This window comes from Aquarana catesbeiana, linkage group LG02, assembly GCF_042186555.1.
Source record: "Aquarana catesbeiana isolate 2022-GZ linkage group LG02, ASM4218655v1, whole genome shotgun sequence".
Taxonomy (NCBI): Eukaryota; Metazoa; Chordata; class Amphibia; order Anura; family Ranidae; genus Aquarana; species Aquarana catesbeiana.
In genome coordinates this window covers 295,263,194-295,324,141 of record NC_133325.1, presented here as the reverse complement: position 1 = coordinate 295,324,141, position 60,948 = coordinate 295,263,194, and the positions used below count along the sequence as shown (strand labels likewise).

At 43.0% G+C, this 60,948-nt stretch overlaps 1 protein-coding gene across 1 annotated transcript; it reads right to left on the bottom strand.

The window, feature by feature from the left end:
- Nucleotides 1-12,759: 12,759 nt before the first annotated feature.
- Nucleotides 12,760-49,029, bottom strand: PROZ (protein Z, vitamin K dependent plasma glycoprotein). Its single transcript, XM_073614537.1, has 8 exons — nucleotides 48,875-49,029; nucleotides 37,150-37,313; nucleotides 35,542-35,566; nucleotides 29,883-29,996; nucleotides 18,349-18,486; nucleotides 16,892-16,980; nucleotides 16,671-16,788; nucleotides 12,760-13,655 (listed from the first exon to the last, which is right to left on the bottom strand). Exons 1-8 carry the CDS (start codon nucleotides 48,942-48,944, stop codon nucleotides 13,138-13,140), a joined length of 1,236 nt encoding a protein of 411 aa, XP_073470638.1. The 5' UTR covers nucleotides 48,945-49,029; the 3' UTR covers nucleotides 12,760-13,137.
- Nucleotides 49,030-60,948: the final 11,919 nt, after the last annotated feature.

The window sequence follows — 60,948 nt, the reverse complement described above, 5'->3', positions numbered from 1 at the left end:
AAAATACATTTATGTTTTTGGTTGTAACATGACAAAATGTGGAAAATTTCAAGGGGTGTGAATACTTTTTCAAGGCACTGTATAACAGCTAAAGCAGCCAGTTTGTTCTGGCATGCAAATAATTAATTTGGTCCAAGCTGGCCTAAAAAAATATATTTACAGGGGTACATGAGAACGCTTCGATTACACTTGGGCCTCCAGGAGAAATCATGTTTCAGGCTCGGCCCCTCAGGCTCCTCTGGTCTGGATATTGCCTTTTTAGCATTGGCAGTTCCTGCTTTTAAGCAACTTGTCCAGGTGAACCAGAATCAGAATCAACGATTATGACTCTATAATATCTAGTCAGCTAATGAACCAGGTGTGATTGCTTAGTTTCGGATCTACCTGCGGTTATTTAATGTCCTATATATTTCAATGTGTTTTTTGAGTTCCTAACTTACTGTACTATTACTCCTATCTTTCTGTGCAGGCCCTCCTCCTAAACCTCGAGGGGCCTGTCCATCTAGATCTAATATCAGAGACAGGGTAGGTTTTGCAATTGTTATACTGAGCTGAATTTCATTGCTATTTATATAGGTATAATGTAAATGCTGATTTCTCCTTTTCAGTGTTTTGTAATGCCTAAAATGCTAAATAAAGATTATATATATATATATATATATATATATATATATATATATATATATATATACACACACACAGTATCTCACAAAAGTGAGTACACCCCTCACATTTTTGTAAACATTTTATTTTATCTTTTCCTGTGACAACACTGAGGAAATATACATTGCTGCAATGTAAAGTAGTGAGTGTACAGCTTGTATAACAGTGTGACTTTGTTGTCCCTTCAAAATAACTCAACACACAGCCATTAATGTTTAACCACTTAACAACCGGCCCGTAGCCGAATGACGGCTGCAGGGCGGTTGCTTAACTCTGGGAGGACGTCATATGACGTCCTCCCGGAACTCCCCTCTCGCGCGCCCCCTGGGGCGCGCACCCGAGCACATCCGTGACCGCCGGGTCCGCATCGGGGATAAATGGCCACTAATCACGGCCGTTTACCATGTGATCGCGCCGTCAAATGACGGCGCGATCACAAGTAAACAGACCGGCGTCATCTGATGACGCCGGTTCCTCTCCTCCCCTCCTGTGTACCGATCGGTACACTGTGAGCGGAGAGGGGGATGGATGGATGGCTGCAGCGCTGTGGGCTGGATGTGTAGTGCCCACAGCGCTGCACAGAGACATCCAGCCATCCATGCTCAGCCATCCCTACTGCTGTGCAATACTCTGCAAAGCCCCACATTACCCTGGAATACCCCACATTACTCTGCAATACCCCCACAATACTCTGCAAAGCCCCACATTACCCTGGAATACCCCCACATTACTCTGCAATACCCCCACAATACTCTGCAAAGCCCCGCATTACCCTGCCATACCCCGCATTACCCCACCATACTCCGCCATACTCCGCCATGCTGAGCCATGCTCGGCTGTACTCTGCCTCTGTATGTGGCCAGGCTGTGGAAGTCTCACACATGTGGTGTCGCCGTACTCAGGAGGAGTAGGAGAATCTCTTTTGAGGTGTAATTTTTGGTATGTACATGTTATGTGGTAGAAATATTGTATAAATGGACAACTTTGTGTTAAAAAAAAAAAGCGTTTTAACCACTTCCCGCCCGCCGGCCGTCATACGACGTCCTTGACTTTGTGCAGGGATATCTGAATGATGCCTGCAGCTACAGGCATCATTCAGATATCAGCTTTTTCAGCCGGTGATTCCCTACACCATAAGAATGATCATAGCGGCTGTTCCACTGCTTACGGGAGGCGAGAGGGGATGCCCCCCCCGCGCGCTTCCACCGACTCACCAATACGATCGAAGCCAGGATCGTTTTTTTTTTTTTTTTTTTTAATTTTAGGCTTCCCAGCCTAGAGGTGAGATGTGGGGTCTTATTGACCCCATATCTTACTGTAAAGAGGACCTGTCATGCCATATTCCTATTACAAGGATGTTTACATTCCTTGTAATAGAAATAAAAGTGGTCAAAAATTTTTTTTTTTTTGGAAAAAAGCATTAAACTAAAATAAATAAAGTAAAATGAACAATAAAAAAAAATTTAAAAATTTTAAAACGCCCCTGTCCCTGTGTGCTCGCATGCAGAAGCGAACGCATACGTAAGTCCCGCCCACATATGAAAACGGTGTTCAAACCACACATGTGAGGTATCACTGCGATCGGTAGAGCGAGAGCAATAATTTTGGCCCTAGACCTCCTCTGTAACTCAAAACATGTAACCAGTAAAAAATTTTAAAGCGTCGCCTATGGGTATTTTTGAGTAGCAAAGTTTGGCGCCATTCCACAAGCGCGTGCAATTTTGAAAGGTGACATGCGTAACTTCATCTTTCACATTATGCAAAAACATTGGGCTAACTTTACTGTTTTGGTTTTTGTAAAGCACAAAACAGTTTCTTTTCCAAAAAAAGCGTTAAAAACATTGCTGCGCAAATACCGTGCGAGATAAAAAGTTGCAACGACCGCCATTGTATTCTCTAGGGTCTTTGCTAAAAAAATATATATAATGTTTTGGGGTTCTATGTAATTTTCGAGCTAATAAATGATGATTTTTACATGTAGGAGAGAAATGTCAGAATTGGCCTGGGTGCTCCAGAACGCCTGAAGGTGCTCCCCTGCATGTTGGGCCTCTGTATGTGGCCACGCTGTGTAAAAGTCTCACACATGTGGTATCGCGTACTCGGGAGTAATAGCAGAATGTGTTTTGGGGTGTAATTTGTGGTATGCATATGCGGTGTGTGAGAAATACCCTGCTAATATGACAATTTTGTGGGAAAAAAAAAAAAAGGAAAAAAAAAACCTTGATTTTGCAAAGAATTGTGGGAAAAAATTACAACTTCAAAAAACTCACCATGCATCTTTCTAAATACCTTGGAATGTCTTCTTTCCAAAAAGGGGTCATTTGGGGGGTATTTGTACTTTTCTGGCATGTTAGGGTCTCAAGAAATTAGATAGGCCGTCAGTACTTCAGGTGTGATCAATTTTCAGATATTCGCACCATAGCTTTTGGACTCTATAACTTTCAAAAAGACCAAATAATATCCACCGATTTGGGTTATTTTTACCAAAGATATGTAGCGGTATAAATTTTGGCCAAAATATATGAAGAAAAATTACTAATTTGCAAAATATTATAACAGAAATGAAGAAAAATTTATTTTTTTACAGATTTTTCAGTCTTTTTTCTTTTACGGCGCAAAAAATAAAGAACCCAGCGGTGATTAACCACTTAAGGACCGCCTAACGCCGATTTACGTCGGCAAGGCGGCACGGGCAGGCAAAATCACGTACATGTACGTGATTTGCCTCTCGCGGGTGGGGGGTCCGATCGGACCCCCCCCCGGTGCCCGAAGCGGTCCCGTTCTGTTCCCCGGCGATCCGAGATGAGGGGGAGGCCATCCGTTCGTGGCCCCCCCCTCGCGATCGCCGCCGGCCAATGGGAACACTCCTTTGCTGCTGTATGCTAAACAGCAGCAAAGGAAATGATGTCATCTCCCCTCGGCTCGGTATTCCGTTCCAGCGCCGAGGGGAGAAGACATCAATGTAAGTGCACAACACACTACACACACAGTAGAACATGCCAGGCATACAAAACACCCCGATCCCCCCCCCGATCGCCCCCCGATCCCCCCCCAATCACCCCCCCCCCCCTGTCACAAACTGACACCAGCAGGTTTTTTTTTTTTTTTTTCTGATTACTGCATAGTGTCAGTTTGTGACAGTTACAGTGTTGGGACAGTGAGTATTACCCCCCTTTAGGTCTAGGATACCCCCCTAACCCCCCCTAATAAAGTTTTAACCCCTTGATCACCCCCCATCGCCAGTGTCGCTAAGCGATCATTTTTCTGATCGCTGTATTAGTGTCACTGGTGACGCTAGTTAGTGAGGTAAATATTTAGGTTCGCCGTCAGCGTTTTATAGTGACAGGGACCCCCATATACTACCTAATAAATGTTTTAACCCCTTGATTGCCCCCTAGTTAACCCTTTCACCACTGATCACCGTATAACCGTTACGGGTGACGCTGGTTAGTTTGTTTATTTTTTATAGTGTCAGGGCACCCGCCGTTTATTACCGAATAAAGGTTTAGCCCCCTGATCGCCCCAGGCAGCGTCAGATTAGCGCCAGTACCGCTAACACCCACGCACGCAGCATGCGCCTCCCTTAGTGGTATAGTATCTGATCGGATCAATATCTGATCCGATCAGATCTATACTGGCGTCCCCAGCAGTTTAGGGTTCCCAAAAACACAGTGTTAGCGGGATCAGCCCAGATACCCGCTAGCACCTGCGTTTTGCCCCTCCGCCCAGCCCACCCAAGTGCAGTATCGATCGATCACTGTCACTTACAAAACACTAAACGCATAACTGCAGCGTTCGCAGAGTCAGGCCTGATCCCTACGATCGCTAACAGTTTTTTTGGTAGCATTTTGGTGAACTGGCAAGCAAGCACCAGGCAGCGTCAGGTTAGCGCCAGTAGCGCTAACACCCACGCACGCACCGTACACCTCCCTTAGTGGTATAGTATCTGATCAGATCAATATCTGATCCGATCAGATCTTTACTAGCGTCCCCAGCAGTTTAGGGTTCCCAAAAACGCAGTGTTAGCGGGATCAGCCCAGATACCTGCTAGCACCTGCGTTGTGCCCCTCCGCCCGGCCCAGCCCAGCCCACCCAAGTGCAGTATCGATCGATCACTGTCACTTACAAGGCACTAAACGCATAACTGCAGCGTTCGCAGAGTCAGGCCTGATCCCTGCGATCGCTAACAGTTTTTTTGGTAGCATTTTGGTGAACTAGCAAGCACCGGCCCCAGGCAGCGTCAGGTTAGCGCCAGTACCACTAACACCCACGCACGCAGCATACGCCTCCTTTAGTGGTATAGTATCTGAACGGATCAATATCTGATCCGATCAGATCTATACTAGCGTCCCCAGCAGTTTAGGGTTCCCAAAAACGCAGTGTTAGCGGGATCAGCCCAGATACCTGCTAGCACCTGCGTTTTGCCCCTCCGCCCGGCCCAGTCCAGCCCACCCAAGTGCAGTATCGATCGATCACTGACACTTACAAAACACTAAACGCATAACTGCAGCGTTCGCAGAGTCAGACCTGATCCCTGCGATCGCTAACAGTTTTTTTGGAAGCTTTTTATTGAACTGGCAAGCACCAGCGGCCTAGTACACCCCGGTCGTAGTCAAACCAGCGCTGCAGTAACACTTGGTGACGTGGCAAGTCCCATAAGTGCAGTTCAAGCTGGTGAGGTGGCAAGCACAAGTAGTGTCCCGCTGCCACCAAAAAGACAAACACAGGCCCGTCGTGCCCATAGTGCCCTTCCTGCTGCATTCGCCAATCCTAATTGGGAACCCACCACTTCTGCAGCGCCCGTACTTCCCTCATTCACATCCCCAACCAAATGCAGTCGGCTGCATGAGAGGCATTTTCTTTATGTCCTCCCGAGTACCCCTACCCAACGAACCCCCAAAAAAGATGTTGTGTCTGCAGCAAGCGCGGATATAGGCGTGACACCTGCTATTATGTCCCTCCTGTCCTGACAATCCTGGTCTTTGCATTGGTGAATGTTTTGAACGCTACCATTCACTAGTGGAGTATTAGCGTAGGGTACAGCATTGCACAGACTAGGCACACTTTCACAGGGTCTCCCAAGATGCCATCGCATTTTGAGAGACCCGAACCTGGAACCGGTTACCGTTATAAAAGTTAGTTACAAAAAAAAGTGTAAAAAAAATATATATATATATAAAATAAAAAAAAATAGTTGTCGTTTTATTGTTCTCTCTCTCTATTCTCTCTCTCTATTGTTCTGCTCTTTTTTTACTGTATTCTATTCTGCAATGTTTTATTGTTATTGTTATTATGTTTTATCATGTTTGTTTTTCAGGTATGTAATTATTTATACTTTACTGTTTACTGTGCTTTATTGTTAACCATTTTTTTGTCTTCAGGTACGCCATTCACAACTTTGAGTGGTTATACCAGAATGATGCCTGCAGGTTTAGGTATCATCTTGGTATCATTCTTTTCAGCCAGCGGTCGGCTTTCATGTAAAAGCAATCCTAGCGGCTAATTAGCCTCTAGACTGCCTTTACAAGCCGTGGGAGGGAATGCCCCCCCCCCCCACCGTCTTCCGTGTTTTTCTCTGGCTCTCCTGTCTCAACAGGGAACCAGAGAATGCAGCCGGTGATTCAGCCAGCTGACCATAGAGCTGATCAGAGACAAGAGTGGCTCCAAACATCTCTATGGCCTAAGAAACCGGAAGCTACGAGCATTTTATGACTTAGATTTCGCCGGATGTAAATAGCGCCATTGGGAAATTGGGGAAGCATTTTATCACACCGATCTTGGTGTGGTCAGATGCTTTGAAGGCAGAGGAGAGATCTAGGGTCTAATAGACCCCAATTTTTTCAAAAAAGAGTACCTGTCACTACCTATTGCTATCATAGGGGATATTTACATTCCCCGAGATAACAATAAAAATGATTTAAAAAAAAAAAAAATGAAAGGAACAGTTTAAAAATAAGATAAAAAAGCAAAAAAATAATAAAGAAAAAAAAAAAAAAAAAAAAAGCACCCCTGTCGCCCCCTGCTCTTGCGCTAAGGCGAACGCAAGCGGCGGTCTGTCGTCAAACGTAAACAGCAATTGCACCATGCATGTGAGGTATCGCCGCGAAGGTCAGATCGAGGGCAGTAATTTTTGCAGTAGACCTCCTCTGCAAATCTAAAGTGGTAACCTGTAAAGGCTTTTAAAGGCTTTTAAAAATGTATTTATTTTGTTGCCACTGCACGTTTGTGCGCAATTGTAAAGCATGTCATGTTTGGTATCCATGTACTCGGTCTAAGATCATCTTTTTTATTTCATCAAACATTTGGGCAATATAGTGTGTTTTAGTGCATTAAAATTTAAAAAAGTGTGTTTTTTCCCCAAAAAATGCGTTTGAAAAATCGCTGCGCAAATACTGTGTGAAAAAAAAAAATGAAACACCCACCATTTTAATCTGTAGGGCATTTGCTTTAAAAAAATATATAATGTTTGGGGGTTCAAAGTAATTTTCTTGCAAAAAAAAAAAACTTTTTCATGTAAAAAATAAGTGTCAGAAAGGGCTTTGTCTTCAAGTGGTTAGAAGAGTGGGTGATGTGTGACATAAGCTTCTAAATGTTGTGCATAAAATGCCAGGACAGTTCAAAACCCCCCCCAAATGACCCCATTTTGGAAAGTAGACACCCCAAGCTATTTGCTGAGAGGCATGTCGAGTCCATGGAATATTTTATATTGCGACACAAGTTGCGGGAAAGAGACAAATTTTTTTTTTTTTTTTTTTTTTTTGCACAAAGTTGTCACTAAATGATATATTGCTCAAACATGCCATGGGAATATGTGAAATTACACCCCAAAATACATTCTGCTGCTTCTCCTGAGTACGGGGATACCACATGTGTGAGACTTTTTGGGAGCCTAGCCGCGTACGGGACCCCGAAAACCAAGCACCGCCTTCAGGCTTTCTAAGGGCGTGAATTTTTGATTTCACTCTTCACTGCCTATCACAGTTTCGGAGGCCATGGAATGCCCAGGTGGCACAAAACCCCCCCAAATGACCCCATTTTGGAAAGTAGACACCCCAAGCTATTTGCTGAGAGGTATAGTGAGTATTTTGCAGACCTCACTTTTTGTCACAAAGTTTTGAAATTTGAAAAAAGAAAAAAAAAAAAAGTTTTTTCTTGTCTTTCTTTATTTTCAAAAACAAATGAGAGCTGCAAAATACTCACCATGCCTCTCAGCAAATAGCTTGGGGTGTCTACTTTCCAAAATGGGGTCATTTGGGGGGGTTTTGTGCCACCTGGGCATTCCATGGCCTCCGAAACTGTGATAGGCAGTGAGGAGTAAAATCAAAAATTCACGCCCTTAAAAACGCTGAAGGCGGTGATTGGTTTTCGGGGTCCCGTACGCGGCTAGGCTCCCAAAAAGTCTCACACATGTGGTATCCCCGTACTCAGGAGAAGCAGCTAAATGTATTTTGGGGTGAAATTCCACATAGGCCCATGGCCTGTGTGAGCAATATATCATTTAGTGACAACTTTGTGCAAAAAAAAAAAAAAAAAAAAAAAAAGTGTCACTTTCCCGCAACTTGTGTCAAAATATAAAATATTCCATGGACTCAATATGCCTCTCAGCAAATAGCTTGGGGTGTCTACTTTCCAAAATGGGGTCATTTGGGGGGGGGTTGTGCCACCTGGGCATTCCATGGCCTCCGAAACTGTGATAGGCAGTGAAGAGTGAAATCAAAAAGTTACACCCTTAGAAATCCTGAAGGCGGTGATTGGTTTTCGGGGTCCCATACGCGGCTAGGCTCCCAAAAAGTCCCACACATGTGGTATCCCCGTACTCAGGAGAAGTAGCTGAATATATTTTGGGGTGCAATTCCACATAGGCCCATGGCCTGTGTGAGCAATATATCATTTAGTGACAACTTTTTGTAAATATTTTTTTTTTTTTTGTCATTATTCAATCACTTGGGACAAAAAAAATAAATATTCAATGGGTTCAACATGCCTATCAGCAATTTCCTTGGGGTGTCTACTTTCCAAAATGGGGTCATTTGGGGGGGTTTTGTACTGCCCTGCCATTTTAGCACCTCAAGAAATGACATAGGCAGTCATAAACTAAAAGCTGTGTAAATTCCAGAAAATGTACCCTAGTTTGTAGACGCTATAACTTTTGCGCAAACCAATAAATATACGCTTATTGACATTTTTTTTACCAAAGACATGTGGCCGAATACATTTTGGCCTAAATGTATGACTAAAATTGAGTTTATTGGATTTTTTTTTATAACAAAAAGTAGAAAATATCATTTTTTTTCAAAATTTTCGGTCTTTTTCCGTTTATAGCGCAAAAAATAAAAACTGCAGAGGTGATCAAATACCATCAAAAGAAAGCTCTATTTGTGGGAAGAAAAGGACGCAAATTTCGTTTGGGTACAGCATTGCATGACCGCGCAATTAGCAGTTAAAGCGACGCAGTGCCAAATTGGAAAAAGACCTCTGGTCCTTAGGCAGCATAATGGTCCGGGGCTCAAGTGGTTAAATACCACCAAAAGAAAGCTCTATTTGTGTGAAAAAAAGGACAAAAATTTCATATAGATACAGTGTTGCATGACTGAGTAATTGTCATTCAAAATGTGAGAGCACCAAAAGCTGAAAATTGGTCTGGTTAGGAAGGGGGTTTAAGTGCCCAGTTGTCAAGTGGTTAAACAGCTGGCAACAAAGGTGAGTACACCCCAAATTGGGCCCAATTAGCCATTTTCCCTCCCCGTTGTCGTGTGACTTGGTGGTACAAGGTCTCAGGTGTGAGCAGGGGAGCAGGTGTGTTTAAATTTGGTGTTATCGCTCTCATTCTCTCATACTGGTCACTGGACGTTCAACATGGCACCTCATGGGAAAGAAAACTGAGGATCTGAACAAAAGAATTGTTGCTCTACATAAAGATGGCCTAGACTATAAGAATATTGCCAAGACTCTGAAACTGAACTGCAGCACGGTGGCCAAGACCATACAGCAGTTTAACCGGTTCCCGACCGGCGCACGCCAGTGTACGTCAGCAGAATGGCACTGCTGGGCAAATGGGTGTACCCGTACGTCCCCTTAAATTTGCCGCCGTGCCATTGCTTGCGCGCCAGCCGGGAGCTCCTTGAGTCGTGTCGCGGGTCCCGCGGACTCGATCGCCGCGGGGATACCCGCGATCGCCTGATGGAGAGGAAGAACCAGGAGATGCTAATGTAAACAAGCATCTCCCCGTTCTGCCTAGTGACAGTGTCACTGATCTCTGCTCCCTGTGATCGGGAGCAGAGATCAGTGACATGTCACACGTAGGCACTCCCCCCCACAGTTAGGAGCACTCTCTAGGACATACTTAACCTCTACACTGCCCCCTAGTGGTTATCCCCTTCACTGCCAGTGTCATTTACAAAGGAATCAGTGCATTTGTATAGCACTGATTGCTGTATAATTGACAATGGTCCCAAGAATGTCCGATGTGTCCGCCATAATGTCACCGTCACGATAAAAATTGCTGATCGCTGCCATTACTAGGAAAAAAAAAAATTATCAATAAAAATGCCATAAAACTATCCCCTATTTTCTAGACGCTATAACTTTTGCACAAACCAATCAATAAATGCTTATTGCAATTTTTTTTTTTTTTTTTACCAAAAATATGTAGAAGAATACGTATCGGCCTAAACGGACGAAAAAAAATGTTTATTTAAATATTTTTTTGGGGATATTTATTATAGCAAAAAGTAAAAAATAATGCGTTTTTTTCTAAATTGTCGCTATTTTTTTGTTTATGGTGCAAAAAATAAAAACCACAGAGGTGATCAAATACCTCCAAAAGAAAGCTCGATTTGTGGGGAAAAAAAGGACGTCAATTTTGTTTGGGAGCCACGTCGCACGACCGCACAATTGTCAGTTAAAGCGACGCAGTGCCGAATCGCAAAAAGTGCTCTGGTCAGGAAGGGGGTAAATTCTTCCAGGGCTGAAGTGGTTAACAGGACAGGTTCCACTCAGAACAGGCCTCGCCATGGTCGACCAAAGAAGTTGGGTGCACGTGCTTAGCGTCCTATCCAGGGTTTGTTTTTGGGAAATAGACGTATGAGTGCTGCCAGCATTGTTGCAGAGGTTGAAGGGGTGGGGAGTCAGCGTGTCAGTGCTCAGACCATACGCTGCACACTGCATCAAATTGGTCTGCATGGCTGTCGTCCCAGAAGGAAGCCTCTTCGAAAGATGATGCACAAGAAAGCCCACAAACGGTTTGCTGAAGACAAGCAGACTAAAGACATGGATTACTGGAACCATATCCTGTGGTCTGATAAGACCAAGCTAAACTTATTTGGTTCAGATGGTGTCAAGCATGAGTGGCAGCAACCAGGTGAGGAGTACAAAGACAAGTGTGTCTTGCCTACAGTCAAGCATGGTGGTGGGGATGTCATGGTCTGGGTAGCAATGGTTTATTGAGGGAACCATGAATGCCAACATGTACTGTGGCATACTGAAGCAGAGAATGATCCCCTCCTTTTAGAGACTGGGCCACAGGGCAGTATTCCAACATGATAATGACCCCAACCATATACCCCCAAGACGACCACTGCTTTGCCAAAGAAGCTAAGGGTAAAGGTGATGGACTGACCAAGCATGTCTCCAAACCTAAACCCTGTTGAGCATTTGTGGGGCATCCTCAAACGGAAGGAGGAGGAGAGCAAGGTCTATAACATCCACCAGCTCCGTGATGTCATCATGGAGGAGTGGAAGAGAACTCCAGTGGAAACTTGTGAAGCTCTGGTGACCTCCATGCCCAAGTGGGTTAAGGCAGTGCTGTAAAATAATGGTGGCCACACAAAATGTTGACACTTTGGGCTCAATTTGGACATTTTCACTTAGGGGTGTACTCACTTTTGTTGCCAGCGGTTTAAACATTAATGGCTGTGTGTTGGGTTATTTTGAGGGGACAGCAAATTTACACAGTTATACAAGCTGTACACTCACTACTTTACTTGTGTTGTCACATGAAAAGATATAATAAAATATTTACAAAAATGTGAGGGGTGTACTCACTTTTGTGAGATACTGTGTGTGCGCGTGTGTGTATAAATATTTAAAGTACCAGGACACCTGGAGTTCTCTTTTAATAATGGTGGTGCATTGGGTTCAAAAAGCCCAAACCTTAGAGTAGTGTTAATGAGTGTCAAGAATTGGAGGGGAGGTTGACAGTAAGCATGGTGCTATCGATTTACAAATTTAGAGCAGCAATAGTCGCATAATGATCAGTAAACTGTTCACTTGACTAATGGGCAGAGCTTGGGGTCTAGAGGGACTGGGCAGTCCATACAATCTTGTATTAATTTAGTTGTTTAAAGCCAATATGTATGCATGGATGGACTTTCCCAGAATAAATGGTAAAGGTGGGATTATATTTGAGGCAAGAAGAGGGACAGGTGGAGTAAAATATAGCTGTTACTTAGGAAAGAATATGCTTGGGGGAGAGAATGTGTGGGTAAGTATTTCCCTGAGATGAAGGAAAACTTGATTAGGGGCCTCCAGGGCTTCCTCCCAATCCTTCACGTCCAGTGTGGGGACATCAGATTTCCTGGCATGGAAGGATTTAGAGCAGGGTTCTATGGAAACCTAGGGTTCCTGCCGAGGTTGCTAGGAGTTCCTTGAGCAATTTTCTGCCTCTCAGATAAGTTCCCACTGACACCATTGACCTTTTAGCTATCTGTAAGGGGGTAATTGTTCCCAATGACCACAAGCATAAAGAGCATTCTTTTCACTGACTATCACACTAATGTATGAGTTGTAAATTTAGTCATTTTTAGCAGGGGGCCGAAAGTCGCCCAGTTTCTACTGTAGCGGCTGATTTTGGCCGATATTTAGTCTGTGTGTACGGGGCATTACAGGTCTTGTCCCTCCTCTTGTCTGTGACTGAACAGTGAAATGAGAAGTGGGAGACTGATGAGCTCTTCCTCCCATCAGCATGTCCCATGTTAACATTGCAATACAACTGATCCTTGTGGTTCCTTGTACTGCTTCTCCCAATCCCAAACTGGTTACTGCTGTACTGGGACTGCAAGAAGCTGATACCAAATCAAATTCAGGTACTTACAGGGCTTACATTCAAAAAATGTATTTAATGACAGATTGATAATTACAGAGTTGCATTAGTTGGTGTCTTTATCATCTGCCCAAACTTTAGGTTTAACACCTATTTTTCAAGAAACAGACTTATTAATGCAAAATGAGTAATCACGTCAGAGCTTACATTTTGTCTTATATACAGTATTTGGTTATGCATAACATAAGAATTGCTTTCCCTGGTATGAAGGTTATACAGAGCTTTGTAAAAGTTAAGATATGATTTGGTAAGCAAAATTTACCTTAAATAACACATTACCAGAGCATAAAGTGTATAAAAAAAATTGGAAACGTGGACATTCTGTAATAATGTACAGGTGATTATCATTTACAAAATGAATGTACATCAAACAATTATTTTCTGTTCTGTACTAACCACATTATATATCTAGAGATTTTAGTAAATAAAAATACATTTGGACTGCTGGCCTCTAAATTATTTGTTCCCATTATACCTACCAAGAACCAGGCCCCCTTGTGTTCAATGGTCAAATGGCTCCCATCAACTAGAGCGGAATCCATACTACTGTTTGATATCCCACAGAACAATCGATTTGTCTGTGTTATATTGAAAGCCAACTCACAATGTTCTTTGTTAGTTTCTGTTGCAGAGAGTTGAAAAGGTTGTATTTCCAAAGTCTTGTTGGAGGGCAGCTTCCAACCACTCACGGTACCCGGTATACGTGGCATTAAGACATTCTCAGCAAAGTCCTTTTGAGGAATGCAAATGGGTAAGGCATGTGTGTGGAGCTTGATAGTGTCTTGCAGCTTCACTAAAGCTATGTTGTTGTCTCCAGTATCTTTAGAATATTTTGAGTGGACATGATAGCCCTCCACTTTAATCTTTTGCTTATTTCCTGGATCACCATTTCCTGTGAAATATTACAAGCAATCAGCAGTAGGTCAACTATTAAAATGGCATATAGGTTGGAAATGAAATATCAGTAGAAAGGACAAATGGTATGTGTGAATATATCCCCTGGGCTCATTCTCACTAAAACTATGCAGTTGAGATGTGTTTTTACCACTCCCCAACTGCTCCCCCTTTATTTAAAAAGGCAGCAGTTGGGGATGTACACATACCGTGACTGTTTTGCAGTTGCGGCAGAAATGATGCCCCCTGTCATGTTTAATGGGCATTACCGCCAGCCATACATGGTCTATTTAAGTGACAAGGCCATGCTGCAACTGCCGCTCAACCATGTGCGTTGCGCTGCGGTGGTGCAGCATTTAGGGGGTTAAAACAGGCGGTAAGGAAGTGATATATCATCTGTCATGTGCCTCGGAAAAGTGATCAGAGCGTGGATAGCTTTACAAAGGCAGTGGCAATCTTTGTGAATGATGCCTTAAAGAGTGAGCAATTGCACACCATGGCTTTTTATTTTTTAGGATAGAAAATCAGTCTGTTATTTGCCTGTAATAACACAGCTTAATCAAGAACATATGGTCAAAACACAGCTCCAGCTTGCTGATTGGGCAGTGAGAGAGCAGCAGCAGCACACCGATGGGTCATCCCACTATTCACTCTGCTTTGTTCTCCTTTCATCATGTTCTCTGTCAGCACATGTGTACGCAGAAAACATATTTAAGTACATACATTAGTTACATTTAAAATACATTTAATGCTTTTTATTATTATATATCGCTGCATTAGTTAAGTCCTGCTTGAAAAAATTGTATGTCTACACCCACAGTTAATGCCCTCTTTATTTTTATTTTTAATCAGAATGGCACATACATTTTCTGTGTTGTGAACATCAACTTGCAAACTGATTTTTAAAGCATCTCTGTTGCTAAAATAAAATTCTACAATAGGGGCTCATTCACATGGGTGGCCCAGGGGAGGCGGTGAAAATAGGAGCTTGAGTCATGGTTTTACCTCCCCTCCACCGCCAAGCAGCAAGATAACATGGCCAGTGGCTATGTTAGCACATGTATGGCACACCATGGCAAAATCTACACAACAGTACTGCCTGATAAATGTGACCTATTCATCTGAATCGGGTCATGCTCAGCGGTGGCCTGTCCATTAGGGGCACATGGGTGCTGCCCCCGCCTATTCATGTGTCCGACCCCCTGATCTACATGCAGGGCACCGGATGCATGGATTCCAATGGGGGGGGGGGGGGGTTTAAGCACATGATTAGAGCCGGAGGCTCTAATAGGGTTCAAAAAAGGGTGGTCTCGGGCCGCAGAGCACCATGCTCCGAGCCCACCCAGTTGTGTGACAATAGCGAGTGAATATTCCTTATTGCCACAGTGATCCTCCTCCCGGCCAATCAGGAAGTGGGTCTTGAGACCCATCACCCGATTGCCTGAAAGGACAGGCGATTCTATTGGACACAGGAGGAGGGAGGAGACGCGCAGCAGAAGCCGTCGTGATGCAGAAGAGGAGGAGAGGACACAGGAGCCACTGTCCGCCACCTGTAGGAGCCCGCAACCCGCCCTCCCGCAACCTTGATCGGGTAAGTGCTGGGCTTGATGACCGACCGAGGGGGGGTGGGGGTGTGGGGGACCTGACCGTCAACCGACAGACCTACCTAGAGCGGGCTGGTCATGCTGCAAACACAATCTTAAAGTGCTATTAAAGCTTCGGATTTAAAAAAAAAAAAAACTTGTTCTACGTTCTACACCTGCTCTGTTCAGTGGTTTTGCACAGAGCAGCCCTGATCCTCTTCTTCTCGGGTCCCTCCACCGGTGCTCCTGGCTCCTCCCCCTTTGAACAGTGCCCCCAATAGCAAGCCACTTGGGAAGCACTTGTGTGTGCTCGCTCCCGAGCCCTGCTCTATGCGTCTGTAAGACATATAGAGCCGAGGCTTGGCCCTGCCCTTCACTCTCTCCTAATTAGCTCACTGGCTGTGATTGACAACAGTTGGATCCAATGGCTCCTTTTGCTGTCTCAGTCAATTAGGAGAGAAAGTCCCTGGACACCCAAGGCTCTTAAGCACAGCTCTGAATCGAGAGGGGGCTCAGGTGAGTATTAGAGGGGACTATAGGGTTATCAGAACACAAGGTTGTTTTGCCTTCATGCATAGAATGCATGAAGGTAAAAAAAACTCAGCCTTTACAAACACTTTAATCTTGGCTTGCAGCTGCAGGCTGGTATTTCAATAGAAAATCCTACTTTGGCTGCAAAAAAAAAAAAAGGTATTGCAGACACAGCAGTATCTCCTCCTTAATGCCTGGCAGCTGCTGCCCTACCACCCTACTAAAAGCAATCCACTACAGATCACTTTGCAGAGGGTCAGTGGAAAGGGCCACTACAAAGGTGCCCCTGCAAAGTACTGTAGTTAAAGTGATTGTAAAGTCTAGTTTAAAAAAAAAATAACATGTTATACTTACCTGCTCTGTTGCAGTGGATTTGCACAGGGCAGCCCAGATCCTCCTCTTCTAGGGGTCCCTCTTCGCTGCTCCTGGCCCCTCCCTCCTGTCGAGTGCCCCCACAGCAAGTAGCTTGCTATGGGGGCACCCGAGCCGAGCTGCAGCTCCGTGTGTCCATTCAGACACAGAGCTGTGGTTTGGTGCCAACCCCTCTCTCTCCTGATTAGCTAACTGACTTTGACAGCTGCTGGTGCCAATGGCACCAATGTTGTATCTCAGCCAATCAGGAGGGAGAGTCCCGGATGGCCGAGGGACTCGTCGACATCGCTGGATAGAGATGGGGCTCAGGTAAGTATTAAGGGGCTAATGCACACAGAGGGCTTCTTATCTTAATGCATAGAATGAACCTTTGCAAACACTTTAAAGAAGCCTTTAAATACCCAACACTGAAAAAAAATATCAATTTAAAAAAAAAACAGGAAAAGGGAGGTAGCAATGCAGAGATTTCCTACATGCTTTTAGCAGTTGTTCCTGGTTAAACTTATATGGAGCTGGCTCTTACTTACCCACAATCACAAATGGAGGTCTGAGATGATCTGTGCATTTTGCAGTTGTTAGCACTAGAGACTTACTGATTATAACTCCACCACAGTGATGTGTCTCTTCTGCATTCACGAGAAGAACCTTGAAACAAAAAGATGTATTTGATGAACTTTACGATTACATGTTTTATCTTTATTAGGAATAAGTATTTCCCTGGATGGACACATCACCATCCAGTGCTTACCTGCCAGGGGAATGTAGGCTTTTGGTTTTCTCGCAAACTTGATTCTGTTGTAGCGTTATCCTTTTGTAACTGTCCACATGCATAGGGTTCTGTGTGTAGAAGAAGAATGCAAGATCTATTTAAATTATTGCATTACCACTTGATCTCTGGACAGCTTTACCCCCTTCATGACCAGGCCATTCAGCCTGTGCTACTTTAACTTGCGATTGTGTGGTCATGCATCACTGTCCCCAAATTAAATTTATATTATTTTTTCATACAAATAGTGCTTTCTTTTGGTGTTATTTGATCACTACTAGGTTTTTTATTTTTTCTATATAAATGAAAACAAAGGCCAAAAATATTGAAAAAACAAAAAACCCATTATTTTATTCTTTCTGTTATAAAATGTATCCAATAAAATCAAATTGCTTCATAAATGTAGATCAAAATGTATTCTGCTACATGTCTTTGATTAAAAATAAATAAATCTTTGGTAAAAGGTTAAAAAAAAAAAAAAGGTTATAGCTTCTATGAACTATGGTACTGTATATATATTTTAAAATCGATCAATCCTGATATACTGATGGTCTATCTTATTTCTTGAAGCCCTAAAATGACAGGACTATACAATTACCACCCAAATGACCCCTTCTTGGAAAGTAGACAGTCTGAGGTATTTAGTAAGAGGCATAGATGTAAAAGCATACAAAAAATGAATTCCTTGACTATTTTTGCATGTGATTATAGCATTTCATGGTATATAATGACACAGGCCATGTGAGCGTGACATTTTAAGAGAGTTTGGACTTCAAATCCAAGTCTTTTATTGGAGATTTCAGTGCAGCAAAGGTACTGGCATGTTTACCTAAAACTGATTTTGCACCTAAATAACAAGTTATGCTTATTTGGTGAGCCCCCTTGTTGAAATGCCTCATTACACTTAAAAACAAAAATATCTGTGGGCGAAAAAGTTAGATAATAAAGAACCTTCCCCCAGCTTCTACCTGTGGTGCCTAGGTGAGGGGTCATGTTATCATCCTTTTGGGGAGATCTGGAGAAGGTTGAGTAGCCCAAATATCACTGAGAAGATGACCCCACAGTGTGCTGCAGCATCTTCTTGCGAGTACTCGGCGTTCCCCAGGATTTTGTTGGCAGGAATAATGTCATCCTGTACACTAGGGAAGGCAGGGGAAAGGTAAGTATAATATCTTTTTCCCTATAAGAGGTGTTTTTTTCCCAAGTTTGCACTTTTAAGTAAACCTAATGATTGTTTTTAGAATCTATAAAACAGTTAAGCTCTATATCAGTTAAACTGCAATTCTGCTTTGCAATTTGTTAAAAAATACATTTCCGATACAGCTGTCATCCATGCCTTAATTCTCATATTTAAAAAATGTATCCTTAAATAAGTATCGCTGAGTCCTATGCTTTTTTTGTTTTGTTTTTTTCCTATGTGTTTTTTTGGTGTCACTTGCCTGTTGGGTGACAGGACTTTTCATCTTCACCAAGCTTGTAGCCATCTGCACAGGAGCAGGTGTAAAAGTCAAGTCCATATGTAGGCTCACAGAAATGCTGGCATCCATCTTCTGCATCGGGATGGCATTCATTTACTGCTACAGGGAGTCAGGGATAAAATATACTGGTAAGAAACCAGAAAATCTGTATACAATATTCACCCAATCTCTCATTCTATTACAATGTGTATCTCAGTTTTGACTGATCAACTAACTTAAAGCCCCAATTCTGGGCAAAAACTATTTTGTTGACCATCCCTCCCTGACTCCTCTAACCACTATCAGGCTTTTTTTTTTTTTATCCTTACCTTGTTAAGCCAGATATATTCACCTATGTATCCCATCCAGGTCCCTCACCGCTGCTCCGGGTGGGGGGACCACTGATCCACGATGCATCCCCCTTTGATGCATCATCCTCCTCTCTCTTCTGAGAGGACCCTGCTGCACCCTATTAAATAGGAAGTGTTCATACCTGACAAGTAATGATTTGGACACCTAAAGAAGGTCCCAAGAAAGTAAACAAAGTAGAAGACTTGGGGCTGGATTATCCCATGACTGTGGCTACAGGTAAGTAAAAAGGTTTTTACACTGGAGTGGAGCTTTAAGTAATGCTTTTTTCCTGGCCAGCCTCACGTCAGCACACAATGGGTTAACCCCTTCCTCCAGTCTCTCAGTACCATCTTCTCTTAGCTGATAAAAGGGAGCCCCTCCTCCCCCGCCCTTGTTCCTTTTTTTTTGGTCGGACTCCAGGCCACCATGCTCGTGGATTAGACTACACCCCCCTACCGAACCTACCTACCCAGGTTCAAGCCTCTCCTGGGATCGGAAGGTCCAGAACAATAAAGGTAGTTCCTTTTATCACATTGGACGCTCTATGTGCAGGAGCCATGCGGGCATACTAAGGCTTAAAGAGCTTACCAATTTAGGCTGTGGTGTTGCTGTAGTATTGTGCTTTCCTTTCCTGCTTCCTAGGAGCTGCACCGGCCGCTTCCCCTGTATTTTCTGTCAGTTGGCGATGACCTCACAGGGGAGCGGGGCTGTGGGGGCGGAGGTGTCAGGCGTCACCTAGCAACGCTCACCATAAAGCCTGGAGAGCCAGAAGCTCCAGTGCTGTTTGCCACAGCTAGTGAGTGAGGTGTACTGGTGAGTTTCCTTCACAGAGGGGGAGGGGTGGCTGGGCTTTGTCAGTGTTTACTGAGCCATGATAACAAAATGCATTACACCATGTGTTTACAGCTTTTCACATACCCTACAGACCTGCTGCCACCCCGAGTGACTCCATATCCAGTATTAAAGTAAAGTTCCCTTAAAAAGCCAGTAAAAAAAAAAAAAAAAAAAAAGCCATAGAATATGAACTTCTTTTTTCTTATTTCTACATCCTGTCTTTTCTTGCTGTAGTATGAGCTCACCACGGCCCCAAAGTGCACGAAGATCGTCGGAAAGGTAGGAGGGGTCTACGGGGGGCCACAAAACAAAAGAGTGCAACACCAGTCTAATAAGGTATTTTGTCTTTATAGGAGTAGAAGGCCTAAAAAAAGACAGTCGCGGAAGGAAAAGTCCCGCCACCGCTCAAAATCTCTGCATGCATCTGGGTCACGCGCAGGACACAGATCCCAAGCAACGGCCAGTCCACACCGCAAAAATCCTCAGACTGCTATGGCAGCAGAACCAAGTGCGACAAGAGGCCGTCCCGCCGAAGGCCTCTGCTGGGCCTGTTCAGCGCCATCCGCTCCTGAGAAACTCTTGTATGCAGAATGCATAAGAGATGTAGCCACAGATAGAGAAACAGAGGCACGTATGATAAAGGACTATATTCAGGAGGCGGTGACGCAGAGTATGCAGGCAGTCGCAGGCGTAAGAGCCTCCGGGACTAAGCCTAGAGCCAAGAACGCATCTAAGCAGAAGCGAAACTCATCGCCGGGGCTTGAAATATCTTCAGGAGATTCTTCAGGCTCTGATGAACCGTCTGAATATTTATTCGACTTCCAACTCATAGACCCTTACATTGTAGCAGTGAAGGAGGCCATAGACTGGGAACAAGACACTCAGCCTCCAGAAAAAAATTAAAAGATATTTCCCTAACTTGAAAAGGCAAGGGGCAACCTTCCCGTTTATGACGGAAATCCGCAAATTATTCGGTGAGGAATGGGGAAAGCCTGAAAGGAAGGCAAACGTACAAAATCGCTTTTTATGATTATACTCATTTAACACCCCAGATGCTGCCTTTTGGGAGTCACCTCCAGGGGTAGATGCGGCCTTGCAGCGCTTAGCAAGACAGGTGTCTCTGCCATTGCAGGATTCTACAACCTTCAGAGACCCAATGGAGATTATTTAACTGCTGGCGCAGCTTGCCGCCTGGCCATAGCCCTAACCTCGATCTCCAGGGCTCTGAAGGTCTGGGTCACAAATGTGGAGACGGCCCTGAAGTCTGACGTAGAGACGGCCAGAATCATTTCCGCAATGGAGGAACTTAATTTCTCAGCCGCCTTTTTGGCAGAAGCCTCTATAGACCTAGTAAAACTGCTCGCAAGAATTATGACATTTTCAGTAACGGCGAAAAGAGCCCTATAGTTACGCCATTGGGTGTCAGACAGTACCTTGAAACAGGCACTTTGTAACATTCCATACAAGGGCGAGATGCTATTCGGGGGACACGTGAAGTCTAAGGCTGCTCAGATCGCTAAGAAACCGGAGAAGTCCTTTTGACGGGTTGAACGCCCATCCCCCCCAGGTGGGTGCCAGGCTGGCGTCCTTTTGGAAGGTATTGGTGGAGAAAGTCAAGGACCAATGGGTCCAGAAAACAGTCAAGCGAGGATACAGGATAATGTTTCGAGAAAAACCACCGGACATCCTTGTCCAGACAGAATGGCCACAAGATCAGAAGAAGCGAAGGTGCTTGCAAGAATATGTGACTGACTTACTTCAGAAAGAAAAAAAAAAAAAAAAAAAAAAAAGAAAAGTGTGTGAGTGTGGCGCTGTCCCAAAGTTGCAGAAGAAATGTCTGCATATATACAGTTTTATCAAAAGTGTCACGTGTGTATTCCTTTAAGTGAAATATGTATGGCAGTTATTACCACTCCTGTGGGTTAAAGTGACTGGTGATTTAAACATGAGAAGCATAATGAGTGCAATAAATCGCATCCAAGGTGTCTAGTGCTATATTCCCTCAAAAGGAAAAAACAGTATTAACCACTGCTAAGAGCATGAAGCGGTCTGTGTCTAAACACTAGAAAACACAAAGTTGCAATAAATACATCACACGTGACATGCAAAAAATTCTAAAGTGTCTAGTGCTAAATAAATAAATATTAAAATGTTGTTCTACAAACGTTGCAAATAACAAAGTGACAAGTGCCCTATGAAGAGGTCACTCTGAAAAGTGCTAAACACACGTGCCATGCAAATGGTTCTATGATAGTAAACAGTTCATATGGGTAAGTCCCCGGTGCACTATAAGTGAAAAAAGGCGTCCTTTGTGGGATTCCTCAAAGCATACAACAGGTGTTAATCCAGTGCTGGTGTCTCGCGTTGTGATTGTGCAGAGACTCACCAGCTGTATATCCCCTGCAGGGGTAACGAGTAGTCACAGTATGTGCCACTGTGCAGCAGTGCTTGGCAAGACCAGGACCAGGATGATATCAGCTGTATATCCCCTGCAGGGGTACCGAGTAGTCACAGTATGTGCCACTGTGCAGCAGTGCTTGGCAAGACCAGGACCAGGATGATATCATAAGGACATAAGAAGAAAGGATTCCATAGTGTGAAACCGTTTAAAACCACTATTTATTAGGTCAGATAAAAAGGGTACTCACATTGTAATGGAAAAAATGAGCGGTGTACAATGCTTACAAAGATGTTCCTAAGCGTCAGCTTTGCAGGGAGATGTCAGCAAGGCATTCAGTCAAAGGCCACGCCCTACGTACGTTTCGTCACTCGGACTTCTACGGGAGCGTGGTCCCTGCATCGTCTCCCCTATCTTTATATGCTGTGCGGTCCTTAGTGCACCTGTGTTCCAGCGGCCATATTTGGTATGTGTTTGTGTTCCAGCGGCCATGTTTTTGTGTGTCGGCGGCCATTTTCCCTGGGACAATGCAGACCAAAGCCCGCAGCCCCATACCAGCGGCCATGTTTTTGTGTGTCGGCGGCCATTTTCCCTGGGACAATGCAGACCGAAGCCCGCAGCCCCAATGAAGTGATTAAATCCCCGTGGAACAGCCTGATACAGCGCTGGTTTCCTGGTGACACCTTACTAATATATGGGTCCATTGCATGTGTGTCACAGTAGTAACTATTACGTTATTTATGCACAATTCTCCCGCACAGAATATAGGTGTGTAGTAAATGGTTTGCCCTTACTTAGGAAACCTAGACAATAGTAATATAGACAACAGTAATATACTAAACCATATTAAAAATATTAAAATTGTGGTTCTACAGAATTAATGACATGACATATATCCTAGCAATACGATATACAAACAGGCAAATAGTTATATTTAAAATGCTAAAAAATGCTAAAAATAAAATTTAAAAAAAAAAAAAAAAAAAAAAAAATTTTTTTATTAAGAAGATATATATAAAAATAGATAAAAATATGTTTAAAATTATGTGAAAAAGCGAGACAAGAAAATCATGTACCAGTTATAATCAGACAGGTAGTAGGTGTATATTAGAATACTAAAAGTATTTTGAATAACTTGTTAGCCAATAAGGGGAGCATTATCATCAAAGAGAGGAGCATTATCATTAAAAAAGAGATAAGGAGCGTTTATCATCAGAAAAGGGGGGTTTCTTATAAAAGGCGTTCAGTAATTGGTAAGAAAACAATTGAGATCCACATCTATGTTCATTCCAGACGGTTGAAGTGTGTCTAGCTGGAAGATCCATCTGGTCTCATTTTGTGACACCTTTGTTTTCTTGTTGTCACCCCTCCAGTGTCCTTTAATTTTGTCAATTCCGTAAAAAAGCATACCACTGGGGTCCCTATTGTGATGATCTCTAAAATGTCTGGATACGCTATGTTTTTTAAAACCGTTCTTTATGTTTGTGACGTGTTCTCTAATTCTAATGTGCAGTTTTCTGGTAGTGCGTCCCACATACTGTTTACGGCACGGGCATTCTAGCACATAAGTAACGTGTGTATTGTTACACGTTATTAGGTCCCTGATTGTGTACTCTTTGCCGTTGCTTGTGGACTTGAACTTCATAATTTTTTTGTTTGTTTTTTTGGTTTCTCTACACGGTAGACATTTTCCACATTTATAAAAGCCTTTTAAATTGTTGCCTATTTTAATTTGTTTCGGGGGGTCAAGTGCATTGTGCACTAGTTTATTTCTAAGGGTTGCAGCCTTCCTATAAATGAAGATGGGTTTTTTTGGTAACACTGTTTTTAAAACTTGGTCTGACTGTAAAATGGGCCAGTGTTTTTTGACAATTGATTCTATTGATCTGTATTGTGTGTTATATCCAGTCAGAAAAGCAAGACCCAAGGACTTGTTTTTATCCCGCTTGTGGGTGTTCTGTGTTGCTTCCATTAACTTATGTCTATCCATATTCTTTATTTGTTCTTTTAATGTCAGCAAATCCCTCTTTTTGTATCCTTTATCCACAAATCGCTTGATCAAATTATTTGTTTGTTCCTCAAAGTCAGTTATGTTACTACAATTTCTGCGTATCCGCATGAACTGTCCCTTAGGGATGTTTCCAATCCACTTTGGGTGATGGCAACTACTAGTGGGGATGTAGCCATTTCTGTCTGTATCTTTAAAGTGCGTCTTTGTGCTAAGGTGTCCATCTTCTTTAAATATCTGGAGGTCGAGGTAGTTAATGTTACGCCTGCTCCAGTTCCCAGAAAAGGATAAACCATAAATGTTATGGTTTAATTCGTCAAAAAACATTTGTAACTCTTCCTCAGTACCACCCCAGATAATTACAATGTCATCTATATATCGTCGATAAAATTTCAGATGACTTCTGTTGGTACTGTAAATTTGTTCTTCTTCCCACTTATTGAGTAATAGATTAGCAATGCTCGGGGCGTATTTAGCCCCCATGGCTACCCCTTTCACTTGAGTGTAGTAGTCTCCCTTGTGCCAAAAATAGTTGTGGCTCATTGCTAATTTAAGTCCTTCTAGGAGGAATTTGATTTGTTCTTCTTTGAGGTCTGTCTGTTGGTATAGGGCCCATTCTGCTCCATTAATGCCATCTGTTTGTACAATATTGGTGTATAATGAGTTGATATCGATTGTTACGAGTATATCTTCTTCTTTGACGTTTAGATTTTTAAGCTCAGTAATCAACTGTTTGCTGTCTCTTAGGTATGATTTGCCCCTAGTGACCAATGGCTGTAAATATCCGTCCAGATAGGCCCCTAGTCTTGAAAACAGGCCATTGATGCCACTTATTATAGGTCTTCCTGGCGGGTTGGTTTGGCTCTTGTGGATTTTTGGGACATAGTAGATCACGGGAGTTTTTGCTGTCTCTGGGATCAGGTATCTGGCTTCTTTTTTGTTTAGAATGCCTTTTTTCTCCCCTTTATGTATATAGGCTTTTAATTTCTTGTGATATTCCACCTTTGGGTTACCCTTCAGTTTTTTATATGTGTTTGGGATGTTGAGTAGTTTTCCCATCTCTAGCTCGTAATCCTGTTTATTTAATATAACTAGGCCTCCCCCTTTGTCTGCTGGCCGTATAACGATATTCTTTTTCTTTTCTATTCCTTTGATAGTTTTCCAAACTCTCGATTTAGTTTTTCTTGGGTTCATCTTCCTGATGTCTTGTTCCACCATTTTTTTGAAGGTTATCAGGCTCTCATTTTGCTGGGTATTGGGATTAAATGTGGAATTGTTTTTCAGTTTCGAATGTTTGTATATTGAATTTTCATTTTCTTTTTGTGGTTCTTGTTCTCCTTTTATTGCAAAAAATTTTCTAATGTTCAACTTCCTAACGAATTTTTGCAAATCTATGAATACTTCGAAGGGATCCAGACTTTTCTCTGGTGCATATTTTAATCCCAAATCGAGTACTCTCATTTCGTTTTCGTTGAAAGTAGCTTCACTAAGATTAAAAATGCCTCCGCCTAGTACTCTCTTCTTCTTTTTCTTTGCCCCTCCTCTCTTTCCTCTTGTCCGTTTTCTCTTCCTCCTCTCGGTATTCTGTACCCCTGATTCGTTCTCTCTTCCCATTGCGTGCCCTCTTGAGTTCTGTTTCTTATTCTTGTATCTACATTTCTTGTCACCCTTGGGTTCCACCATGATCTTGGATGCTTGTTGGAATTCCTGTCTGGGATCCTGAAAGGTCTCCATCCTTGGGGATCTCTTTCTCTTCTGTATGGTGACATTCTTTGTCTGTAGGCCGGTGGTCTTCCGCGATATTCCCTGGGAAAAAAACCCCTTCTCTGTTGGGGTTCTACATAAGGGGTATATTCTTGTTCATACCTCAAAGGTGAGTATCTGTTTCTGTACCTCGGTGTTCTTGGTGTGAAAGGTATGTTTTCTTGTTGTTGTCTTCTGTTGTCATACGTTTCATATTGTCTATTTCTCCTATATTCAGGACTATTCCCTCGCCTAACGTTTTCCGATGTTGGCGCCTGTCCTAATGATTCCCTTTGTGTCCTGTTAGTTATGGTGTTTGTCTCTTGCCATGTTGGTGCATCTTCTTCTGTTGAGCTATCATCAGCTTCCTCCAACATTGAAGTGTTGTGGTCTTCTTCCACATATGTCTCATCCGTTTGCCACTTATAGACATGTTGATTCTTATAGTCTAGTACGTCTCTTCTAAATTTCTTTTGTTTCTTTAGTTGTATCTCGTTGTCGTACTTTTTGACTATTTCTTGTAAGGTGTTGTCCTTGTCTTTGTATTCCCTTGAATCAAGGAATGGTATCAGCTGATCTCTAATTTGTAGGATTTCTGATTCAATGTTTTTCAGCTTATATTGTCTTCGTATGATTATTTTGCGTAATAAAGCGCCACACTCACACACTTTTCTTTTTTCACTTTTTCCGCTCATTCCACCCCCTGTGGAGTCAGCGTATGTGAGGGCAGCAGTCTATCAATTTAGGAATATACTTCCCACCTAGGCTTCTAATTACACCCATTAGCGCGGACTCCCTATTTCCTCTGTTACTTCAGAAAGAGGCAATCTCGTCGGTTCCTCTAAAGCAGCAGGGAACAGGGGTTTACTCCCCGATTTTTCTGGTGCCCAAAGCTTCCGGAGATCTCAGACCTCAGATCTTAGACCTAAGATCTCTAAACCACTACATTGATCCCAAGACATTCAAAATGGAATCAATATTTACAGTTATATCAATTCTGCAACCAGGGGACTGGCTAATATCAGTCGATTTAGCAGATGCCTACCTTCATGTCCCAATCAACAGGCATCACCAAAGATACCTGAGATTCATGGTAGGGAAAGATCATTTCCAGTTCAAATGTCTGCCCTTCGGAATCAGCACAGCACCTCGAGTCTTTTCCAAGATCTTGCTAGCTACCATCGCTGTTGTACGTTTGAGGGGCATAAAAATTTTCCACTACTTAGGCGACATCTTGGTAGTGGCCCGTGCAAGCGAGGAGTTAACGGCACAAAGCGAAGTGGTGCTGAAAATTCTATCCGAATTCGGCTGGATTATCAACAAGCAGAAGAGCTAGTTGATTCCCTCCCAAGAGATGGACTACCTAGGGCTTGTTTTCTGCACAAGCAAAGGTCAGGTCTCGCTACCACATCGCAAGATAGCCGAGCTAGTAGCCTGCGTGAACAGCGTGATAGAGTCCTCATCGCTGTCGACGAGGGACTGTATGACGCTTCTGAGAATGTTTACCGCAGCAACCCCAGCTGTTCCCTGGGCAAGATTCCATACAAGGGCATTCCAAACATCGTTTCTGAACCAGTGGGATGGCGTATCACTCCACCAAAAGATCTTCATACCATGACGGATCCGCTAGGGCTTGGCATGGTGGATAGCGCCAGGAACTCTGTCGCGGGGCATGCCTCTCAACCCCGGAGATTGGATCCAGATAACCTCGGATGCCAGTCTCCGGGGCTGGGGCGCTCACTGCCTCGGCAGACGGGTTCAAGGCAAATGGAGCAGGATGGAGACAAGACACTCCAACCTGTTGGAGTTACAGGCAGCATACCTAGCCCTACTGGCATTCGAGAACCTGATTGAGGGAGCTCGGGTCAAGCTTATGTTGGACAACCAGACGGCGGTCGCTTATATAACCAAACAGGGAGGAACCAAGAGCTTGCTACTGCTGCTGTTGGCAACCGATATATTCGTCTGGGCCAAGGCACATGTGGAAGCCTTGACAGCAGCCTACATTCCGGGCAGTCAAAACTGGACTAAAGTGGGCACTCAACAAGGACTATCTGAAAACAATCTTTTACAGGTGGGGTACACCCTCGATAGATCTGATGGCAACCCCATGGAATGCAGAGGTACCCCAGTTTGTGTCAAGATTCCACTGCAACGAAGCACTAGCTCAAGATGCCTTCTCAATCCCGTGGGAATTTCCCCTAGTCTACCTTTTCCCACCGGTACCTCTGATAATGAAAACCCTATTAAAAATTGCGAGGGAGAACGTCCATGCAATTGCAATCCTACCCTTCTGGCCACAAAGGCCATGGTTCCCAAATATTGCGCAGGTGCTGGAGTTTTTACAGTCAGCTCTAAGTATGGGTTTAGCATACAACACCATAAAGGTGCAGGTGTCAGCCTTGTCTTGCTTCACAGGCCACAAGTGGTCAGACGAGCCGCTAATAAAGCAATTTCTCAGAGCAGCCATAAGAATAAGACCACCAAGGAAGTCCCTGTTCCCAGCCTGGGACTTGGGCACAGTGCTAAAAGCTTTGCTCCAGCATCCATTCGTGCCTGCGGAGACGTGCCCACTATGGTTTCTGACAGTCAAGCTGATTTTCCTCACAGCCATAACATCAGTGAGCAGAGTTTCAGAGCTGCAGCTCTATCTTGCAAAGATCCTTTCTGCATCATTCTCCCGGACAAAGTGATCCTAAGGCCCTCGCCAGCCTTAACCCCTAAGGTGGTTTCCCAGTTCCATGTAAATTGGGAGGCGGTCCTACCCAGCTTCACGCAACCGCCGAGACAAGCAGAGGAACTAGATCTCAGACCATTGGACATGGTCAACCTATTTTCAACCTACTTAAACCGCTCTCTACAGATGCGCAAAACGGATACCTTGTTCATCCTGCAGTCAGGACCTAGAAGAGGAGAAGCGGCATCAGCTAGAATTATAGCTACCTGGATTACCAAGGTGATAAGCCTCACATACGAGAAACAGGGGCTGACGCCTCCACAGGTTATTAGAGCTCATTCAACAAGAGGGGTGGCAGCCTCATGGACAGCTTCTGCTAAAATATCAGTTGAAGACATATGCTGGACCGCTAGTTGGAGCACCTGTGAAACCTTCACAAGACATTACAGTTTAGATGTCACAGCGGCTAGAGCATCAAATTTTGGAAACGCAGTGGTGTCAGCACCCTTCCAAGCAAAATAAAATATTCACTAAAGCAGCATTACCAGTTGTTTTTCAAGTCTTTGTTATCCCACCCTATATCAGCTAAATCAAATCCCATTGTGTGACGTGAGGCTGGCCAGGAAAATGGAAAATTGTTACCAATACTTACTGTAATTTTCCTTTCCTGGCCTGCCCTCACGTCAGCACAATCTTTTTTCCCTCTCTACAAGCCTGTCGTCCGCTAGTTAATGGAACAAGGGTGGGGCTCCCTTTTATCAGCTAAGAGAAGGTGGTACTGAGAGACTGGAGGAAGGGGTTAACCCATTGTGTGCTGACGTAAGGGCAGGCCAGGAAAGGAAAATTACAGTAAGTATTGGTAACAATTTTCCGTTTTTTCACTTAGGTGAGATAGATTTAGGCTACCTTCTTCATGCAGCTCAGCCCTATTCTGATTATACTTATATATTAAAATGTTGGTGAATTGTGACTGTGTGTCCAGATATGTAAGCACTACAGGCTGTGTCTCATACCATGCACACGTTTTTAAAATAGGAAGAAAACAGCCCATCTTTTTTTTTAGATCAGGTGCCCATTGGAGAGTAAACAATCATCCTCCCCTTTTCCAGTGTCTCGGTCATTTAATGTATTATGTGATCACATGATTGGAACATTAGGAAAGAGAGGAGACTTATTTCTTCCCACTCTGATGGGTGCCCAACCTGGAGGCCGGCTCTTTACTTCAAATTTGACAAATTTTCAAAATTGTGCATCAGCGGCCGATGGCCCAAGCTACAAGGTTTCAACTGATCCTCTGAACACACAATCCATGATTAATACAGATAGGCCACTTTTATTAGGGGCCCAGGGCAAATGTAATGTTTTCCTTTACAAAATAAGAAAAAAGCTCAGCATGCAAATGTTATAGCTACTGCGTGTTACAAGAAATGCTTATAAACCAAAGAGATGATATTTTACCGTTCATGGTAATATAGATTTTCTTTTATGGGGGTGTTTTGTCTTACCCATCTGGCATTTATTTCCTTTATATCCTACAGGACAGGCGCAAATGTAACTGCGAATAGTGTCTGTGCACACAGCATTGTTCATACATGGGTTCGAAGAGCACTGTTTACCATCTGTAAATACAGAGACAAACTTTAACTGTGGACAACATAGATTTTATATTTACTTTGGTAATCAGCATTTGGGCATTTGTAATTGGTAATGTTTTTAGTCTGCGGAAGTCAGAAAGTCAGAAAGTCAGATTTTTTTAGAATTTGTGTATCTTGCTAGTATTGGGGAGGATGGACCTTTCAGAGATGATAATCTGCGAGTTTGGTAAATTGCTAAGATTTGGGATTTACAGTAAGGAGAACAACAAGAAAGAAACAAACAGCAATTGTCTTCATAGGCCACTTGGTGTTGCTAAACAAGTACCAATACCAAATGGCCTTTGAAGACAATTGTTTGTTTCTTTTTCAAAATGCACATCGAGTAGACCCCATCTATGCTAGTAGGAACTGGGATCCTCATAGAATTTTGAATGTCACTTATTGCAGTATTCACTCATTTTTTTTTAAATCTTTTTATTGATTTGAATATAATCAACATGTAACAAATACACACAATAAACATCAATATTTGAGTGACGCTCGCAGGGGAGTACATTACACAGTGTATGGAAGAGTTATATGCAGCAAGACTGTAGGAAGGTCACATCACTGGAAAAAGAAGGCTTAGCTCCCTTAGGCCATGTAGTAACACGGGCAACCACTTCTACATACAAATCGATGCAAGTCTGAGTGGAGTAAGTTTGAGATAACTTATTACCTAGACAATGGTGTCAATAAAAGACACATTAAATCAAAGGCACTTCAGAAGCCGTAGAAGGCCCAGCTAACCATTTGGACCATATTTTATGTTTTTTGGGACAGCCTCTGTGAGTATATTTGTCTTTATAAAGACGCAAACTGTTATTGACCAGAAAAAAAAGGGAGGGACGGAAGGGAGGGCTTCTTCCAGTCAAGCACAATGGCCTTCCTGGCGTAAAACAGGAGCAAACTGACCAGGGTGCACCCCGACATGGTGGGAACCAAGTGTTCAACAAGACCTAATATACATATGGACATAGATGGCTGTAGGGATATGGCACTGACAAGGTGAATGCGAGCTAATACTTCCTCCCAGAACCTGACAATGACAGGGCAGGTCCAGAAAATATGGGCAAAGTCCCCCGGAGTTCCTCCACACCATCAGCACTCATTTTGTGCAACCTGTAGGGGGTAAAGTATGCCTGATGGACCAGTTTGAATTGTATTATTGTTTCTGTAAAGAGACCAATGAATGGAAGGTAAAGTCCCATATATCATCCCAGTCATCATTGTCAAGATCCAGGATGTCCCATTGTCACTTGGCCCTGAGGACCTCCAGGATAGGTAGGGATACTAGCACCAAGTGAGAATATAACCATGAGGTAGGTTTTGTCCCACATTCAGATCTCAACACGTCCGCCAGTAATGATTGTACAACCTGGGGCCGGAGTGGGGGAATTGGCCACTAAAGGCATGGGAGAGTTGGAAGTAACTATAGAAATAGGTCTCTGGAATATTAAACTTGGAGGATAGTAAGGGTAAGGGAGCCAGGGATTGGTTGACCAGAATCTGGGGGGAGTGTTTTAATAGTAAATTTGGTCCAGACATAAGGCTACAGTAGTTTGTAGAATTCGTGTAAGTTGGGATTACGCCACACGGGGGGCGAAACTGGGGAAACTGCTCGTTTAGGGTAGCTCTCACATTTAAGACCCCAGGCTTGGATAGTGGTAAGCATAGAAGGCGTTAATGGGTGAGGGGCATGAGGACCACAGAATAAAAGGAATTTTAAACTCAACCTTTACAGATGGATTACTAACATCAGGGTTTAGCCACCAAACTGGGTGGCCAAAAAAAAATGAGAAATCAGCTAAGCAGGGCAATAACTTCTCCGCAGGATGTGGAAATCTTGCAAAAAGACCTGAACAAATTAATGGGGTGGGCGACTACATGGCAAATGAGGTTCAATGTAGAAAAATGTAAAGTAATGCATTTGGGTGGCAAAAATATGAATGCAATCTATACACTGGGGGGAGAACCTCTGGGGGAATCTAGGATGGAAAAGGACTTGGGGGTCCTAGTGGATGATAGGCTCAGCAATGGCATGCAATGCCAAGCTGCTGCTAATAAAGCAAACAGAATATTGGCACGCATTAAAAGGGGGATCAACTGCAGAGATAAAACGATAATTCTCCCGCTCTACAAGACTCTGGTCCGGCCGCACCTGGAGTATGCTGTCCAGTTCTGGGCACCAGTCCTCAGGAGGGACGTACTGGAAATGGAGCGAGTACAAAGAAGGGCAACAAAGCTAATAAAGGGTCTGGAGGATCTTAGTTATGAGGAAAGGTTGCGAGCACTGAACTTATTCTCTCTGGAGAAGAGACGCTTGAGAGGGGATATGATTTCAATTTACAAATACTGTACTGGTGACCCCACAATAGGGATAAAACTTTTTCGCAGAAGAGAGTTTAATAAGACTCGTGGCCACTCATTACAATTAGAAGAAAAGAGGTTTAACCTTAAACTACGTAGAGGGTTCTTTACTGTAAGAGCGGCAAGGATGTGGAATTCCCTTCCACAGGCGGTGGTCTCAGCGGAGAGCATTGATAGCTTCAAGAAACTATTAGATAATCACCTGAATGACCGCAATATATAGGGATATGTAATGTAATACTGACACATAATCACACACATAGGTTGGACTTGATGGACTTGTGTCTTTTTTCAACCTCACCTACTATGTAACTATGTAAAAGAAAGGGCCAGGCCTTAAGCTACAGTACACATGAGTGTGGACCACCTATATCTCGGGGTTTGAGGGCCCCAAAGAAAGGAGGAAAATAGTTTATTAAGTTTTGTGAAGAAGGATTTGGGTATCCAGTATGGGGGATGGCAAAACAAATAGGTGAATTTTGGCAAGACCTTCATTTTAACCAGGTTAATGCATCCTAATAGGGATAAGGGAAGGGACTCCCATGCCTTTAGTTTTAGCCTGACTTCTTGTATTACCGGGGTTAGATTTAAGGATAGGTAATCTGAGGCTTGTCTGTATATTTCAACCCCAAGATATCTAAAGTTTTCAACCCACTATAGGGGAAGGTTAGGAGATCGAGCTGCAGGGTCTATGGGAAAAAATAGAGATTTGGCCCAATTAACCTTAAGGCCCGTGACCGAGAAGAATGAATTTAGAACTTGTAAGGCCCCCTCCAGGGATGGGTCAGCATCATTTAGAAATAACAACAGGTCATCCGCATACAGTGCCACCCTCTCCTCCAGCCAATCAACACATAGTCCCATAGATATGCTGAGAAGTACGAAGGGCAGGGTTTTTTTTCGCAGAGAATAGGTGCAGGAACTCAACCATGCCCGCCACACACACATACCTGCCAAATGGCATCAAATAGTAGCTCTTCCCTCTGCATACAACCCCTCCCTCCACTGCCCTCATCTTCTCCCCCCTCCTTAGAAGCTCCACCATCTGTCATATTTCTTACCTTTGTAGCAATATTAAAATGAAGCACCTATCCGGCTGTAGTACCTCCCAGCATACTATACTATACTACAGTCACTTGCAAGGGAGATCATGCAGTAGGAGCATCAACAACTGGTCACCAGGGAGAAAATGGAGACCACAGAGGGTGCAGCCTACCACACACCCTCTCCTGCCCATGACTGCACTGAACCGTGGGCACCTGTTCTGTATCTCCCTTGTCCCTGTCTGGCACTCAGTGGGATCTGCGCAGGGGATCTGACCTGTGGGAGCTACTGGGAGATAAGCTATCACTTGTAAATGCAGAAGCTGGACTTCAATGTTACCAAGTGATAGTGGTGAGCAGGGAGCAGAAGACCTGAGCCAGAGGTGGTGGAACTGAGTTCCCCCTAGTTCCTGCTGAAAAAAAGCCCTGACGAAGGGCCTCTGCCACCAGCTCGATGGCAATGGCAAATAAGGCTGGGGAGAGAGGGCAACCCTGCTGGGTGCCTCTAGATAAGAAAAAGGATTCAGACAAGCCACACCCAAGTCTAATAGCTGATGTGGGATGTTTGTACAAAATCTGCAGCCATTTGATAAAAATCAGGGGAAAGCCCATCCTGCGAAGCACCTCCCACAGAAAAGGCCACTCAACGATGTCGAAGGGTATTTATTTAATTTTAAGCACAAAGTGGAACTTTGTTTTACTATCAACCGTGTCACAGCATCTATCTCATTTTAAGTAAAAGGTGGGACCTTACTATATTACCAACCCAGCTGTTTTTCATATTTAAGGGACATTTCTTTCAAAATTTTGGCAAAAAATGCATTCTGCTATATGTCTCTGGTTTGCGTGAAAGTTATAAAGTCTACAAACTATAGTATATATATTGAAATTTGTATTTATTTATTTTCATACTAATAATGGCGGTGATCAGCGACTTAAATTGGGACTGCGATAGTGCGGCTGACAATCTCACACTAACTGATGCTTGGGGGGGGCTAAGTGCCACCGACATCACCAGTGACAATAATACAGTGATCGGTGCTAATAATATACACTGTCACTGTACTAATGACACTGGTTGGGAAGGGGTTAACATCTAGGGCGATCAAGGCAGTAAATGTGTGCCTAACAATGTTTGCTGTGTGCTGTTTACTAAGCACTACGCTTTGCAGGGAGTAAAAGAAATAGCACATCGCTACTGTCTGTAGAGAGCCCTGTGTTGTTTACCTACACAGGGCTCTCTTCTGTCCTTCACTCAGCCAATTGCACAGTCGGGGCAGCGTGCGTGCCCCCTACTCCGAAATGCCAAGTCACGTACATGCACATGATTTGGCGCAATGGACTGCCTTGCCGCAGTAGAAGTGCAGTGAGTGGTCCTGAAGCGGTGGTTTTTCCCTAACCAGGGTCAGACGGGGTATAGCTTTGAACTTTCTTGACTTTGTCCAAGTATGCCAGATGTCCAAGGATTAATAGCAATATATCAAGACACACAGATGAGGATTTAAGTGTGTCAGGGTTCTGGCAGGCGTTTGTGTATTTTATTGTCACACATTGAGAACGTTGTATTTTTTTTTGGCAGGCATATATATGTCAGTTATTCTTTAAATTGACCATGGTAACTGGTTTTAATGCTTGTATAAATAAAATGGGTCTTCTAAGAAGGTAAAACTTCAGAGATATTTTTTTTTCATTTGTTTACTTTGGTACAGCCATTGGTAATATGTTTAGTCCACGGAAGTCCAGAAATCAGGTATTTTTAGAGTTGTGTAAATTCCAAAGCCATTAGGATTCTCAGGATTCATATAAATGCACAATTGTATTACCCAGGGTACATTATCCCTTATTAAACAGTATAACAAACATGGCTGATTGGCACTGTCATGGTCAAGCACAGAGTAACACAGACCAAGACTGATAGACATTATTTAAAAAAATTTGATTTTGTTGGCAGTGCATCTTAAAAGGTTCTCCTTACTTTTTAAGAATTGTCTAAACATTAGTGTGGCCTGTTTGGGAAGAACTATCACTTTATTTTAGGGGCATTTATTTTTTGTAGGAATGATCTGTGTTTTTGTGTATGCATGTGTACATTTTCCAATAAAAGCAACCGTACTTACTATAATATCCTCTCCAAAACTTATCCTGATAAAGACATAATAAAAATATAAATATTAACATTCTGCAGTGATTGAATAAAACACAATCTATGGAGAATCAACTGTAAATGAATTGATAACAAAAGCTAAACTTCCACAAAGTATTCATATTATCACAGTTATCACAGCAGGTGAAAACACCTCCTCAACTTCTTACAGCCTTAGAGGCCCATATGTGCTCTCTCTCTACGATTAAAGCGGAGCTTCACCCAAAAGGGGAAGTTCCACTTTAAATCCTCCACCCCTTCTACGTAATTTCGCCCACAATTTTTGCAGGGGGAGCTGGTACCTAATTTTGACATGTGACAAGTCCCAGAAGACAGGGACTATTCACAAAACACAGCGTGGCTCAAGCATGCGCAGTGGGCAGCCGGCTGTGAAGCGGCAAGCTGTCGGCACCAGGAACCTGAAGGCTAGTGAAAAACTAGCCTGGGTGGAAGACTCCTCTTTTTGGTAGCGTCAGGGTTTAGGAACTTTAGCTGATGTATTATAGTAGCAATGTTTTGCATTCCTTTGCGTATATGCAGAGGGCATATCAGTTGCTTCAAACTGTATTTTATAGATACAGTATCTACCGGTCCTACATCCTTTTCGGGTGCAGTTTGGACCCCACAAACTTTGCTTCTCAAATTACCCTCTGTTTTGAGGTCCCAAGGCTCTAAAGGCCTAAATGCCTCACTATACTTCCATGTGCTAAGCTCCATAAGCTACCTCTAGCGGTTTGCACCAAATGGCAATCTTTAGTACTAAATCTTTCAGATGAGGACTGGGAGGAGGCTTGTTCATCCAATCTAACAGTGTCCCCTGCAGTCAACAACAAGTTAATACAACTTAATATTTTCCACCAAGCCTACCTCACTCCGATCTGATTACATGCCATGCATCATATCCCCAATTCTACCTGCACTAGGTGTGCCCAATCAGGAGCTGACTTTTTTCATGTCATTTGGCATTGTCCACCATTAGTTTTCCATTGGAAACATATTGTGGAGCTATTATCCACAGTGATTTCAACTCCTGTTCCATTTACCTCTGGGATTTGCCTATTGGGTCTTTAAGATCAAGAGCAATGACCATGTTATACTAGAACACCACTGAGGGAAACCCTATTTTTTACATGAAAGCCTTTTGTGCTTAAGCGGTTACAGCCGTCCCCTCCCTTAGTCCATCACTGGTTATGTGCAATTAACTAAGTACTGCCCTATAAGAAAGTTATTTATGAAAACAGTTGTGCTTGTTAAAAAAATAAGATATGGAATTTATAGTGTGCTTTTCACCTAACAATAACATCCTGTTGAAAAAATGTTCTTTTGTGTAGCCTCCACACTCCTGGATACTTTGGTGCAATGTGGATTGCTAGATGGGTTTAGGTGTCGGTTAAAATAAACTTAGGGAAACGTTTGTTAAATGATTTGTTATACAACACTGTTTATGACACTTCATTGATCATTTTCTGTACTGTGTGAATTTTTAAAAAAAAAAGATTCACACAATATAACATAGGACATTTAAAACCAATCCAAACCAATGTTATATTATGTATATTTTAAAAAATCCATAGGAACTTACTGTGTTTTCTTTGTTTTCGTATGTTTCCCTTGCTTCTTCATATGTGCATAGTTCTTCATAGCATTCCCTCTCCAAATTTCCTTTGAGCAGTTCCTCTATATGGATAAAGTTTGCCCTCTTGTGCCTCTGTATTATTTTGTTTGCATTTTCAGCTGATAGAAAAACTAGAAATGCATATAAATAGCCTTAGGTATTGCAAAGCTAATTGTATTATGTAATAATATTGTGTAGATTTCATCAATAAACCATATGAGCTTTCTTTTCATGCAACTTTCTACTCTTCATCCTTTTTTGTTCTGACTGTGGTACAAGAAAACAGTAAACGCCATGCGGACATTTAATATTCTGTACAGGTAGACCAGCAAAATTGCTCAGAATTGCATTTTATAATTTTATACCATTGTTCTAAACACAGGAATGACAATGAAATAGGTAATGTGATTATTTATTTATTTAGTTCAGGTACTTAATCTATCTCAGTGATCACAAAGTTTCAAGTGTACAGATATTTTTGAAGATACATTTTTGTAATAATGCTCAAAATAGATGAATGAATCAGTAATCTAGTTATTCACATAGTACCAAGGTATTCTCCCTACACAACAATATAAATATTCCCGCAAGAGCATGTCACAAGTGTTAATTACAAACTTATCTGAGCAGCTGCCAATGTTGATTTATTGGCTTTAGCTGCCTTAAAGTGTTACTAAACCCTGCATTCCCTATATCTGGTCTCCCACAGTACACCGACCATGGAAATGCAATCATTTTAGTAAATATAAACTGCTAAATACCTTTTCTCATCAGCAGTTAGAGCAGTCTTGTGACTTCTATGAGTGTGTGGTTAAAGCTTGTAGGAGGAGTTTTCATTCTCCTGTGAGAATGCAGGACCCTGGACCCTCTGTCTGGACAGTGCTGATTGGCCCTGTGCTGATCACATGCACTCTTCCAAGAAAAAGAAAAAAACTCTAGCAATACACACCAAACTGAGCCTGTGCAGCCTGTCACCTGGCTCTGTAAATATCAGGAGATATATTGGAGACAGTGTAAGAAGGAGATAATCAGAGGAGACAGGATCAGTCTTTTTACACAATGCAGAGTATTAACACCTTAGGTTCCACAGTGAGTATAACAAGCATGCTTTACTTTAAGCTAATCTGTCTGGTGTGTGACTGTACCTTTAACGAGGAGTGAGCTGCCTCCATGTAAGCCCGTTTTCTATATATACAGTGGGTAAAATCAGTATTGAACACATCAACATTTTTCTAGGTAAATCTATGTCTAAAGGTGCTATTGACGTGGAATTTTCACCACATGTCGGTAACAACCTATGCAATCCATACATACAAAGAAACCAAAAGAAATAGGTTCAGAAATTAAGTTGTGTGTAACCACTTCCCGCCCGGCCTATAGCAGAATGATGCCCAGCGGTGGTTCAGTTATCCTGACTGGGCGTCATATGACGCCCTCTAGGATAACATCCGCCGCGCTCCCGTGGGGGTGCTTATCACGGAGATCGGTGGTGCGGTGTGTCGGTCTGACACACCGCTACACCGATCTCGGTAAAGATCCTCCGACGGAGGCTCTTTACCACATGATCAGCCGTGTCCACTGATCACGATGTAAACAGGAAGAGCCGTTGATCGACTTTTCCTCACTCACGTCTGACAGACACGAGTAGAGGAGAGCCGATCGGCGGCTCTCCTGACAGGGGGGGTCTGCGCTAATTGTTTATGCCCACACTGGACCACCAGGGAAGCCGCCAGGACCACCAGGGAGGCCCCCGGCATGTGGATGGCCAGGTATGTACCCCATGGCCATCCACATATAAAAAAAATGCCCAGTACATACATGCCAATCAGTGCCCACAAATGGGCACTGACTGGCACCACTACAGAAATAAAAAAATAAGTGATTCCCAGCAATGCCACCCACCAGTGTAATCGGTGCCACCCATCAGTGTCCCTCAGTGCCACCTATCAGTGCCCATCTGCGCCTATCAGTGCCCACCTATCAGTGACCATCAGTGCCCATCTGTGCCACCTATCAGTGCCACCCATAAGTACCCATCAGTGCCACACAAAAAGTACCCATCAGTGCCACCTATGAGGGCCCATCAGTGCCGCCTATGAGTGCCCATCAGTGCCACCTATGAGTGCCCATCAGTACCGCCTATGAGTGCCCATCAGTGCCGCCTATCAGTGCCCATCAGTGCCGCCTATCAGTGCCCCTCATTGGTGCCACCTCATCGGTGCCGCCTTATCAGTGCCCATCAGTGCAGCCATATCAATGCCCGTCATTAAAGAAGAAAACGTACTTATTTACAAAAAAATTTAAGAGAAAGAAAGAAAAACTTTTTTTTTCAAAATTTTCGGTCTTTTTTATTTGTTGCGCAAAAAATAAAAATCGCAGAGGTGTTCAAATACCACCAAAAGAAAGCTCTATAGATTGATCGGCTTTTCCTCACTCACGTCTGACAGACGTGAGTAGAGGAGAGCTGATCGGCGGCTCTCCTGACAGGGGGGGTCTGCGCTGATTGTTTATCAGCGCAGCCTCCCCTTGGATGCCCACACTGGACCACCAGGGAAGCTGCCAGAACCACCAGGGAAGCCCCCAGCATGTGGATGGCCAGGTATGTACCCCATGGCCATCCACATATAAAAAAAATGCCCAATACATGCCATTCAGTGCCCACAAATGGACACTGACTGGCACCATTACAGAAATAAAAAAATAAGTGATGCCCAGCAGTGCCACCCACCAGTGTAATCAGTGCCACCCATCAGTGTCCCTCAATGCCACCTATCAGTGCCCATCCGTGCCCATCAGTGCCCACCTATCAGTGCCCATCCGTGCAACCTATCAGTGCCACCCATAAGTACCCATCAGTGCCACCCTAAAAAGTACCCTACAGTGCCGCCTATGAGGGCCCATCAGTGCCGCCTATGAGTGCCCATCAGTGCCACCTATGAGTGCCCATCAGTGCCACCTATGAGTGCCCATTAGTGCCGCCTATCAGTGCCCATCAGTGCTGCCTATCAGAGCCCCCCATTGGTGCCACCTCATCGGTGCCGCCTTATCAGTGCCCGTCATTGCAGCCATATCAGCGCCCGTCATTAAAGAAGAAAACGTACTTATTTACAAAAAAATTTAAGAGAAAGAAAGAAAAACTTTATTTTTCTAAGTTTTCGGTCTTTTTTTATTTTCTGCGCAAAAAATAAAAATCGCAGAGATGATCAAATAGAAAGCTTTGGGTACAGTGTAGCATGACTGCGCAATTGTCATTCAAATTGCGACAGCACTGAAAGCTGAAAATTGGCTTGGGCAGGAAGGTGTATAAGTACCTGGTATTGAAGTGGGTAATAAAATGGAACACAGGGAAAAAGTATTGAACACGCTAACTGAAATTTATTTAATACTTCATACAAAATCCTTTGTTAGTAATGACAGCTTCATGATGCCTCCTGTATGGAGAAACTAGTCGCATACATTGCTCAGGTGTGATTTTGGCTCATTCTTCCACACAAACCGTCTTCAAATCTTGAAGGTTCCCTGTGCCTCTTCTATGAACTCTGATCTTTAGTTCTTTCCATTTCTATTGGATTGAAGTCATGTGATTGGCTGGGCCATTCTAGCAGCTTTATTTTCTTTCTTTGAAACCAATGGAGAGTTTTGTTGGCTTTGTGTTTGGGATCATTTTCTTGCTAAAATGTCGACCCTCCTTATATCTTCATCATCCTGGGAGATGGCAGAAGATTTTCATCAAGAATGTCTTGGTACATTTTTCCATTCACCCTTCCTTCAAGGAAATGAAGTTTGCCAGTATTGTATGCTGAAAAATAGCCCCACACCATGATGTTCTCACCTCCAAACTTTACTGTTGGTATGGAGGTGTTTTTGGGGTGATGTTCAGTGCCATTTGACCTCCAAACCTGGTGCGTATTATGGCATCCAAAGAGTTCAATTGTGGTGTCATCTGGTCAGACTATATTTTCCCAGTTTTTTACAGGCTTGTCTAAATGTTGTCCAGCAAACTTGAAACAAGCTTCAATATGCTTTTTCTTCAACAATGAAGTCTTGCGTGGTGAGTGTGCATGTAGGCCATGGCGGTTAAGTGCATTACTTATTGTTTTCCTTGAAACAATTATACCTGCCTATTCCAGGTCTTTCTGAAACTCTCCACAAGTGGTTCTTGGTTCTTGGACAACTCTTCTGATAATTCTTTTCACTCCTCTATCAGAAATTTTGCGAGGAGCACCTGGTTGTGGCCGGTTTATAGTGAAATGATGTTCTTTTCACTTGCGGATTATGGCCCCAAAAGTGCTCACTGAAACATTCAGAAGTTTAGAAATCCTTCTGTAACCAATGCCATCAGTATGTTTTACAACAATAAGGTTGCGAAGGTCTTGAGAGAGCCCTTTGCTTTTATCCATCATGAGATTTCTTGTGTGACACCTTGGTAATAAGACACCTTTTTATAAGCCATCAGTTGAGACTGAACCAGCTAATAATAATTTGCACTGACAAGGGGCAGGATTGCTTTCTAATTATTGATAGATTTCAGCTGGTGTCTTGGCTTTCCATGCCTTTTTACACCTCCGTTTCTTCATGTGTTCAATACTTTTTCTCTGTGTCATTCCATTTTATTACACATATGAACTTATTTGTTTTGGATTCTTTGTATGTGTGGATTGCATAGGTTGTTACTGACATGTGGTGAATTTCATGTCAATAGCATCTTTAGAAATATATTTACCTAGAAAAATGGTGACGTGTTCAATATTTATTATACACACATACACATACTCTTACCATTGTTGGGAATCCTTTATCCAACTTCTAGATTATTGCATTTGTTAATTGGAAAAGCCAGTATACATGAAAAGCATGTCGGTTTAACCAATCGTCTTTTGTGTATTAAATGTTTATGGGCTTCATAACTTATGATGTGGAAGAAGTGTGCCCTTTACCTACATTACTTTGTGCTATAATGTGCCCCTTTTCCCTTCTTATGCATACATCACCAGCACATCATGAATTACATCACAGCCGTAAAAGTGTAATGCTGCAGCGCCATCACGACCCCTTCGTTAGTGAAGGGCTTGTGGGGGGGGGGGGGTAGGATAGAGGAAGACTTCTCCTTATAGAAGATTCTGCATGAGGGACACACCATACTAACCTTAAGTTATGTCCCTTGTGCTGATTTATATGTTTTTAATTTTAACTTTAGGCACCAGGAAAAGATGCCATTCTGAGTGTATACAAGGGCTGCATCCTGGGAACCATTTTGTAGGAAAGTCTATTGCTCCTTGCGAAGTGTGCTGGTGAATACCAGGCTGCTCTTTAGACTTTGCACCTCAGGACTTGGACAAATTGCCCACTGACAATACATTTTCAGAACAAAAGGACAGGCCTAAATTTAGAGACACAAGGCAGTGAGACAGACAAAAGGCACAGAGGGTTATCGTTAAAAAAAAAATAAAAAAATGAGATCCCTTTGAATTTGAGGGGGTCTATTCATTTTTTGGCTAAGGGAAGTAGGGGATTTAGAAGAGGAAGAAGGGTGCTAGGAGCTTAGCTCAGACCACCAGACCTGATGGTGATTATAATGTATCTTTGTTTTTTGCAGCTCCAGATGGCAGCTGATATCCTCTGCTATCTGGAGCTGCACTGTACATTCACTGTACAATATTTGTGGCTATTTTCTCTCAAATAATACACTCTAATTCCTGTTGTCTCTCCCTACTATATTGTGGCCTAATCCAAGTTACTACTGTCTAATCACTGTACAATATTGGCAGCTATTTTCTCTCAAATAATGTTTAATTCAAGATAAAACTTGCCTCATCTCTCCCTGTTATATTGCGGCTTAAGCTGCTTACTTACTGTCCAATATATGTGGCTATTGTCTCCCAAAAATATGACTTACATGTACTTTAACACCCGCAAGCTCCACAAATGTGCAAGTACCTGAAGTTATCTGACTGATGCAAGTCTCTAATTTCCACTAGCAACTATAAGTGAGCTTCAGAATGAGTTGCATGTTTATCCTAAAACTGGATTGGGTTTGAGCACCTTTGAGAGTTTTCCACTATGTGAAGAAGAGCATTTTAACTTTGTCATTGTTCTTTATTGTCTGTATTTCTTGCCTGAGCCCTGTTACATTTTTTATTTATTTTTACACATGTCAGTTAATTAGAATTTTCTAATTTGTATGATTACATTGCGCGTCTAAATTATTATTGTTTATATACATTATTAACCACTTGCTGACTGCCAACAGCTGGCAGGCAGCTCACCCAGGCACAGCAACGTACCCATATGTTGCGGTGATCATGCAGCCTGTGCGCCCCCCTGGGTCACGCAGTAGCGCAATCTGCAACTGCTATATCCACCAGACATAGTGGATTGTGGTGCTCGGTATTGGGCCACTATGGAATCCAGTCATGACATCATTGTTTACTATTGTGTGTGATCTGTGATTGATCACATGTCACAGCCACCTATACCATGTGATAGCTGTGGCCCAATCACAGCATCACAATAGTAAACAATGAGTCATGAATGAAAGTCAACAATATTTATAATTGTGCAAATAAGCAAATGTGAAAAAAAAAGTCCAAAAAAAAAGATGTGCAATAATCCTTAGTGAAATAATGAAATCCCCCACAAAAAGCATCTAATGAAGTAAAAAGTCTATATTCAGTCGATGGTGGCAGAGGTTCTCAGTGCTTAAGGAATTCCACTTAGCAGTGCTCCAGTGCTCAAAGGTGCTCCTTTTACCAAATAGAAATGATCTCGAATTACAGAGATCAAAAGCGCACAAACTCCATCTCCAAGATTAGCACTGACAACAGACTTCAGATAGTATACCTTCTTCAATGAACTACATGAACCAGCACTTTGGGGTCAGAGAGCAACTCTCTGCAAAGGGATATGTAAGGTTCAAATAGAGAGAAGTGCAATACAGTCAAATCATATTTTATTAAAAAAGAAATTGCCCTTACATTAAGGCAGTTTTAAACGACAGCAATGGTAGAACAAACCGGAAGCTGTTTTACCTGAATCCCCTGGCAAGTGATGGCATCACACACAGACTCCGACCGACGTGTTTCCCCACAAATGGTGTCCTCTGGGATTGGAGATCCAAATCAATTTGTTTCACCATTGCCACCGTTTTAAACTGCCTTAATGTAAGTGCAATTCCTTTTTTAATAAAGATCATTTGACTGTATTGTAATTTTAGTTTAGTTTATGGACCCAGTGTTCAGGATACTTGAGATGCAGCAGTCCACCATTTTCTTTGTACTGAGCTCAATAAATAATTTTGCTTTCATGTGAGTTCAAACAATTGCTGTTTAACAAACAATTACAGTGTAAAAAAATCCCTGCTCACCCTACCCCCCCCCCCCCCCCCCCCCCGAGCAGTATAGTGTCACTAAACTACACTGATGAGAATATGTAAAAAAGAATTATATATATATTTTATATTTTTTATTTTTTTTTACACAGATGATGACGCTGTACTGTACTTTCACCAAAAATTGTGAAAAAAATGACAAGTTTAAAAAAACTCGCCATGCCTCTTACAAAATACCTTGAATTGTTTACTTTCCAAAAAAGATTTGTTTGCAGGGTATTTGTACTGGGCATTTTAGGGCTTCAATAAATTAGATAAGCAGTCAGTACATCAGATCAGTTTTCAAAAATATATACCATAGTTTGTAAACTCTAGACCAGTGATGGCAAACCTTGGCACCCCAGATGTTTTGGAACTACATTTCCCATGATGCTCATGCACTCTGCAGTGTAGTGGAGCATCATGGGAAATGTAGTTCCAAAACATCTAGGGTGCCAAGGTTCGCCATCACTGCTCTAGACTACTATACAGTACACTGATTGGGGTTATTTTTACCAACAAAATGTAGCAGACTACATTTTGGCCTACATTTATGAAGAGAGATTATTTGCAAAATGTATACATAATTATATAGCAAAAAAAAAAAAAAAACTGTGGATTTAATATCACTAAAAGAAAGCTCTATTTGTGTGAAAAAAAAAAGATATACATTTCATACAGTGTTGCATGACCGCGCAATTGCCAGTTAAAATAGCACAGTACTGAATAGACAAGTCATGAAGTGGGTAAAACTTTTCGGAGTGGTTAAATATATTTTATAACACTTTCAATACCACTCAATAGCATGGGGACAGAGATTTACAGTTGGATAGAGAACAATTCTAGGGCTGATGAATGAAACCTGAAGGTAAAATATAGATCTAGACATGTGTGATCCATTATGTTAAAATTCGAAATGCGGACGAAATTTGCATGATTGGGATGCAGGGCCCGGCGTCACCATTAGGCAGGACAGGCAGCCGTCTAGGGCACCAGGATGGAGGGGGCAGTAAAATCCTTTACCAACACAGTGACCCTGCACCGCTGGCTGCTATCACACACCCCGCCACACCGAGCAGATAGGAGCTCTATTGTGGGACACGGGGTGACAAACCAGAGGATGAGCTGGGCGGGGATGAGGATAAACAAGAGCCGGCAGAGTAGGGGGCGGAGTCTGTGTTGCCAGCTGCAGGAGGAACGTCTTCTCCCCCAGGCACCATGACCGTACAGTATGGAGATCAAGAGTGTCTATTCCCCTCTAGCTCCGGCGCTCCACAGCCTCTGGCATCCTGTCACAGTGACACAGTAAGAGCAGGGAATGCCAGCTTGTGCAAGAGTTGGGCTGTGTTCTGTCTCCACTGTCCTCCTAACCCCTCCCTTACTCACCTACTTGCCCAATCCGATACTCCGCCTCTCATTTGTGCCGCCCAGCCCCGCCCACACTCCAGCCACATGCATGCCATGCACTGTACTGTGCTTTGAGAGGAGTTCTGTGGGCAGCCGGGGCAGCCCTTTTCAAACAATAGCTGGCACAGCCCTGGGGGAGACTAGGCTCAATGGGAGAGCATAACTGGTGAGTGAGACCCCCAGAATAACCCCCCTCTCTGTTCCCACCCCTTTGCGCTATGCACCTTCTCCCCCCCTCCCCAGTCTCTTCCTCCTTCTCACCTTCCTCTCTCTCTCCACCCTAGGCTAGGTCCTAGCCTGTCTGTATACCATCCTAGTCTGTCTGTATACCATCCTAGCTTGCCTGTATACCGTCCTAGCCTGCCTGTATACCATCCTAGCCTGTCTGTATACCGTCCTAGCCTGTCTGTATACCATCCTAGTCTGTCTGTATACCATCCTAGCTTTCCTGTATACCGTCCTAGCCTGCCTGTATACCATCTTAGCCTGCCTGTGTACCACCATAGCCTGCCTGTATACCACCCTATCCTGTCTGTATACCGTCCTAGCCTGCCTGTATACCATTCTAGCCTGCCTGTATACCGTCCTAGTCTGTCTATATACTGTCCTAGCCTGTCCATATATCTGCAGACCATGGCTGGCGTGAGCCGGTGCCACCACTATTTGTCTTCAGGCCAAGTCCAGAGGTGCAGGTGCGGGCTTGCAGACCACAGCAGAAAAAAATCATGGAGATGCAACGCAAACCCCCGCCACCTTCACCATATACATGGGCAAGGCAAAAGGGGTGGAGTCAGGGGCGGAGCCAAAATGAGGTTTCGCCTAGGGTGTCAAAAATCCCTGCACCAGCCCTGTTTGGATGTATGCGAATCACAATTTTAACGAATTTCAACCAATGTGAAATAAATTATAACGAAAACAAATTCATCTATATTGATTTGTTTCATTCAGATGACATGATTTTGATAATTTCAACATTTTGTTAATGTCTGAAGCATCCGAAATAACGTAACGGCAAAATGAACGATGGATATTCTAATAGGATTCTTTTTCTATTGCGGTTGAACTTGAGAGACCATTCTTTAATGTGTATGTGCGCAGCCCAACAAACAAAGTTAGCTGGGAATAAGAAAATTAATACAACCTAATAACATAACAAATTAATACTTGTTAATTCAGATTCAATTGTTTTATGTGGATGAGAGCGACACGGTAGTCTTTGACTCTTGGAAAATCAGCTGATTCTTTTTTCAGGAACATATTTTATTATTATAAAAAAATGCACTCCATATGAAATGGAAATATATTGCAATGAATACAATAAGGTATAAAAGTCAAATAAGATCATTCCTACTTATTGTGTTTGGGTTGGATGGAGGCGGATCCATTTGACTCTCCGAATCATAATATACCGAATGAATCTGAAATTAATTTAATTCCATGCGTTACTTTCGGATGCACACAACACCAGTCAATATCGTCCAATCAGCTAATTCCATTTCTTTATGGGTTAGACGGGGAGATCACGTGGATGCTCGTCTCCTCTGCAGAAGCCATCCATCGGAGCTGTAAGACGGCCGCGAGTCACGTGACCGACCTGAAGACAGCTGAAATTCGGTATTTAGAACACTCGTTTTTAAAAACAACTTACACGGTGTGCTATGCCAGCCTCTAATAGAGGGGCTGGCAGTGACAAATTTAAGTTTTTATTTTTATAATAATAGTGGCGGGTGGGCAGGGCTGGTGGGCTGGAGACAGACAGAGAGGGAAATGACAGGCAGGAAGGAGGGAGTGAGGGGGGAGAGAGGAGAGCAGAGGGGAATGCGTATGACGGAGGGACGCACTTTGACCGCGGTGATCAGGGTGGAGCAGCCTTGGTTATCGTGGTCTGTTTAGAGAGGGCATACAGGAAGTGGCAGATTCAGGGATTTTTTTTTTTACAGTTTAGAGGGGGGCAGATTATACAGGACAAGCACTGTGCTGTGTAATCTGCTTTAAGGGACCAGGATATATATATTTTTTGAGTTAACAAACGCTTTAATGAATGAAGCCAAAATGAAATTTTCCGTCATGTGCATCACCGTATCTGTCTATCTATCTATCTATCTATCTATCTATCTATCTATCTATCTATCTATCTATCTATCTATCTATCTATCTATCTATATATAAATCTATCTATTATTATTATTTATTATGCAGGATTTATATAGTGCATACAGTTTTCGCAAGCGCTTTACAACATGAGGGCAGGCAGTACTGTTACAATACAATACAGGAGGAATCAGAGGGCCCTGCTTGTTAGAGCTGACAATCTAGAAATCTATCTAATAACAATACCTTCAATCCCTATACAGCAAAAAAATGCGTTGAAGCCTGTGAGCTCATTATAAGATAGATAGATATCATCAGATGCTTTATAAAGTATATGCAGTAGCTTTTGTCATGCAAACAGTCTACAAATCTTGAGCATTCACACCCTTTTGAAGACCAAGTTTGATCAGAATCAACTTAAAACCCGAAATCTGATAGAAAAGAAAACTTTGCAGACAAGAGAAGGATTTAACTTGATGTAGATGGGTTCCTGAAATGAACTCAGGACCTAATACCTCCAAAGCATCTCTCTATACTGCTACATTATTATGCTATTTATCTTCATTTATCTTCACCCAAAATATATTATTATGACATATTATATTATGACATTACAAAAAGTATCTTTAAATTAACTATGGATATGATCACAATAGAATCCTCACTTTCTAGTGTACTATAAATAAAAGTACATACTTTTTATTATCTGCTTGCTTGCAGGTAAAGCCTCATGCATGTACACTTTGCAATCGAATCACTATGATTTTGTCAGTTTTACCAAACCTTATTTTAATAACAAGATGAATAAATAGTAATATGAAATCTTACCTGTTTGCTCTGCCTGGGGAATGAGAAATAGTAGGAAGAATATGCCTGCTGTCTGCATCAAATTAGCCATTTTGGTCAGTTGGAAAATTGAAAACGAATTCTGTCCTAAGAGTTGGTAAATAAACACTTCTCTTAAAGTTCAGAGTTCAGGGTCCTATGAACATAAACTTTGAGGGCAAAGGCCTCTTTCATGTAATGGGCAGAGCTTTTGTGAAGTTGTCAAATAGCAATGCAGCAAAATGATTGAGGATACATGAAAGAAAACCCTTGCCTTCCAGTTAAATATCTAGTATAAGATAAATAAACATTATCCTTCATAATCCAATGCATCTCAATTATAAAGGTCTTCTAATAGATTGCTATCCATATCATCAGATATAAAGATTGATACCTCTCAGTCATATTAGGTCATTTTTTACAAATCTTTTATTAAAAATAAATAAAATAAAAAAACACATTGAAGAGGTACAATGGTATATAGACCAATAAAACAACATACAGTGTCATATATGGGATTGTAATATCAAGTAAAGGATTCTATGCACAATCAAGGTCTACCATACGTTATGTGATACCGGTTAAAGGTCCAATATAACATGACAGTAAGCTTTGGCAATAGTACATGTTTGTATCAGTTTGCTGCGCTAGACAGTTCCGTGGGTTGTGCCCCAACTCTTTTCAAGTTTTTATCTCAGGAAAATTGAGTACTGTCTGTGATACTTTTTTTATTTGCATTAACATACAATTTTTCAGGACAAGCTTTTGTGAATCAGTACTGCTTGGACCTTGAAGAAGGGGACATACCCCAAAAGCTTGTCCTGAAAAATTGTATGTTAGTGCAAATAAAAAAAGTATCATGGACAGTACTCAATTTTCTCTGACACAATTGCACTAATACGGCTACAACCAAATCAAGTATCTCAGGAAAGAAATTATAGAGCTGTAGAAAATACAGTGATAGAGAAAGGAACTGAAAAACAGACAAAATAGTATGCATGATAGAAATGAACAGAGTAGAGAGTACAGGAAAAGAAAGAAAAGAGGAGAAGTGGGGGGGGGGGGTAGTAGTAGGGGGGAGAGTAGTGGGGAGGGGGGAGTAGTGGGGGGGTGAGACATGCGCATCTCACGAAATACAGTGTCATTAGAAGGAGTATATAGTCAGTGTCATCAAAATGCTGATGTCATCCATGTCTACGTCAGAGCAGAATTAGCCTACAGTGTCACTTTCGAAGAGGGTTTGTCCCTCGTCAGAGAAGACAAACATGTTCCAAAGTGTTCATGTTTTAGTGTAGCGTTCGTGTTGGTGGTGTGTTGTGAGGATAAGATCCTCCATTTTTTTGAGCCACAGACCTATAGTTGGAGGTAGTGTGGATTTCCAGCACAGAGGAATGCACGCCCTGGTAGCATCGAGGAGATGGCAAATGATCGATTTTTTGTAAATCTTTTCTGGAGTATTGGAGGCAGGAAGTAGGAAGAAGGCCAGATCATCAGGGATGGGACGAGTTTGGGACAGGCCCAAAAGATATGGAGAATTGTTCCCCGATCCCCCTGGCATCTCCAGACCTGAAGATGAGGGAAAGAACTTCTGCAGCTTTGCAGGTGTATTGTACCATCTGGTTAGAATTTTAAAATTAAGGCGCGTACACACAATCGGATTTTCCGACGGGAAATGTGTGATAACAGATTGTTGGCGGAAAATCCGACCGTTTGTATGCTCCATCGGACAATTGTTGTTGGATTTTCTGCGGACAAATGTTGGATGGCAGGCTTTAAAATTTTCCGCGGACAAATGTCTGTTGTCGGATTTTCCGAGCGTGTGTACACAAGTCCGTTGGACAAAAGCCCAAAGCACAAACACACATGCTCGGAAGCAAGGAGCCAGAAGCGGTCGGCCTTGTAAACTAGCATTCGTAATGCAGAATTAACATTCGTGACGTGGCAAATTATAAAATCTCGAAATGCAGCGCACATTCTCTTCTTCTTTAACCACTTGCTTACTGGGCACTTAAACCCCCCTCCTGTCCAGACCAATTTTCAGCTTTCAGTGCTCTCATACTTTGACCTTTCTTTTGGTGGTATTTGATCACCTCTGGGTTTTTTATTTTTTGCGCTATAAATGAAAAAAGACTGAAAATTTTGAAAAAAAACCCAAATTTTTCTTAATTTCTGTGATAAAATTTTGCAAATTGTTAATTTTTCTTCATAAATTTTGGCCACAATTTATACTGCTACATATTTTTGGTAAAAATAACCCAAAATTAGTGGAAATTATTTGGTCTGTTTGAAAGTTTTAGAGTCTACAAGCTATGGTGCAAATCATAAAAAAATGTATCACATCTGATGTACTGGTGGCCTATCTCATTTCTTGAGACCCTAACAAGCCAGGAAAGTATAAATGCCCCCCAAATGACCCCTTTTTGGAAAGTAGACATTTCAAGGTATTTAGTACGAGGTATGGTGAGTTATTTGAAGTTGTAATTTTTTCCCACAATTCTTTGCAATATTAAGATTTTTTTTTTTTTTTTTTTTCACAAAATTGTCATTGTAATAGCTTATTTCTCTCACATGGCATGTGCATACCACAAATGACACCCCAAAACACATTCTGCTACTCCTACTGAGTATAACGATACCACATGTGTGGGATTTTTTCACTGCCTGGGCACATACAGAGGCCCAACATGCAGAGAGTGCCATCAGGTGTTCTAGGAGCATAAATTACACATCTCATTTCTCAACCACCTATTACACTTTTGAAGGCCCTGGAGCATCAGGACAATAGAAACACCCACAAAATTACCCCATTTGGGAAAGCTAACACCCCAACGTATAATCTATGAGGCATAATGAGACTTTTGAATGGTTCATTTTTTTCCAGAAGTTTTTGGAAAATGTGGGAAAAAATGAAAACGCATTTTTTTTACACAAAGTTGTAAGTTTATAAGATATTTCCAACACATAGCATTTAGATAGCAAAAATGACACCCCAAAATACATTCTGCTACTCCTCCTGAGTATTACAATACCACATGTGTGGGACTTTTTCACTGCCTGGCCACATACAGAGGCCCAACATGCAGGGAGCACCATCAGGTGTTCTAGGAGCAAAAATTACACATCTCATTTCTCAACCACCTATTACACTTTTGAAGGCCCTGGAGCATCAGGACAATAGAAACACCCACAAAATGACACCATTTTGGAAAGCTAACACCCCAACGTATAATCTATGAGGCATAATGAGACTTTTGAATGGTTAATTTTTTTCCAGAAGTTTTTGGAAAATGTGGAAAAAAATGAAAACGCATTTTTTTTACACAAAGTTGTAAGTTTATAAGATATTTCCAACACATAGCATTTAGATAGCAAAAATGACACCCCAAAATACATTCTGCTACTCCTCCTGAGTATTACAATACCACATGTGTGGGACTTTTTCTCTGCCTGGCCACATACAGAGGCCCAACATGCAGGGGAGCACCATCAGGTGTTCTAGGAGCAAAAATTACACATCTCATTTCTCAACCACCTATTACACTTTTGAAGGCTCTGGAGCACCAGGACAATAGAAACACCCACAAAATGACCCCATTTTGGAAAGCTAACACCCCAACGTATAATCTATGAGGCATAATGAGACTTTTGAATGGTTCATTTTTTTCCAGAAGTTTTTGGAAAATGTGGAAAAAAATGAAAACGCATTTTTTTTTACACAAAGTTGTCAGTTTATAAGATATTTCCAACACATAGCATTTAGATAGCAAAATGAAACCCCAAAATACATTCTGCTACTCCTCCTGAGTATGGCGATACCACATGTGTCAGACTTCTACACAGCCTGTCCACATACAGAGATCCAACATGCAAGGAACACCGTTAGGTTAGGTGTTCCAGGAACACATGGCATGCACATACCAAGAATTACCCCCAAAATACATTATGCTGAGCAAAGTGTAAACAAAAGATTACCTGTGGTTGTAGTAGCGCAGTTGTACACAGGAGGATAGCACTGGTCCAGGCAGCAGGCAGGGACTTGGTCAGCAACGGCAAACACAATTGTCCAGGCAAAAAAAAACCAAAAAAACAAAACAGGTGTAGCGCTAGAGGATGAAATGTCCAATGTGTAAAGACGTGTTGGGTTAATGCTCCCAAAAAGGAACCAAAAAGTACATTTATGTATATTGTATGAGAAGTCCTTCAAGAAAATGGATACTTCAAGAAGACATCTATGGTGAAAATAAACACAGCACCACCTGAAGATGGAGAGGCTTACCAGATGGGATGGACCCAAAGGGCGTACGCCGAATTGGGTCAGGTAGGCTTAGGTGGTGAGTGGTTCAGAGCGACCTGGAAAGATGATGCTGATGGATGGACCGGCTTGATGTTATATCCCTTTGATTGGTGGGTGCCCAGACCAAGGGGGGACAACGTAGTTGAGGCAAGCCAGATGGTATCATATCCCTCAGAATCAGATTAGTGGAGCCAAACGATGATGTGGACACGTGGGAAAAAGAAGGAATGGCCACATAGTGTGAATCCGTAAAATTGAGTGATTTATTAAAAAATAAACAGATATACACTCACATGTAAATCCAGATAAAACAATTGAAACAGCGCTGAAACAAGACGTGGCGACAGTGGGGTCCTACTGTCTTGAAACAGCGCTGAAACAAGACGTGGCGACAGTGGGGTCCTACTGTCTTGTTTCAGCGCTGTTTCAATTGTTTTATCTGGATTTACATGTGAGTGTATATCTGCTTATTTTTTAATAAATCACTCAATTTTACGGATTCACACTATGTGGCCATTCCTTCTTTTTCCCACGTGTCCACATCATCGTTTGGCTCCACTAATCCGATTCTGAGGGATATAATACCATCTGGCTTGCCTCAACTACGTTGTCCCCCCTTGGTCTGGGCACCCACCAATCAAAGGGATATAACATCAAGCCGGTCCATCCATCAGCATCATCTTTCCAGGTCGCTCTGCCCCACTCACCACCTAAGCCTACCTGACCCAATTCGGCGTACGCCCTTTGGGTCCATCCCATCTGGTAAGCCTCTCCATCTTCAGGTGGTGCTGTGTTTATTTTCACCATAGATGTCTTCTTGAAGTATCCATTTTCTTGAAGGACTTCTCATACAATATACATAAATGTACTTTTTGGTTCCTTTTTGGGAGCATTAACCCAACACGTCTTTACACATTGGACATTTCATCCTCTAGCGCTACACCTGTTTTGTTTTTTTCTTGTTCATGCCTTGTTGGTTGTGTTAGCTGCTATTGCTTCTGTGTAGGGCAGCGCAGAATCGTTTTGTATATATTACAATTGTCCAGGCAGCAGGCAGGGATACTGTCCATATACAGTCCAGGGTTAGTGCAGGCAGAGATATTGTCAGAAGTGCCATAAATATTGGTCCTGGTAGTAGGCAGGAACATGTGGTGTGGTCAGTGCAACAGGCAGGGACATAATGGCAGTAAGTCTTACAGGCAGCAGTAGGGCCTCATTCAGGACAGAATGGGGACGGGGTAGAGGCTTCTCCCACCCAAATCTCTTTGAAGCCTCCGAGTCTCCAGATCCTAATCTAGGAATGAGAAAACAAAAAAAATTGTTTTCTTCATCCAGAAAAACAATTCTGGAGCCCCTCACATATGTGAGACCCCTGTGTTGAATCCCACTAGTCCAGTTGCAGGGTACAAGATCAGTCCAAGAGGCAGGCAAATATCATGGTCAAACAGTCTAAGGTCAGTTCCAGATCAGGCAGAGGTATGTACAGAATCGTTAGGCAGAAGTATGGTCGAATAACAGTCCAGGGTCAGTTCCAGATCAGGCAGCGTTATGTTTAGAATCGTTAGGCAGAAGCATGGTCGAATAACAGTCCAGGGTCAGTTCCAGAGCATGTAGTGGCATAAGGTGTGTGAAGGCAGGAACTGAGGATTACATTACCATACTTCACTAATAATTTATTGAAGTATGGTAACGGCGAAAGCATTCACCTATGCAGAGGCCTGGTTCGGAAGGGCATTGGGCACAGTAATAAGATGTGTCTCTTCTGACTCCTGCTCTGGTACACACCTTACATTTTTTTTTACGTCGTTGGCCTGTTGGTCTGGGAGGGAGTCTATCTGGACTAAGAACATCTGATCGGATGGTTTCTGGGGGGCCGTTCGGGAATATAAGGGCAGTGTAAATTTCCTCCTGGTAGCCAAGGAAGCGTTTGGGGTTTTGGGTGGAGTTACGGTAAATTACATATGAGTTGTATATGGCCAATTGAAAAAAATAAATTGCGACTCTTTTATACCAATGGTATGTCCGTCTTGTGGCAAGGTATGGTTCCAACATTTGGTCATTGAAGCCGACTCACCCCATGAACAAATTATATTCATAAACGCATTTTGGCTTTTGGATGGGGCCATTTCTTCTAGGGATTTCTACGAAGGTATCATTGTGGATTAAAGACAACATGTAGACATCTCTTCTGTCCCTCCACTTCACTGCCAAAATCTCCTTGTTCCGCAGACTTGCCGTTTCTCCTTTCCTCAACCTCTTATTGACAAGACTTTGAGGAAAGCCCTTCCAGTTCCTTTTTATGGTGCCACATGCAGGCGTCTTCTTCCGGTGAAGGTTGTGGAACAGGGGCAGAGATGTATAGAAGTTGTCTACATACAGGTGGTAGCCTTTTTCCAGTAGGGGGTATATCAGGTCCCAAACAATTTTCCCGCTTGATCCCAAGTAGTCCGGGCAATTAGGGGGTTGCAGCTGGGTGTCCTTCCCTTCATACACTTTGAAGGCATACAGGTACCCTGTGACTCGGTAATTTTAAGCCTGCCACTAAATTTAACAAGGGACTCATCCATACATATATGTTGGTCCGGGGTAAACAGCTGGGGGAATAATTCAGAAAAATAATTTAATATTGGCTGAATTTTGAAAAGCCTGTCATAATTTGGGTCATTTCGGGGAGGGCACTGGGTGTTATCATTGAAATGAAGGAACCTCATTATCATTTGATATCTGGTTCTGGGCATTACCTTGGAGAAGATTGGCATGTAGTGGATGGGGTGGGTTGACCAATAGGAATTCAAGGTGTTTTTTTTTGGTGAGTCCCATAGCAAATGTGAGGCCTAAAAAAGCCTTCAACTCCTCCACCGTTAGGTCTCTCCACTCGTAGGGATGGGCATAATAGGACGTTGGGTTATTTAAAATAAATTGCTGTGCATAAAGGTTGCACTGGGCCACAATTGTTGATAACGTGTCCTCTGTAAAAATTAAATAAAAAAAATTGATTGGGGAAAAATTTTCCGTGTCCACCTGGACTCCTGGCTGGGCAGTGAAAGGGGGAATGTTGGCTTCTCCTGAATTAGGAGAAAGCCACAAGGGGTTTTGAAGGGCATAGGGAAGGCTGGCATGGGTCCTTGGCCTTTTTTGCGGAGGCACTGCGGTGCTAGTGGATGCCACTGCCTCCGCACTAGAACGCCTTCGTTTGGCAGGCCGAATATCTTCCTCCTCTGAGTCACTCAGTGTTCCACTACTGAGGACGGGCTCATAATTGACGTCCGACTCAGAATCGGAGTTTGAAATGGAATCCGAACAAGAGAGCTCCCCGTTGCTCTAGTCAGCCTGGGAAAGAATCTGGTATGCCTCCTCGGCGGAAAAGACTCTTTTGGACATGCTTGCTGGTGATGATGCGACTTCACAGGTGTGTGCTAAGCCTGCACTGATGGGCACTGATGAGGCGGTACTGATGAGCACAGATGGGCACTGAAGTGGCACAGAGGGGCACTGATGAGGTGGCACAGAGGGGCACTGATGAGGTGGCACAGAGGGGCACTGATAAGGTGGAACAGATGTGCACTGATGAGGCGGCACAGATGTGCACTGAGGCGGTACTGATGAGGCTGCACAGATGTGCACTGATGAGGCAGCACAGATGTGCACTGATTACACAGATGTGCACTGATGAGGCGGCACAGATGGGCACTGATGTAGCTGCACAGATAGGCACTGATTGATTGCACAGATGTGCACTGAGGCGGCACAGATGGGGACTGATTTATGGCACAGATATGCACTGATGAGGTGGCACTGATGAGATGGCACAGATGGGCACTGAGGTGGCACAGATGGGCACTGAGGTGGCACAGATGGGCACTGATGAGGCGGAACAGTTGTGCACTGATTGATTGCACTGATGAGGTGGCACAGATGTGCACTGATGAGGTGGCACAGATGTGGCGGCACAGATGGGCACTGATGAGGCGGCACAGATGGGCACTGATGAGGTGGCACAGATGGGCACTGATGAGGCGGCACAGATGGCCACTGATAAGGCGGCACAGATGTGCACTGATTGCACAGATGTGCACTGATGAGGCGGCACAGATGGGCACTGATTGGCACAGGTGGGCACCAATGAGGTGGCACAGGTGGGCACCAATGAGGTGGCACAGGTGGGCACCGCTGAGGTGGCACAGGTGGGCACTGATTGCAGATGTGCACAGATGTCTGGACACTGATCACCAATGGCACAGATGGGCACAGGTGGGCACAGGTGAGCACAGATTGGCACAGGTGGGAGCAGGTGGTCACCGATTGGCACAGGTGGTCACCGATTGGCACAGGTGGGCACTGATTGGCACAGATCCCACTATACTGTCTGAGCACTGTTTGGGCACTGTTTGATCACTTTTACCACAAGTTATATATTGTAGAACTCACAGATCAGGCACAGATCGCTGCAGTATCCTCTCTCTCCTCACACACGGTCTCTGTGTGAGGAGAGAGAGACGGCAATGAGAGATGATCTCATATGTTTACATTTGAGATCATCTCTCATTGGCACCGGCGATCGCGCTGTAAACGGCCGCTGTGATTGGCCGTTTACCGCAATCTGTGACTGGCTGTGTCCAAGGGACACGGCCAGCACAGAATTTCCCCAATGCGCGCACGTGAGCGCGCATGGGGAACGAGGAAAGTGGAGGACGTCCTATGACGGCCTCCCGGAGATTGAGGTCTGCGCTGTAGCCGTCATTCGGCTATGGCCCGGACCTCAAGTGGTTAATAGGATAATAATGAAGCTGCTTTGCTGGTGATACTGATGGAGTTATTGCAAACAAATGTTCAAAGGCTTTTTTTTTCTAGTGATATCAAGAATAATATTATTATGCTTGTTATTTTTATTTTTTTGGTGCAGGTTACCACAACACCATTATCCTGTATTTTTTAAGATCAAAGATACAACTATGTTGGTGTCCCTTGTTAATTTTACATTGTATTTTTTAAAATGTAACTGCCTATTCCCAAACTGTCATTTGAAGTAAAACACATAACCAGGTATTATTCTCCACAATTTTTTTATTGTGCATTATAAAAAGAAAACAAATAAAATTAGACATGCTATCTGCAAATAGAACTTCACCAAAAAGTGCATTCTATGTATCCAAAAATATAGAAAATATACCAAATCAAATCATTATTCAACCAAAAAATAAAATAAAAGCCTCATGCATGTGTCCTGCTTCATAATATAGGGGGTCAACAATGCCAATTGTTGGTGAAAGCAGGGGTCTGTCATCCAGAGATAATGCCGCAAATCATCTGGATTATTCTCCTGAAGCTCCTGCAGCAAAGGCATATGACATAATTGCTCACGATAAATAAAGAAACCAATTTTTGGTCCAAGAAATCCTCCTCCTCCTGTTCCTGGACAGGACTTGGGTCAAAGCAATAACTCTAAGGCCAATAATAAATAACACGTTGTCTCCTCCGATTCAGCAACATGGCTGGTTGACGAACGGCCGTTCAGGAACGAACTGAAAATTGCAAAATGAAAAGTGCGAAATGAAAAGCGCGAATCAACAGTCAAACTTCTACTAACACGAAATTAGCAGAAGGAGCACAAAGGGTGGCGCCTGACAAGAAATCCTCCTCCTCCTGTTCCTGGACTGGACTTGGGTCAAAGCAATAACTCTAAGGCCAATAATAAATAACACGTTGTCTCCTCCGATTCAGCAACATGGCTGGTTGACGAATGGCCGTTGAGGAACGAACTGAAAATTGCAAAATGAAAAGTGCGAAATGAAAAGCGCGAATCAACACTCAAACTTCTACTAACACGAAATTAGCAGAAGGAGCACAAAGGGTGGCGCCTGACAATTGAACTTCCTCTTTTTTTCCTCTCGTAGTATGTCAAGTACATCACTACGTTTGTGTTTGTTGTGACCGACAATTGTGTACCGTTTGTATGCAAGAGAAAATCCAGGCACATGCCTTCAGACAAAAGTCAGAGGTTTTGTCTGCGGAAAATCCGATCGTGTGTATGAGGCTTTAGTTTCCTGTACTTTCGTACAGATGGAGGATTTATATGTGAATCGGAAGATATGTTGTCTGTGATGTAGGGTAAACGTACGCTTTAGGTCTTTCTCCCACGTGTTAAGACATTGCAGTTGATGATTGTCTGGGGGCGTAATCAGCAGTTGGTAGGTGGCTGATAGGACATGAGGCACAGTGCCCTCATCTGAGCAGTATGTTTCGAAAGTGGTAAGAGTTTGACAAAAGTTCTCCGGGGGTGGCAAAGATTTAAGAAAATGGTTAATTTGGAGAGCCCTCCAGAAGTCCAACTGATAGGAACAGTCAGGGTTTGTGAGCTCAGACATTGATGGCCAATGTCTATCAATGAGGAAGAGAGATGCTTGGAAGCTTCCAGACTTCATCAAGGTGCAGGAGGGGGTGTCTTGATATCCTGGCAAAAAAAGTGGGTTCTCCAATATCATAAAGAGTGTTAAGTTTACTGACGTAAGAGATGATTGGGTGAGGAGGGATGAGAAAATTTGTGTAGTCTGGCCAATCAGGGGGTGATTTCTAATAGCATTTGGCAGTGAGTGGTAACACCAAGGTGCTCTACCAAGAGGTATGGCATACTGTGACTGTTTCAGTTGAGGCCATAATTTAGTAGTCCGATGGCGGTTCCAGTCGATAAGTCTACTCAGATGCTTGATAGTATATAGGTAAGTACCGCAAATCCTCCAGATCGTTTGGGCAGCGAAAGTTGACGTCTGTTTAGGCATGGTCGTTTGTGTGCCCAAATGAAGTCAGAGAACAATGCCCTTACTTGGTTAAAGTAAGTAGAGGTGATATGTATCTGTAGGGCTTGTAAGAGGTACAGGAATTTGGGGAGAACACTCATCTTAAGGATATTACATCTGCCGAACCAGGAATGTAGTCCAGCATGCCATTTATTAAGCAGGTCCCGAACGCTTTTCAGCAGGGGAGGGAAATTTAGGTCAAATATTTGGGATAATTTAGGGGGGACGTATGTCCCAAGGTATTTCGGTGCCGATTTTGTCCATTTCAATTTCAAACTCGCTTGGAGGTATGAGAGAAGGGGCTGCAGTATTCCCACTGCCATCGCTTTGGATTTGGTGAAGTTAATCTCCAAGTTCGATATGACCCCATATCTTTTGAATTCACAAAGAGGGTTCAGTATAGAGATTGAAGGGTTTGTAAGTGAGAACAGCATGTCATCTGCGTACGCCGATACTTTCTGCTGGGTATCACCGACCATTACTCCCGTAACGTACAGGTTCAGGCGTATGGTACATAGGAACGGTTTTAGTGACAGGGCGAAGAGAAGAGGTGACAGGGGATATCCCTGTCGCGTCCCATTTGTAATCATGAAGGGTTCTGACAAGACACCATTTGCTTTGACTCGAGGTAAGGCAGAGGCATAACTAGAACCCTCAGGGCCCCGGTGCAAGAAACCATGATGGCCCCCCCCTTCCATCCGAGCCCCAGGCTTCCAATTTTGGGAGTGTGTCCATGGACACCTCCCAAAACCGTGCTTCCCGCATGCCCCCTGGGACGTGCATCCAGCGCAATCACAGTGGCCCTTTACCATGTGATGTCAGCTGATCACATGTAAACATACTTGCCGGTTATCCGCAGCCCTTTCCTCTCACGCTGTGTCTGTGTTAGGAAAGGACTGCCATTAACTGTCAAGAATGTCAGTAAATTGTTTACACTGATAATCAGTGCCCCAATCATCAGTGCCATCTATCAGTGTCCATCAATGCCG

What these genes read in the sequence shown, in the direction of transcription:
- PROZ (XM_073614537.1), bottom strand. Translation starts at nt 48,944, where the DNA reads ATGGCTAATTTGATGCAGACAGCAGGCATATTCTTCCTACTATTTCTC. An exon ending in AGCCTACATTCCCCTGGCAG is followed by an intron (nt 16,789 to 16,891) that starts GTAAGCACTGGA and finishes TTTTGTTTCAAG; the next exon opens with GTTCTTCTCGTGAATGCAGA. An exon ending in ACCTCCATTTGTGATTGTGG is followed by an intron (nt 13,656 to 16,670) that starts GTAAGTAAGAGC and finishes AATATTTCACAG; the next exon opens with GAAATGGTGATCCAGGAAAT.